Source organism: Neltuma alba, unplaced genomic scaffold, assembly GCF_004799145.2.
Source record: "Neltuma alba isolate B1F8T4 unplaced genomic scaffold, ASM479914v2 tig00005399_pilon, whole genome shotgun sequence".
In the NCBI taxonomy this organism is placed as follows: Eukaryota; Viridiplantae; Streptophyta; class Magnoliopsida; order Fabales; family Fabaceae; genus Neltuma; species Neltuma alba.
Window position 1 is genome coordinate 35,126 of NW_021634094.1, and position 57,601 is coordinate 92,726.

At 35.1% G+C, this 57,601-nt stretch overlaps 7 protein-coding genes and 1 pseudogene across 10 annotated transcripts; 3 read left to right on the plus strand and 5 right to left on the minus strand.

Moving 5' to 3' along the window:
* Positions 1-531: 531 nt before the first annotated feature.
* On the minus strand, positions 532-2,832 carry LOC114747645 (pentatricopeptide repeat-containing protein At1g08070, chloroplastic-like; annotated as a pseudogene).
* A 3,405-nt stretch (positions 2,833-6,237) lies between these two features.
* Positions 6,238-6,857, plus strand: LOC114747641 (uncharacterized). The gene has a single exon (XM_028935990.1). It carries the CDS (start codon positions 6,311-6,313, stop codon positions 6,629-6,631), a length of 321 nt encoding a protein of 106 aa, XP_028791823.1. The 5' UTR covers positions 6,238-6,310; the 3' UTR covers positions 6,632-6,857.
* Positions 6,858-7,199: 342 nt separating this feature from the next.
* Positions 7,200-8,016, minus strand: LOC114747640 (uncharacterized). Its single transcript, XM_028935989.1, has one exon. The coding sequence runs from the start codon at positions 7,862-7,864 to the stop codon at positions 7,406-7,408; it is 459 nt and encodes a 152-aa protein (XP_028791822.1). The 5' UTR covers positions 7,865-8,016; the 3' UTR covers positions 7,200-7,405.
* Positions 8,017-18,996: 10,980 nt separating this feature from the next.
* LOC114747642 (protein DEHYDRATION-INDUCED 19 homolog 5-like) lies at positions 18,997-23,148 on the plus strand. Of its 2 annotated transcripts, none has more exons than XM_028935991.1 (5): positions 18,997-19,168; positions 19,874-20,034; positions 20,360-20,437; positions 20,557-20,771; positions 22,729-23,148. In XM_028935991.1, the coding sequence occupies exons 1-5, from the start codon at positions 19,090-19,092 to the stop codon at positions 22,829-22,831; spliced, it is 636 nt and encodes a 211-aa protein (XP_028791824.1). In that variant the 5' UTR covers positions 18,997-19,089; the 3' UTR covers positions 22,832-23,148. The 2 variants fall into 2 exon arrangements, with proteins under 2 accessions (XP_028791824.1, XP_028791825.1); XM_028935992.1 differs by having other exon boundaries at positions 18,998-19,168; positions 19,892-20,034.
* A 2,295-nt stretch (positions 23,149-25,443) lies between these two features.
* On the minus strand, positions 25,444-29,900 carry LOC114747654 (probable serine/threonine-protein kinase WNK3). Of its 2 annotated transcripts, none has more exons than XM_028936005.1 (9): positions 29,757-29,900; positions 29,457-29,520; positions 29,015-29,052; positions 28,650-28,877; positions 28,336-28,559; positions 28,067-28,224; positions 27,229-27,412; positions 27,025-27,159; positions 25,444-26,942 (listed from the first exon to the last, which is right to left on the minus strand). In XM_028936005.1, the coding sequence occupies exons 2-9, from the start codon at positions 29,457-29,459 to the stop codon at positions 26,143-26,145; spliced, it is 1,770 nt and encodes a 589-aa protein (XP_028791838.1). In that variant the 5' UTR covers positions 29,460-29,520; positions 29,757-29,900; the 3' UTR covers positions 25,444-26,142. The 2 variants fall into 2 exon arrangements, with proteins under 2 accessions (XP_028791838.1, XP_028791837.1); XM_028936004.1 differs by having other exon boundaries at positions 29,452-29,554.
* Positions 29,901-39,719: 9,819 nt separating this feature from the next.
* On the plus strand, positions 39,720-41,168 carry LOC114747661 (uncharacterized). The gene has a single exon (XM_028936011.1). The coding sequence runs from the start codon at positions 39,814-39,816 to the stop codon at positions 40,756-40,758; it is 945 nt and encodes a 314-aa protein (XP_028791844.1). The 5' UTR covers positions 39,720-39,813; the 3' UTR covers positions 40,759-41,168.
* Positions 41,169-42,200: 1,032 nt separating this feature from the next.
* On the minus strand, positions 42,201-47,336 carry LOC114747650 (uncharacterized). Of its 2 annotated transcripts, none has more exons than XM_028936000.1 (9): positions 46,742-47,336; positions 45,582-46,249; positions 44,993-45,189; positions 44,479-44,559; positions 44,294-44,380; positions 44,029-44,161; positions 43,864-43,935; positions 42,826-42,975; positions 42,201-42,557 (listed from the first exon to the last, which is right to left on the minus strand). In XM_028936000.1, the coding sequence occupies exons 1-9, from the start codon at positions 47,164-47,166 to the stop codon at positions 42,436-42,438; spliced, it is 1,935 nt and encodes a 644-aa protein (XP_028791833.1). In that variant the 5' UTR covers positions 47,167-47,336; the 3' UTR covers positions 42,201-42,435. The 2 variants fall into 2 exon arrangements, with proteins under 2 accessions (XP_028791833.1, XP_028791832.1); XM_028935999.1 differs by having other exon boundaries at positions 42,826-43,008; positions 46,742-47,335.
* Positions 47,337-50,408: 3,072 nt separating this feature from the next.
* On the minus strand, positions 50,409-55,187 carry LOC114747649 (quinolinate synthase, chloroplastic-like). Its single transcript, XM_028935998.1, is given in 8 exon segments — positions 50,409-50,739; positions 50,823-50,984; positions 51,227-51,711; positions 51,714-51,735; positions 52,284-52,463; positions 52,594-52,812; positions 53,060-53,344; positions 54,287-55,187. Coding segments are annotated over 8 exon segments (2,151 nt in total). The 5' UTR covers positions 55,034-55,187; the 3' UTR covers positions 50,409-50,688.
* Positions 55,188-57,601: the final 2,414 nt, after the last annotated feature.

Consider the following 57,601-nt stretch of genomic DNA (forward strand, 5'->3'; position numbering starts at 1 on the left):
CTTTCAACAACAGCCAATTGATTGGAATCAAAATCATATGAGATGTTCATTTCTCACTTTGAATATCTTGAGTTGTCTAATATACAGGAAGTGTTTGATTTTATAAGTGATTTTATGAAATTCAAAATAAATACGTAAGAAGAGTTTTGTCAAGATACTTTTTAAAAGTACCTTTGGCTCCTCCCACACACTCCTATAACCATTGAATCCTAGATTTTAGGGAGCAGTTCGTTTTTTCTTCTCGTAGGTGTCGAGCAGTAGCAAATAAAATATAGAGATAAGTCAAGGCCATGTAGCAACTGCTAGCGTTTTATGTGATAGAGCTGACCCGCCGTCTTTTGTCACACCGAGATTGTAAGGACCATAAGAAGGATCATTCGTTCATCTCAAGTATGGGATGCTTTCCTCGCAAGTTGAAGCTTATATCTTTCCAATTGAATAATTTTCCGAAAACAAAATGATTGGAAGGGAGAACGAAGCCGCATATAATGACTGTTCACTGAAGAGATCAATAACCTACCAAGGGATGAATGGAGACTGAACTTTAATTTACATGCTTCTGACGAAATAGGCAGTTGAATTGGCGTTTCTTTTACTGAATGGATCCGACAATTACAGGCACGACAAGAACAGGCCAAGTAAACCCCTTTCCGGCCCCCTACCTGCTACCTACGAAAATTTGACCTGCATAAATAATCAGTCGTCTTAATCTTGAACGTCTAGGCGGCTGAGTTTACCAGTAATCGTTGCAGGAACATGATCCCTCTTTGAAATGATGGAATCGGTTCCTATCTCTGACAATGACTTCTCTTTTATACACCTTTGATATTATCTTCGTAGCATTGTGACAATCAGTACAAATTCTAAGATTTTTTGATATTCTAATTGTAGAACCCGGCTTAGTATTAGTAAGACCAAATGCAATAGCCAGCTTCTCGCTATGGTGAGACACGGAAGTTTCTTTAGCTTCCTCCTCTGCATCTATCCTTGCGTCGCTAATGTTCGGCTTATATCCAGCTAACTTAATCTTTTGATCATTTCTTCAGTTGCCCTGTATATCTCTTTTGAATGAGAATGTTCATTGTCTTCAGAAAAGAACTCATGAACTACCCCTCCGAACTCAATCAAGCTACAACCAGGGGATTTCTCAATTCCGAGTTCTCTCATCTGAGACCTCACTTTCAAAGCATCCTTAAGTCTTCCTGCTAGGGCATATATGTTGGATAGAAGTATGTAATCCCCACTATGAGCCGGCTCCAATTGAACTATCTGTCTAAATGATTCTTCGCCTATTGGAATATTTTTATGTGCTCTACAAGAAGCCAAAAGTGTTCTCCAAACTATTACATTTGGTTCCATAGGCATGTTTTTTATAAATTGAAGTGCCTCATCCAGTAGACCGGCGCGACCTAGAATATCAACCATACAGCCATAATGTTCTGCCCTTGGTTCAATTCCATAGTCCTTGCTCATGCTGAGGAATAGTGTTCGACCTTCCTCAACTAGACCCACATGACTACAAGCAGAAAGAACGCCAATAAAAGTCACATCATTTGGCTCAACATTCGCTTCTTGCATCAAACGAAAAAACTCCAGAGCTCTTCTTCCCTCACCATTACTAGCTAGCCCTTGGATAATCGCTGTCCAGGAGACGATATTTTTGGTACTCATTCTTTGAAAAACTTCAACTGCACTGTCTATTAACCCGCACTTGCCATAGAAGTCTATGAGTGCAGTGCCGAGAGAAACGGTGAGCTTCAGTTTCTTTTTCCTGATATAGAAATGAACCCATTTACCAGTTTCCAGAGCTCCCAGAACTCCGCAAGAGTACAGTACACTAACCATGGTCACCTCGTTAGGATCGACATTAGCTTTTTGCATATCATTAAACAAACTAAGAGCCTCATAGCATCTATTTGCCTGACTGTACCCGGATATCATGGCACTCCATGCAACCACATCTCTCCGCGTCATTTGATCAAACAGTATTCTAGCTGTGTCGACCTGACCACATTTTGCATACATATCAAGAAGCGAAGTTGCCAAATTAATATTCCCCTTCAGTCCCTTTGCCTCAATATATTGAGCAATCCACTCTCCCAATTCCAGATTAGCTACTCTGCCACATGCCGTCAAAGCAGTAATCATAGTAACCTCATCAAATCCGATATTCATTTCCCGCATGTTAAGAAACATGCTCACAACCTCTTCCCAGCATCCGCTCTTGGCATACCCAGCTAACATTGCATTCCAGGCAACAAGGTCTCCCACAGGCATTTCATCGAACACCATACGAGCAACCTCCATATCAGAACATACTGCATACATATGAATTAGCGTATTCTTGACAAACCCATGCGACTGAAACCCACGTTTCACAACATGGGCATGAATCTGTTGGCCTTCAACCAAGCCTTTGAATTTGGAGCAAGCTTTGAAGACACTGGAAAGAGTGAACTCATCGGGAAGTACCGCGCAGGCACACATTTGCTTGAACAAAAGAAGGGCTTCATCAGGGGATTGCTGGTAGGTGAGGGCTCTGATCATGACATTGTAAGCGGAAGATTTGGGATCATCGATTTTGCGAAAAATGGAGAGCGCGTAGTCCATGGTGTTGGGAAGAATGATGGCCGAGGATTCAAGGAGGTTTTCGACGAGGGAAGGGTTGAAGATGAGACGGGTTTTGATGAGGTGGGCATGGATTTGGTTGAGGTCCCTGCGCGTCCTGCATTTCTGAAGTATTATGGACTTCGGGTTTTCAGGAAATTGGGGGATGGTAGGAATGCAAGTTATAGTTTTGGCGGGAACCAGAGACCCTGGAATCGCCGCCATTATGCGTTTAGCAGCTGTTGCGCGTTAGCCGAGAAGGGCGGCCAAAAAGCGTCCGTCAGAATAGAGCTCCGCAACGACATCGTTTTTACGCTCCATTTATTTGTGATAATGGTTGCGTGTATGCGAGATATGAGATATGAGATATGAGATATGAGATATCGCATGGTTCACAATCACATCAAAGATCAGTCGAAAGTTACTCCAAATCTAAAGATACAATAAACCAAACTTTTCATCGCTTCAAAGCCTCAGATCTCACACATCACTTGCCTTAAAGGTTAACTAGAAGCTTGGAACCCTCCAAAAAGTTGAACATACGAACTTAGTAAGCAAAACTCAACCCTAAACCTTCGAAACCCTCTTTTTCTAGTTTAGTTTCCGTCTAAAATTATGAACTAGAAAACTATTCTTCATCAATATCTATCATAGGCTATGCTTAGGGTAAAATACCTTGTGTCTCAATTTTGAAACATGTCCATAATAATTAAAGTTGGTAATACTCCTCCGGTCCTAATTATAAGACCCAATTGACTTATTTGAGGAGATTAAGGAAGTAAGTTAAATTGGTTATTTATAATAAATAAGTGTTGTCATTCCTAAAATATCCTTGCTAATTAAGTATATTGGCTAAAACTATCATTATTAGAAGGATTATCTTGGAAAAAAATGCATAAATATAAGAGACAAAATGGATTGGGTCTTATAATTAGGACCAAATAAAAAGTCAAATTGGGTCTTATAATAAGGACTGGAGGAGTATAAGTTAAATCCTTGCTAACTCGCCAAAAACAACAAGCTCGGGTTAACATAGACGGAACCCACACCCCTTAATTCATAAATTGACAAGCCTACTTATCTTTTCTTAGCTGATTTCTAATTAATTTTATCTTATTTCTCACCTATTAAAGTTAATCATGCTCTTTTTCCTTTTTGCCGGCTAATCTTGCTCTTAAATGTACCCCACAATTGTATTTCCTTAATTATTCTAAATTTTAAAAATAAAAATTCCAAATGTTACAATTAACAATACAATAAATCTTTTACCATTGGGTGTGCCAATGAAAATTTTCTTGCAACATGAATTGAATCTCACATTTTTTTTTTATATTAATTGAATCTCACATTTAGAAGTACTGATTGACTTGCCAAGTCATTTAACTAGGAAATAAAAATGAATTGAATCTCACATTATAAGTGAAATTGCATTACTAAAAAAATTAAGAGTAAAATTGTACCTGAAAAACGAGATGATGGTTAAAATTATATATTTACCGTATCATTAGTGACGAACAAAGGCGAAGGGAGACCCATAGTCATAGGTATTGGAAATGAGATGAAATCTTTTGTGGCCAAGAAAGAAATGAAAGTTTTTGTTGGTAATTTGGGTAATATTAATCGGATTTTTTTGGGGGAAAAAACTTGCAAATATCTGTATTGAATTGTTGGATATTTGTTAACTAATAAAAGATCGGTACTCAAAAGTAGTAATTAAAATATGGACCGACGCCATCTTTTCAAATGGGATATCATTTTATAAAGTAGTTAAAGTAAGAATAAATTCCATGGCACAAAAAATAGGATGAAACCAAGCGAAAAATTAGTAAACCAGCTAGTGGTTTGGTCTAGTTTAAGTGTCAAACCAGTATTAACTTGGTCAAACCAGTGGAAGTTGGTGTGAACCAGTGATAAACAGGTTTAGATGATTATGTTGCTATTGATTTTATTTTTACTTATTCAACTCCTAATATCTCAGTTACCATATATTTAAATAAATTTTAATGATGATTTTTGTATCAATAATTATTAATTTTAGTTATTGAAGAAATGTAAAGATCAAAATTCTCAATATTGTTATGTTTTATTATAATCAAACTATTATTACATTTCCTTGTATTTTGTTATTAATTATTATTAATATTGCTGTATTTTGTTATTTTGAATTAAATTATATTATTTTAATATAACCAGTTTGATCCTAAGTTGACTCAGTTGGACCCATTAATTCTTGAATTACTATTTTAATCGGTTTAGTGTCAGGTATGGTTTTTTTGTTTCTTGATAAATTCATAAGGTTGTTTCAATGTGGAAGAAAATTTGATTTAGTTTCAATTCAAAAACGTGTTTCATGGTTGAGATTAAAACAAAATTAGGTCCGTAACAAAACTAGCATCACATTCAGCGGATATTCGCTTGTCTCTCATCCAGCATTATGCGAATCCCTTGGCTACAATTTTAGAGTCTATGAATTGTCGTTAACTGTCATCAAGTTGTTCTCATATTCCTCTTAGCCTTTAATTTCCTTAATCTGCTTTACATCTTTCTTTCACGACCAAATTCTATATCATGCTAAATTAAATTCTAATGCTGTGGGATTTTAAATGGGAATAACTTTTTCAATATATTTCTGATTCACAAAAAATATATAAAAATACATGTTTTTTCACTTATTTATTTTCCCTATTTATTTTCACACTTCTCGTTTTATGTATCAACTAAATACATTTTACATTACCTTCCACATAATGTGATCATGAGTTACATTACTCGTAACTAACAGTTTATAGATACATATGTACTTTCTAAGATATGAAGACCAAACTTACTCCTAATATTTTGCGTTATTATGAATTGTGTCAAACTGTATTCAGTCTGGGTGCTTATCATTTAAATAATGAGCATTAAATTGAGACCATTCATATTAAAATTGGACAATCCAAATTTAGTATAATTTTATTTTTAGTAGTTTAATATTTTAAGAAAAAATCTTAAAAAAAGACTGTTGAATTTTGAAATTTCAAATCAGTATTGATTACTACACTCGTAAAAAAAATGACTACATGCGAAAAGCAAATATCAACATATTTTTGTAGTAATTCCTAATTTAGAATTTTAAAATTTAACGATCATTTTTGTAGGATTATCCCATATTTTAATGTGTATAAAATTTAAAATAAAAACAATTTTTTATTGTTATTTTTTGGAAAAAATTCTATTAAAAAAATTATTAGTTAAAAATTTTAAATATACACCGTTAAAATTATATGTCTACATTGTGAATCTCAGAGCAGTGTGGAAATTGACATGCGAATTGCGGAAAGAATAAAAAGGGGTTCTATTATTACAAGTGATGTCGCCATCTGTCGAGGAGGAACATGTTTTGCTTGCGCGACCTGAATTATTGTACCCTTCTGTGTTCTCTGCGTCTTCCTCAGCCTTACCTGTGTTCACTCTCCATGGGAATCCCACCTTTTCCAGATCTCAGGTGGAATCTACTGTTGGAAAGAGACTAAAGCCCCAGGGGATCGAATTAGATTCAGCCTCAATCTCATCAACTTGAGGAGAATCAATCCATGAAAACACCATATCAGTTGCAATCAGCCGCCTATAAATATCACCCTGCCTTGCCAACTTCTTAATTACGTCTTGTGCTTACCTCTGTGATTGATAGATCCAACACAAAAGGAGATACACAGCAAAAATGTTGAACTCTCGTGACTACCACAGCCACATCTCACAGGTGCACAGGACTCCCAGTGTTCTCCCTGATGTTCCCAGGTACCCTAATGCCTATGCGGCTCTCAACAAGGAGGTCGTCTACGAAGACGAGGGACCTCGCTACCACCACCACCACCACCAGAACCCTGAAGAAAGAGAGAGGGTTGAGGTGGTAGAGTACGAGAGAGCTGACAACTATGGCAACACTGAAGTCGTCTATGAAGAGTCTGACCGATATGAGGCGGACCGATATGGCAACCCCAGGGGCAACAAGCTCTACAGGTGGAAGACCTACAGGGACTAGGCTCACCACCATCGATCTCCACACACAACATGAACCAGTAATTTGCTAGGCAGGTCATATATCATTAATAAATCCCTCACCATTGCTAAATGGCTGCTTGTATGAATAAAATGCCTGCCTACCTTACCCTACTGTTGTTATTGTACTGTACTCTCCTACTTATGGGGTGTTACTTACTAATATGAAAGAATGAACAGCAGATATGCTGTACTTTTATAGTTTTCAAGCGTGTTATTCATCTAGCATATATAATTCCAATCAGAACTCACCTTCAGGATTCACCTCCACGTGTGCGCGCGCGCTCTTTATATGAACCACATGACCATCAACTCTGAAGATTGATGTTCTAGTGATGAAAACTGAAGCAAGCATAATTTAGGATATGCTCAGTTTAAATCCTGATTATCACTTAATATCTGACCAAATCAGCAAGGCTCCAATTCTATATGCTGGACGGTTAATTTCCAACGGACAAGTCGCCATACGCATGTGAGAGTATTTTCAAATACCAAATTGAAAAGGCAAAACCATGTGCAGAAACAATCACCATCCATTAAAAGACAGAGGATTTGGATTGGTAAAAGTCATAATGTTGATGTAAGAATAACAAACTTTGACGCTGCAACGTTTTGAAAGTACAATACAATGAAGAATAGGCTGAAGATTTTTTTACAGATTCTTCATTGGTTTTTCCCGAATAATGGAAGAGCTTGATTTTTTCCCCCTATGAAATGTACGAACTAAAGAAGAAGAAAAATTGTCAGAGATAAAACTTTAACTATTATTTTGGCGTGGAACTTGGTTCTCATTAAATCTCCGAGAAGACATTTGATTGAACAGATTCCTAAGGCTATTGTTACTCTCCTGCCTACGCCTCCTAAGGAATCCACTCAAACTCGAGACAGAAAAGGGGTCATCGGTATCCAAACTTAAGCCTGTCTCTAACCTTCGGGAGACAGTGACGAGCTCGTATGAGTCCCAAAGCGACTGATTGAAATCCCAGGTGGGAGCAACGCCGGGTTCCTCGATAGTCGAAGATTTGGTGGTCACCGACTGGGGTTGAAATCTTGAAGGCTTGCACTTGAAATTCCGAGGATGAGCGTCGAATTCACTGATGGGCCTAGAATTGCCGGAATGATTGTAAATAGCCTGAGCGACGGCTTTGAGGATTTCCAGGTCTCGCTGCTGCTGGTTGTGGTGATGGAGTTGATCAAGCTCTGGGTCTTTCATCATGGCGTATTCCAAGAGGAAGCATGATGTTCACTGGGTCATGTTGCTTTCGAGAAAACTAGGCCTCATGAGGAGTAAGGAAAGGGATAAGCCGAGGACGACGGTAACATGTTCTCTTGCTTATCATCTTTTCTGTGATTCTCAGCATTCAGAAGGTCCCTGGTGAGCAATTCTTTTCATAATTGCATCTACTTCACTCGTCCTATTCCAATGTAACGCATTTTTTCTTAAAAATAGTTTATTTTACCTATTTATTATACTATATCATTCTTAATTTTAAGGAAAAATTCTAATTAAATCTAATTAAAATACCTAAATTTAAATTCAGACATATACTTTTAACAAATTCCAAGTTAGATCATGAGGTCTCATTAGAAATTTTTTAATATTATTAAATTAGCAGAATGTATTTATTTAGTTAAAAGAAATTGATTGTTTTACCCCTCCTCAATAATTACTTTTTTCTCTTATGATTATTTTTTGGGGGGAAAAAGCACATAAGTAATTTTATAATGTTTAAAATATATATATGTAACTAAAACCTTTAGAAATATTTTAATCCAACATTTTAAATTATGATATAAGTACCCTTTAAATAAATATTTTGTATTTTCAAGTTGTAAATACTTATTTTTAAAATTTTAAAATATCTTAATTACAAGAAATATTTTATATTAAGTTGTTACAAATTACATTTTTGGGTTGGAATCCAATATTTGTTTAAGGAAATAAAACTAACTTAAATTATAAGAACATAATATTAAATATTTTTTGTAATTAAAATATTTTAAGATCTTAAAATAATTATTTACAGACATAAAATAAAAAATATTTATTTTAACGCCATTTATGTTCAAATTTAAAATTTTATTAAAATATTTTTGAAGATTTTAGTTATATATAGAAAAATTTTATATGTTTTTTAGTCTTAAAAATAATTATAAGAGGTGAGAGGTCACTTGGAGGAGTAAAATAATTATTTTTTCATTTTAATTAAAGAGAAATATCCTAATCTTTTAACAACATTCAAAAATCATAAATTGGAACTCATGTCCTAATTAGATATACACAAAAAGTGCAGGCTTTAATATGAATTGAGGTATTTTAACCGGATTTTGCTGGGATTTTCCCTAATTTTAATACTAAATATAATATTTTATTCTATTTTATTTTTTATGTTTATCAATTTTTTAAACGAAGTTGTTTAACTTAAAAATTATTTCACATCAATTGTTATAATCTGCTGATTAGCCAACACTAATCCTCATCCAACATGTTTATTAAAAAAAAAAAACTCAATTATATTGAAGCTGGGAAATGGAAACAGGGCCGATGAAATTTCCCACTTCCAGTTCCACAGGCCCAAAAGTGACAGATCTTTAACTTGATGTCTGATTAGCAAATTTAAAAAGTCTAGCAAGATACCGAAGGACAGAAAGCGGGGTAGTAATAGTGTGCGCAAAATTTGTACTAATAAATCTTGCATACTAACACTCCTCTGCTATTCAGCTCAAAAAAAAAAAAAAAAACATCCTCTGCTACTACTCTCTTGATCTTATTTATAAGATAAAAAAAATAAGATTTTTTTGGCCTTATTTATATTTTACCTGTTATTTATTATTGTGTAGTTTGATATCTATATACTCCTCCGGTCCTTAATATAAGACCCAATTGTTAAGTTAGTTTTGGTCCTAAATATAAGACCCATTTATCATATTTATCAATTTTCTCTAAATTACCCCTATGGATACTTACTCAATCATAATCAAGTAAAAGAGAGAGATTGAGATTAAAAAAGATGATTATGGTGTTTTAGAAAAAACGTGTCACATTTCTTATAATTAACTAACTTACCTAACTTCCTTAATCTAATCAAATTAGTTAAATGAGTCTTATATTAGGACAGGAGGAGTATATATATATATTTATGGATATGTTAGTTAAATGACCTGACTTTCCTTTATCCTTGAGGCCATCGAAGTTTCAGACATTGCGTTGTCTGATTCATTCCAACGCTATATAAGTTGCTAACTGTGCAGCGTTTCTCCGTTGCAATATTGCTTGTCTCTAATACAGGACTCGCTTTCCCTTCTCATGTTGCTACACTGAACTGTCTTCTTCTTTTGTTTTTGGTAATCAGAGCATTGCCTGGGTGGAAGGACCACCAGAGAAGGTAGGCACTCATGCCCAAACTTAACCGAATTCTTTGTGCAAAAGAACTAAATGGAATGTGGAAAAGGCTTTTAGCAGCTTAAATCAACAAATGGTGCCTTACTGACCATGCTTTTGCAGATTAATATTTAAGTATCATCTCAGGTAAAGGTTTTTATGGTTTGCTCTCCACTGAGAAGTTTGATGATCCTTTTTTGTCCTCGAACCAGTAAACTATGGAAGCATTTGTGCAATTACACGTATGTCCATATCCATGGTCTTGCGTGGCAGACAATGAGCATAATTGGTAATTTTGACTGCTGTAAAGTACAAATGATCATTCTTTGTCATGCTTTTACTTAGCTCGATCCCCTCTGACAGGAAGAACATTTTTATGGCATTGGCTCAGAAATCAGAATTATTATATCTAGGTGCAATAAGCTTAATATAATATTTTGTCAAATTCTTTTCCTTACACTACCAAGCTTTTTTTCTATTTAAACGAGTGGCAAGAAAAGACCGAAAATGAACTCACCCTGTTTCTGTCTTAACTTCAGACATATACAGGCAATCCCAGGTGGTCAGAATCATTGTACATTCTTTGTTCAGTGAATGAATCTCTGAAAGTGGCAAGCCAGTAGGCATGAATTCCTAAGTTCTGGACTTTCATCTCTTTCACAGGTTTTCCTCTTTGCACTTTTATGACAGGTGACAATATTGCATAGTCAACAGCGAAAATATAACTCGAGTGAATCTTTACTCGGATGTTGGAAACCAATACCATACGTAATTTGTTTTCTTTGCTAGGAACCTTCTTGTAGTGCTGCAAGTCAAGTTATTTCCCTTATCGTCGAAAAGTTAATTCGATTGACCTTTCATTTGGTCTGGAAAATCAATGGCAACACTCCTTGGCCTCTAGTTTCATATCAGAGAGATTTCCTTTAACCTAAATTCTTCAAGGGGTTTCCGTCTGAAAACCTATGTGTCTGCATAAGTTTCAGTGTTTCACAAATCTCAGACGTCAGTCTGATAATCTCGGTGACTATAATATGTACATGTGTGTGAGCGCGCGTGTCTATACAATACATAAAGCTCTGTGAATTATCCTTCCTGCATTTATTTGCGTTGACCTTGGGTTCCATATTTTGTGCTGTTTGTGGTTAGTGAGCGACTCAAAGGAAACAGTGAGAGTTTGAATTTTGGAGGCGACAGAGTTGTCTTTGACGCCAAATTTTGGTTGCCACAGACAAAACAAAAACAAACGTTGGCGTGCGACTGTGGGGCCACTTTTTCAGGTAAATTTAAAGGTCCCATTTTTTCCCCATTAGTGGCGGAATTGCAGTGAAATATTTCAGTTTCAGTGTCACCCACGCTACGCAACATGTGATTGGTAATGGTGGTCCATATGAAACCGTAAAGCTCATTTTTACACATAAAAGACACTTTGTAATGACAAAAAAACAAAGATAGTATAAAGACACTTTACTGCAAGTGGTCCCCCTCACTAGGCCACCCACCTGGCCTCCTCTTAGATACATTCCACCCAAGTTTCTATATTTCTCATAATCTTCTGCTCAATACCTGTTAAGCTTGGATACACCATGGCCCATGTGTATTAGTATTTTTTTCATATGTCTATGTGAGCATTGTCAGGTTCAATTGAGAGTAAGTCTGATCTCCCAAAGATGTTTTCTATATTCACACAAAAACTTGAGATTTCCTGATTAAGCGGCCAAAGCTGACTTATGCAGATTCTCCTAAAACCTGTTATTCTGCCAGCCATAAGCTGGGGCCATCATTAACTTAAAGGTCTTCTTTGATTCCTATGGATCAAACTAGCCATAGGGAGAGAGGATAATATTTGTACATATAAGTGGCATTAATATATGTAGGACCACGCTCGTTGGAACAGATCAGTGCATGTTAGTATCTGTCTATGTCAGATTCATTACCATTAGTATAAACCAGATTTAAATCTCAGCTCACTCATTTCTATCCATGTGCGAAGACATCATTCTCCCCCATAAAAAAGATCTCTTACCTTATTTCTATATGCAGAAATAGGAAGGTGAAGGTCACTGTAGATGTGTGCCCCACTTGCTGCAAGAAAATTAATAAAGGGGCTCGAGAATCTGATGAGAGAACGAGAAAACATAATGTAATTATGTGTGGAATTAGAAAGCACATTTCATCTTTACACTAATGTTCATTTCTTTTCTCTTTCTCTCTCCAGAAATATTATATGCGAGTAAATGTAAAATATTCAAATCAAGGGCACAACAGCAAGTGGCCAGCAGATAAACTTGAAGCTCCTTGATTAGAAAAAGACCCTTTTTAAAGGTTAACTTCAGCACTTTGCTGCTAAAGGAAGAACAATAATAGAAAATTAACCTTTTAACTCTCTCGTTGTCTAATTTTGTATCCATCCCTTTCCTGCTTTTCTTTTTCTGCTTGTGGAAACGTGCATGCTCTGTACATTAAAGAGAAAACGTTTGCATGCGGGAATATAAGATTGGCCCCCTCAACAGTATGCGTGCGTCGCAATATTTCAGTACCCCACATAGCCACTTTTATCACACAATCTGAGGCTAATATATATATATATATATGTATATATGTTCTTACAAATCTAATCTGGCTATATCTTATGTTATCCGCCATACATGTAGCTCAGTCTCTCTTATTTTTTTATTGCACAAGTTTGTTGAAGTACGAACATGTATATACTCTCTCACCATCGTCCTTGGCCTTCCACCAGATTCATCAATTTCCAGTCAGACGGAGGCAGTACATGTTGTTCATCTCTGACTTTCATGAAATGGGAAGCGTTAATTGCAGCCGACGACATCTCCTGAGTCTCGAGCTCTTTGCTTTTAGCTAACATAAATGAAATGGAAGCTACGGCCTCCTTCACATCCACGGGGAATTAAGCACTCCTGGTCCGAATCATCCTTTCTTCTTCTTCCATGTGCTTTCATTTATCATTTCTCGTCTGAGTCTGCCTGTTATTTAGCTTTATTAGGATTTGTTTGTAGTATATAAGGTTTGATTTTGCAGATGAGTGAATAGGCAGCTATGTAGCTCTGAATAGTTAATGATAGTGCTACTACTGATTTTATTGCAATAACAGTCGGTGCGTTATGATAGATCTTCACTGCCATTTCTTATTGTTAATCTTTCTCATCATGTACTATCTGTTCTATTAATAAATATTCCGATTCCTCTCTAGTTCAAGAGTTTAAACGTAATAAAGATTCAGCGTAATCAGGACTTTCATGTTGCTTTTATAATTTCATCTCACACACACACACACACACACACACAAACACACATATAAGCTGCCGTTGGGCATGCTTGCGCCTGTAACTGAGATTTTCAGAAATGAGATCGCATGCACCTGTGAGCGAATACATGAGAAGGAAAGTGGATGAGAAAAAAACAGGTTGAGTCAAGATTATTCAGGATTTGAAGTTTCATTGACACGTTATAGAAAGAAATTTTGAAGGCGAACCTTTTGAAGTGAGTTCAAGTGTGAAATTATGTGAACGTGAACAGTTCCTATTCCATTCTGTTAAAAGATCCAATTCGAGTCTCTTCAGGTTGAAGTCTCACTGATGTGTTGGGGGGGGGGGGCACAAAAAAGTGAAAGAAAGAATTATGTATGAAACACAGCAAACTCGTTTTCTTTCCTCTCACACTCCATTTTTTATTATTTTTCTTCCATTTTCCAAACTTAAAACTATTCAAACCAGGAAAGATCATAAACAACAGAATATAGGAGAATGCAGCTGGGATAGAAGCTAGTGAGGGGGCTACGGTAGTAGTTGCAAGTGATTGGACGCTTCACTGATGAGACCATCATGACCTGGTTGACTCTTGCAAAACAGTTGAAGCAAAACGCACTGTGCTTGATTCGAACCACAAACTCCAATCCAACCAGCTATAGAAAGAACTGGCTGGTTCAATGGCTTGAGGCTCCTGTCAAACTCTGTTAATTACTTGGAAGACAAAATGGGGCTTTGAGGTTTCCTCATTAATCATTAAAAGCTTGGAGTTGGGTTTGACTAAAGGAATGGTGGTGTTGGAAGGTGCCTGCTAATTCCGGGGCAGGCTCTATCTGCAAGATACAGATGTTTTGATCAAAAACGAGGGTAAAGTTAAATTTGTTTAGGGCAATCATTTGGGTTTGTTTCTGCTTTTCTCCACAATCTCAATGATGAAAAGTGTCAATTTTGGGCACAGGCTTCAAAGCAAATGGCCGGCCAGTATCCTTTGTTTAACACGCATATTAGTCTCATTATTTTTGTCCTTCTTGTGGTCCGTCAAAAGATCGGTGTCATTCACAAAAAAAGACCCTCTTGTGATTCACAGTTTTTTAATATTGATAAAATATATGGATAACTTTATTTGTTTTTCCTTTTCTTTTGACACTTAGCAGGAATTGAGCTCCCAAGCTTTAAACATTCTCTATATCCATCTTCCCTTGCTCTGATGAAACTTAAGTTAGCTATAAGTTGTTAATGTATACTCCTCCATTATATATACACGTTCTTCTGTTCTTATTTATAAGATAGAGAAAGAAAAAAGAGAGTTTTGTCCCATTTGTAGAGTATATAGAAAAATTTTAATACACAATTTTACTTGTTGTTTATTATTATGTTGATTTTATTTCAATGGGTATAATGTACGTTAAATAAAGATAAAATTAAAAAATTATTAAATTTTAAATGAAAGTCAATAAAATTTAAAATTTTTCTTAGTCTATATGGAACATATTAGAAGTAACTTATAAATAATAAAAAAATAGTGTTTAAGACAGATATGATCCTATTTATAAGATATATTAATTTTTTTTTTATCCTCATTACTCCATTAATTATCTCATATCTTTCCTTCTACTAATTCCTTATCTTTCATTCACTCCATTTCTATAAATAAGGTTTTTTAAAAAAAAATAAAATACATTTTTTATACATTTGTTCTCTTCAATTAATTCTAACCAATTTTTTCATCTACATAATCCAATTATTTGTATTATATATATAGGATCATAGGGTATATACTATCTCCAACATTTAATATAAAACTTAGTTGATTAGTTTGGGGAGATTAAGAAAATTAGTTAAATCAGTTGTTTGTAATAAATAAGTATTATATTTCTTAGAATACCCTTGCTAATTATGCATATTAGTTAAAATTACTATTTAACGAACTTTAAACATGCACAATTACTACAAGAAGTACTTTGAAAAAAATGGATGAATATCAAAGATAAAATAGATTGGAATCTTATATCATTTAAACAAGGGTTAAGGTGCGTCCAGCACCTTAAACTATTTTTCCAGGTACGTCCAATGTCCTAAAGTAATTTTCGGTGTATCCAGCATCCCAAACTAATTAAAACGGTGCATCCATATCTTAGGCTAACAGAAAAGTTAAGTTTGACTATTACCTTGCTGACTAGCCGAAGGTTGACCGAAAAATCCTACATGACAACACGTAGGTGTCTGATGTGTATTATTTTGACGAGTTAATGTGCACCCAGCACCCCGAACTATTTTTCCAAGTGCGCCCAGTGTCCTAAAATAATTTTTGATACATCCAATGTCCCAACCTAATTAAAACGGTGCGTCTATATCCCGGGCTAACAGAAAAGTCTTATTTGATTGTTATCTTGCTGATTGAGCTGAAACTGACCGAAAAATCCTACATGGCGGACACGCAAACATATGATGTGTATTATTTTGACTAAAAAAGCTCCGAGACGAGCCCAGCGGCGCGGGTGTTTTCTCGGAAGGCGACGGCGATATCGATAGAGTAACCAAGGAGAGGTTTACTGCGTTCTCCGAAGAGGAAACAAATGCGAGTAGGATGAGGAGTTGACAAAACGGAGATGGAAGTGCATTGTGACGACAGTTGTGGTTTCAAATCGGAGTGGTGGAAGAAATGGGATAAAATTTTAAAGATGAGGATGGGATTGAAGAGATGGTATATGTACCAAGATTTAAGAGGGTGGATCGATGGTCTTTCTTTTTTTTAAGTTTAAAAACTGACAGAAAATAAATATTAGAAGAGGGGGAAATAAATTGAATTTTCAGTCAAACTAATACACATCAACGCCTCCGTGTCCGCCATGTAAGATTTTTCAGTCAACCTTCAACTGAGTCAGTAAAGTAATGGTCAAACAAGACTTTTCTGTTAGTCTGGAATGTGGACGCACTGTTTTAATTAGTTTAGGACACTTGATACACCAAAAATTACTTTAGGACACTGGGCACACCTGAAAAAATAGTTCGGGTGCTAGGCACACCTTAACCCATTAAAATAATACACATCAAACGCTTATGTGTCCGTCACGTAGGATTTTTCAGTCAACCTTTGGCTGAGTCAACAAGGTAACGGTCAAACTTAACTTTTCTGTTAGCCGAGATATAGATGCACCGTTTTAATTAGTTTGGGACATTGAATGCACCAAAATTATATTAGGACACTGGGTGCGCCTGAGAAAATAATTTGGGGTGCTAGGCGCACCTTAACCCTTTAAACAATGAAAAACAATTAACATAAACATACTGAAATGCAAAAATAAAACAATTCAATGCACCATTTTTTGGGGGAGGGGGTAAAATCTCACTATATTGAAATGGGCTCTTGAATGGGCTGAAAGGAATAATTGGACTGAATAAACATTAATTTCACCTAAACTTTTTTTACTAAAAAAAAACCTCGACAAAATAATAAATAATAACTATAGATGACTTCTTATTTCAAAAGAAAGCATATATATAAAAAATAAGATGATCATTTTACAAAAAATTGAAAAGGACTATATTTATGCAAAACAGTAATTCATAACAAAGTAGATTTTTTTCAGAGAAAATGTGCTTTACAGTGCAGGTAATTGCAGTTACATGTCACCATCTAGGAAACAAAAAGTATTATGGGTCCGTTTGGATTAATGATAGAAAAAGTAATTTATTTTCAATTTGACTTTTAGAAAAGTGATATTGGATAAAAGTTAGATTATGTAATATAAAATTAGAAATAATAGTAATGTGAAAATTTTTGAACCAAATAATATTATATAATTAATTGGATGATATACTCTACATGATTTATGTTAATATAAAATGAAAAATAATATTAAAAATTAAAAATATTATAAAAATTGTTAAACATTATTTTCACTTAAGAGAATATTAATAATAAATAACTAAGAACTGATTGATAAGCACAAGAACAATTTAAATATAAGGGCAAAAATGTCTTTTAATTTTAAAAAACTGCTTTTGAAAAATCATATATAAGTTTTAGGTGTTTTTACAATTGTGTTTAAAAAAGCAACTTTTAACCAATAAATCAGAACTGTGACACACTACTCCTGAAGTTACAAAATGACATATCACATCTATAAACTACATTTTCCTCCCTCAAACAACACCTTACCAAACGGGCACTATATTCTTCTAAGGTGAACTTTGTTATTGCAAGTAAAATATATCCAGATTAAATTATCCATTCTTTATATTCATTCTTTGCATTTGGCCCCCTTTGTGTTATCCGTGCCACTCGCACCCACCAAAACCAACATTTTTTACCCGCCATTTAAAATGGCTTATAAATTGTTTTTGTTAGTCGCGATTTAAGAAATATAAGATAAATATGTGAACAAAAATTTACTTCAGTTTATATAAAATATACTTCTAAGTAATTCTAGTCGTGATCTCAAGTAGAGCCTTAATCTTAAAGATGCATTTTTAATATGTTATATTTTATTATTAATATTTCTTTCTTAGAGATGCATTTTTAATATATTATATTTTATTATTAGTATTTCTTTCGTTGTCCAATAAAATAAAATGTCTGGTATTTACATTTTTCAACTCAATAGCCGACAATATTTTGGTGGACTCAACAAGAGATAAGACTGGAGAACTTGTAATTGTAGTTTGTCTTACATGCTTGTTCATAGTCAAAATGATTAGACCTTATTATTAGAAGATTGCTGAATTGAACACAATATTCCTTCGCCTTTCCATTAATTTTTGAAATTTTGTTGGTCTTTAGTACGCATAAGGATTATGTGTCATTCCCGTGCTTAATTGTTGTAATCACATTCTTTAACAATAGGATTGCGGTAAGGTCTCCAAAAAAAAAAATATAAATAAATGTTAAAAATTGTTATTCTCTACTTTAAAATTTATTATTAAGAATTGTTTACGTTATTATTAAAATATTTTAGTAATTTTTTTATTTAATTGTAATTCCTTTTTTTTAATCAAGGTTTTCATTTTGATTTAAAAAATGCTATGCCACCACTTACATAATTACTTTTCTAAAGGAAAATCTATCAACAAAAGCCCAGACAAGTTGTGTCCAAAACTACTCCTCAGCAGAGCTCTCATGTGCCCATTTTTATCCTGAGCACATGGGTCTTTTTTATCCCCAAAAATATATGGAGAAAGGAAAAAACACTAACATCAACATTAATAATTAATATAAAATACTTACTAAATACTATTAAATAATATATAAATACTAAAAAAATTAGTTAAGTTAATTATTTATAATAAATAGATGTTGTAATTTTTAAAATATTTTTATTAATTATGAGCATTGACTATAATTAACATTTGATGAAAATTTTAACTTATATAATTATTATAAAAACTAATTTTAAAAAATAATAAATATGAAAGGCAAAATAAATTAAAATATTATATTTAAAATTAAATTAAAAATCACATTAGTTTTTATAATATTAAAATAAATAGTGTGAGAAGTAAATCGTATCTGCCGAGGCCTGAGTATGCAATGTTTGCATTAATATAGCGACACGTGTCAGTATCCAGCACCGAACTTGTGTGTGGGAAAAGATTTCACAGTGTCAGACACATCACCACACCAATCAAAGCTGATCAAATAATGATGGGGTGCCAAAGCAGCAGGTCCTCTCCTACTCTATGGGTCTGTTCACACTGTAATTTCATTATCGCCACTGTCTTCTCAAGCTCAAGCTTCAACCCACTTCCTCCTTCCTCCGATCCCCTTGCCAGTGAAGTGAGAGGTTAAAACTCATGGACTTCGATTTCAGGGCCTCTGCAATCTATGCTGCCCAACATCTCTCTGCCGTCCAAGCTGCTTGCCTTCACTCTGGTACCTTTTTTCCCCCAAAAAAAAAAAAAATCACTTCTCCTGCGTATGAGCTGTTTCGAAAGATACCCTCTTAATTAGATTAGATATTTAGCTTGCTTTAAGCACTTCTGCTTTGTTTTCCAGTTCCCCGCCCCCCACCTTTCAGTTTGAGCGTTCTTTTGGTATTCTTTCTTCCTTTGCCTTTTGATGTCTCTGTTAGCATGCGCAAATCTAACTGACTTTTCAAGTTGTATTTTGAAATGGGTTCTCAATAATTTGTTTTGATGGCTTAAAAAATGAGGGCAAGCATTAACTTTGCACCCCAATGATTAGTTTTAGTTGTGTGAGAATTTTTTTTCCAAGTGAAAATTACCCATCTGGGCTTCCTTGGGTACAAATGAATCGGTTTAAGTGTGTCGCGCAAGAAACCTTAGTTGGTGTGATAAACTTTATTATAGGTCTAATCCATCAATTTTCTTGTGTCTGCCTTATAGTTAATCAGTAGTTTAAGTAATACTTAGTGTTCTGAACTTCTGTTAATCTTGATTTGAATAGACTAAATACCGAGCAATGCACTGATACCAAGCACCAGTGAGTATGTTGGGTGTTGGTGTGTTGCTTATAGTTATACCTATTCCTTTTAATTTTTTAGATGCTTTTCGTCATTGCATTTGGATTAAGCGGTTCTTTTGCTCGTTATAAATTGCATATTAAATATTAACACTGAGATATGCCAAACCACAGATAATTATATGGCATTTTATGACTCGGATGGAGAGGATGATGCCCGGTCATATTTCCCTTGCCCTTTCTGTTGTTTGGAAATTGAAGTTCCAGTTCTCTGTAGCCATTTGCAAGAGGAGCATTGCTTTGACCTAAAAAGTGCTGTACGTGGTCTCTTTTCTTTAGACTGTATTTCAAAGTTTGATTCCCCCCCCCCCCCAAGAAGTTGGCTGTTAAAACATTTAATGATTCATTTACGTATAACAGTTCCATGCTTAAATGCAACTTTTATCAATAACAGAAACTGTTTACCTGGTTGCTGTCAGCAATGTCGTGATTTGGTTAAGAAGATAATAACGAAGCAATCCAGCAGTTATAGTGTGTTAAGGAAAAACAGCATGGGACATTTGTAAATGTGGCTTACAGATAATTAATTTTAATTTTATGATTGACAATATAATTGACTACTATAAGATTTTCCCATGCCAGGTCTGTCCTCTGTGTGCAGCAAATTTAGGGAAGGATGCGATCAGACATTTTATGGTAGAACATTCAAGCTCTCTGAAGGTATCTGTTGTCTGATTAATTAAATGCCTTGTTGTGAATGTAAGCTAGCTTATTTTAGGATTTCGGAGCATATTTTTTCCTTGCCTGATCCAGTGGAATATAATGACATCTTGTTATAGAGAAGGTGGAAATCTGAGAAATCCAGCATCTGGTCTGGTAATTCAGCTATGCTTCAAAAGAAACTGGCTGCAAATACCAGGGGAAACAAACATGAATCAACACCTGATCCACTTTTGTCACCATTTATCTGCAACGTAGCTGTTCCAATCCCTAACAGCATCCATCAAGACAAGTGTTCCAACAACAGTGCCTTGGTCATTTCTGCTGTAAAAAGGTTTGTTTCCTTTTTAATATAGACTTTGTAATTAAATTACTTTAGTATGTTGAGAGAAAACACTAGCAACTTCAATTTATAGTCCACCACATGCACACACACAAATGTGCACTTACACAAAGCATGTGCTTATAAGAGTTTTAGCATTTGCTGCCTTTGCTTAAGTGCTGTTGTAGGAAATATTAGCAAGTTCTGAATATTTATCTACCTGGAGGCAAGGTTTTCTTCCTGAGTAAATCACAATATGTTGTATCCCAAGTTGTTATTAGAATACAAAGTATATGAACTACAATTGGCTAGGCTGAAAAGTTACAGTTGGGGAAAAAAAAAAGGCTGAGAAGTTATGGATAGTGCATGTGAGCAGCCCACTTTCATGGCCTGTATTCATTGTAAAGCTGAGATGCTGATTGTTTTTCTCTGACATCTGCCTCTACTTAATATTCACCAATTATACTATAAATTACATATATATTAGCACAATAAGTTTAGCTAGAGGTTAGGTGTCATTTGGTCAGTAGTCTTGTGATGTTTTGTTGCTTTTCTTTTGTGTCTCGTATTTTCCTTTGTGCTGTGATGTCCTTTAAAGCCACAGCTAGGCAGGTGCAGTTGTGGTGGAACATATTTGCCTCATTATAGTTTCTGGGAAATATTTATATCAAGTTTCTTATATCCAATATGTCAAACTCTCCAATTACACATGGCCATGTGTCATTGAAAATATTTTTTTTTTTGAGTGTATAGTTTAATGATGATATTTTGAAAATAGGATTCATGGCCATGTGTCATTGGAGAATTTGACATAATGAATATAAGGAATTTGATTTAAGTATGGTCCTTATTTTATTTAGTAAACATGTGCTCATGTAGCATAACTTAGGCTTGCAATTGCACAAGTGTTTATGAATTTGTGAGTTTGATGTGATTGGCCTTTTTAATTTTTGCATTTACTCATCTTGTCCAAAAAGTTTTTCAAATACAATTTACTTAAAAATGGATGAACCACCCTCATTTTGCAGTTTCATCGTTTTTTGTAGTTTTCTCTGACAACTTGTTCTGGATGTTAAAAGTTGCATTTACCCAGTAATTTGGCATATGATGGAGGCGTTTTAGGAGAAAGAGTTAATTGTAGGTCAAATGTTTATGTCGTTAATCCTGGTTTTGAACTGGAGATAGTGACAACAGTTATGGAAAGCCTCACTTTCCAGGCTTGAGAGTAACGATCAGCATGTCACTGGGTTAACAAACTGTGATCCTGTCCAGCCTGCCGAAGAGTACTCCTACTAACTGGGATTCAATCCTTCTGGTTGTTTATGCTACAAAATGTTATGCATATTGCTGAATTCTATTAAAACTGTTTTGAAGTTCAGTTTTCAATTCGTCTTTCATTGCTTGTATGCATTACGAATTGGTGATATAGATGGTCTTTCTCTGTCATCTGCCTCTAAATTTATATTCACCAGTTATACTAGCAATTACATTTGTAGTTTAATGAAATAAAGATTAGCTAGAGGTTTGGCGTTATTTGGTCAGTAATTTTAGGATATTTTGTTGGTTTTTTGAATATTAAGACTTTCTTTGCGTCTTGTATTATCCTTTGTGCTATGAAATTTGTGAGTTTGATTTGGTTAGCTTTCTTTATTTGGTTGACTTCTAAAACTGTTCTGAAGCTCAGTGATCAAGTCATCTTTATATATCATGTATTATGTAGAATTAAACTTCCGACACTATCCGGTTGAAAGATGGATAGGGGGAATTACTATAGTTGGTCAAGATAACAGTCAGAGCTATAATAATTCAGCTGAGCCGTAGCATGCGTAAGATTTTTAATCTAAAACTAACCTAACATTCATGAACAACTCTGTCCATTTACACCTTTAATCATGGTCGTGAGATGTTTTATGTTCAAATTTTAAGAATTCGATCCCAATGCTAAAATGTTGATGTTTTGTGTCTGCAGTGATGGGAGAGAAGCAGGAGGTGTGGGTGATGGGGGAGATCATGAAGAGAGAAGGCAGAGGGCAGCATTTGTCCAAGAGTTGGTAGCATCAACCATATTCTAAGGAACACTGGAAGTGAGAGCTCAGATCCGCACGCAGACATGTCTAAGGATGGCCTTGACCCATCCTCATACAACAGGTGGGAGGTTCTTGTGTTGGGGCATGAGTTAGTGAAGGATCTCAGCTACCAGTCCAACTATTTTTATCATGATGATCCCAAAAGTGAAGGGGGTGCCTCCCTTCCATGTGTATTTGATATATTATGTATCAAGTCGCTCGCATTTAAATTAGCTTGTACTTGATATATCTACAACTGTCTTAAAGTAATAACACATCATATTTTAGTCAACCCACAATTCGACCCTAATTTAGTAATTTAAGTTGAAGCTTAATCGATGCCTAAGGGTAGGCAAAAATGAGCTGCACACTGCTTATTGTTTCCATAAAATTGTTTTGATTTAGAGAATCAAATGAAAAATGAAATTGTAAAATCACCTGTTTTGATATGGGTATAACATGCTGGACTTGGAGATAATCCACAATAAAAGAGAGTTTTTTTTTGGGCGGGGGGGGGGGGGGGTGGGGACACAAGGCAAATAGATTACTAAACCCTACAAGAAAGGAAAAAGAAGTCCAGCACGCAAGATAGGGGACGAAAAGAAAAGGGAAAAGGTTGTGTACTTGCATTGATGAATAGGCGCATGGGAAGTGTTCTGCATTTTCCCTCATAAATCGTTACAGACAGAAGTGAATCTAAATCAAGCGTCAAGGAGTGGCCCATTCTGGGGTGGATAGAACTTCTCTTCACATGCTTCTGGCCATTATTATGGTTTTTGCTTTTTAATGATAGATTAATATGATCCTGATTCAATTTAACCTTTTGAATTGACTTACAAATTTAACTTAAATGCCAATTATGGATGAAAATCAATAAAGAGCAATACCAAAAGCAAATTTGGAGAATCTATGAAAAAATTATGTTATGATGATTAAAATCCATATATCAAATATATTAGGAGATTAAATATATCAATATATGTTAAGTAAAGCCTATAATAAATCACATTTGTTCATGAACTATAACCATTAAACAATAATATTTCTTAATAATTCATGTGCAAATTTGGCCCAAAAAAAAAAATAATTCATGTGCAAAAAGAACTCAATTAGTCACTTCAATTGCTCAACATTTTGGTAGAGGACCTTCATGGGAGCAAAACAATCGTAAATGATTTTATGTACATCTACACTTCCTATAATTTAATGACTTGAATCAAATCCTAGGGTGAGATTTTGATCATATAAAGAAATGAAGAAATTACATTTTTAGGCAAATTCTCATCTCTACCTAGTGCTACTCGGGTTAACATAATTGTATCGGAATCTTTAAAGTTCAAACTGAATACAATGCACCATATATACCCTCAATTAAATATTTCTAAGTTTTAATACTATCATATCATTTTCTAAGATCATATCGAAACACTCATGCAACCACAATTAGCATAGGAGATATCTTTTCAAGAAGCACGGATGGTGGATCCAATAAGTATTTAAATAGCCGTTCATGTCGAGAAAAATGCAAAAATATATTAACTGTAACTTTTTACACAAGGAAAGGGTCAAAACGCAATATTAGCCCCAAAAACAAACATCAAAATAAGGGGGGGAAACATCAACTCTAACTATGCATTTTCATTGTTAGGTGCCTCCAATTTGCATATATTTAAGACCTTATGTCGAATTTATAAAGGAAGTTACTCCTAAGATACCTAATTCATGCTCACTTTTTAACTCATTTAACTCCTTCCACTGTTTTATTGTTTGTTTCTTTTAAAGTACAGACCTCGTAGTTGAGGTACATCAATATTTGTAGTTGAGGTACATCAATATATTGAAAGCAAACACGAGAAGCTTCAATTATAGCCCACCACACCCGCAAACACAAATATGCACTCATACACATGTCATGCGCTCATAAATGAAGTGTTTATTTGAGCCTTTGTTGATTCTTGTTGTGGGAAATATATAGTTCTAATGATTAATATACATGCAGGGAAACTCTTTTTTTTTTTTCTTTCCAAGGCAAAATCATAATTTTTATGTCCCAGGTTTGTTACAGTTTAGTTATAATGGAAATGAAAAGTTATGCATAATGCATGTGAACAGCCAGACATAGCAATGCTCACTTTCATGGCTTTGTATTCATTGCGAATTTGTGATACATACAATTTTTCTCCAACATCTGCTTCTAACTTTACATGCGCCAATTATGAGTCATTATGTACATAGTTTAACAAAAATATTAGCCAGCAGTTGGGTGTCATTAGGTTACTAATCTGACAATATTTTGTCGCGTTAAGATAGCTTTTAAAACCACGATAAGTTAGATGCCATTATGATGTATGTTTGCCTGATCTTAGTTTATTTAGAAGCCATGTACGCATGTACTCTATTTTTCATTTATAGGACAAAATTACTTAAGTTTTATATACCAATTAATCCAAGTAATTCATATCTTAAACCTACTTTCATTTTTTCAATTCTACTCTTATTCAACCTATAAGAAAATAAGATTACAACAACTAACTTGGTATTTAACACTGGCAAACCAAAAAAAAAATGGTATTTACCACAAAATACAAACTGCTATAAATATATGAATACATATTTACAATCTATAATAAACCATATTATTCATAATCAATAACTAATATAACTCATTTCTCAAATTGTATGCAACTCAAAAAATATGTATCGGTTCACAAGAACAATGTGCAACTTAGGGTTGCCTTCCATGAAAAATGCAAATCATAACACTCCATAGTGTCATACCAATAACATGACATGCAGGAACAAATAATTCACATGAACGAAAGCCCTGAACATTCTGACAGGAGGACCTCCATGTGGGCAAAACAACCGTAAATGATCTTTATATACATGTATATGATAATCTAATGACTTGAATCAAACTATGGAATGAAATTTTGATGGTTAAATCTGTATGATGCAGACCTGGCTTTTCAGGTGAATTCTCACCTCTACAGTGCTCCTTTGATTTAATACAGTAGTTGCATTGGATCCTTCAAACTGAACACAATGCATTAAACGTTCCCTCAACAAAATATTTCCAACTTATGATACTGTTGCATTGTCTTCTAGCATCACACCAAGAACATTCATGCAATCACAATTAGCACAAGGCATGCCCTCTCAAGTAAGCATGAATGAAGAAGCCAAAACACTACGTCAAGTGGTTATTCACTCCCAGGAAGATGCAAAAATATTTGATCTCCAGCTTTCTTGATGAGGAAGAGGTCCAAACAATAGCCAATAAACGAGCATAAACAGTGAGGATAGGGCCCCAACTCTTACCGTACAATTCCATTGTTGTATTCCTGATGGCATGTATTTAAGACCTTACGTTGAGTTTCTATAGGAAGTTCATTCAAAAAATCCAAGACATCTAATTCATGCTTCCTCTTTAGTTCATCAAATTCTTGTCGTTGCTTTAGCAATAATTGTTCAAATTTTGCAGCAATTATGTTGACATCTTCTAATTCATCATCTTTCAATTCTATCGGTTTTTCTACCAAAGGAGACTCTCCATCGGTTAACTGTAAATCCCCAGATGCAATGCTTCTCTTACTGGAATGGGAATCAGTAGTCCCACTAGATTTCTTTTCTACACTATTATCACCATCACAACTGCAGTTGCCATCCTGCTGCTCGGTTGAAGTCCCTGCATATGCAGTTGAGGTTCCTGCAGTGTTTGAATCCGCTTGGCTAGACAATTTTGAAGCACCAGGCCCCAGTGGAGAGTTTCTACCTGTCTTAGGTGAGTCAGACCAGTAGTTACGACCTGAACGTAATCGTTCGAATGAAAGACCACCAGTAGAAGCTATAGAATTATTTCCATGTGGAGAAGCCTCATCCTTAGTTTCAGAGGCATGGCCACCTGGAACTGCTAATTCCTGACCAGTGCTATCAGCAGTAGGAGTTTCATTAGGATTCCAGTCTGGAATGAGATAGCGAATTTCCGTGTCAATCATCTCAGCAATATTTGTAACATCTTGATCCGTGAGTTCCAACTCCTCAACCATTTCACTAGCAACGGCAATCGCAGTGTCTGCTTCAACATCAAAAGGGAAGTGGATGTTGCGAATATGACCTAAACCCATGAACAAATTTGAGTTCAGATCTAGTTAGTGAATAGACACTCTTTTTAATATTAGAAGAGGGAAGGAGATAACCTGAGGAGTCAGCTATTCTCAGCTTTAAAAATATAGTATTGACATCTCTCCTTTGACCTTCTACTCTGAATTCCCTACCTATCTCAGCAGAAGTTTCTTCAAGATGTTTACCAATAACATGTTGATCACTATGTCCTGTATTTGGTGCATTAGAAGATCAAAAGATATGACACATTAGAGAAACTAGAGAAAACAGGTACTTACCTAAATCATGGGCTCTGGACTTTAAAGAACGACCTACACTGTCACTTTCATCATCTGGAAGAAGAAAGGAATCCATTAAGAGTTCCTTTGCAGGCAACCGCTCCGAAACATTTGCAATACACTTTTCTATAAATGCTTTAACTTGAGGGTCTTTCACTTTTGCCAATGATGCCGGCTTGATTCCCTAAAAATAATTGTCATGATTCTAACCAATCAAAACTTTAGAAGTAACATTTTCTGAATAGATTCTCACTGTAGTAATATAATATTTAGCACATTACACCAGTAATAAGGTCCCTATATTTTTTCCCCCTAAAAATGCACAATTATATTCAAATGTTTCCCAACATTTTAATTTTTGTGACATTCCTTAAACTTACAACGGGCTTTTCGGTAACTACCATAACCCAAAAAAAAAAAAAGAGTAATCCGACCACTTGTAGAGTCTAGTTATTAAACTCTACACATCATATTTCAGGGAATTTCAAGCACAAATTAATTTTCCCCTCCTTTTCTACAGCATCCATTAGGGACTGAAATATGAACTGAAGCTTTTATTTTTTATTTTTTAGAAGTTTTTATAGCTTAGACCATGGAAGTTGTGAAACTCCACGTGACAACAAATCAACAAAAAAGGATCTGCAAATCTAGCAAATGAATTGTATACTGATTTGGTAAAAAGATCAAAATCATGAAAAGAATACAGTTTTGTTTCTTAACAAGAGTTGTCCTCTAACTCAAATACTCTTATGATTTAAGTAGAAACACTACATGTATCCAAATGATTTAGCATACATCACACATATTCTTTGAAGATCAACATATGTTAAGCACTTACAGATATCACTTTCTTATATATTTGAGCAGCATTAGCACATTCAACATATGGATACTCGACAGTCACCAACTCCAGCAAACACATGCCAAAAGCATAGATGTCAACAAGTTCATTGTATTCCTCTTCATAAAGTTCAGGAGCCATAAACTCCGGAGTACCTAATTGCAATTAAAAACAATCTTATTCTTAACATGGTTCCAGCAGTTAGTCCAATCCAGAAACAGACACAGATGGGATGATTTCACCCAAAAAAAAAAAAAACAGGTTACCTATAACACTGTGAGCTGAATTCGCTTGTTGAAGTATGGCAGCCAATCCCAAGTCACCAATTTTAACCTCACCATGATTTCCATTGACAAAAATATTGTCACACTTTAAATCTCGATGAATAACTGGTGGATCATGACTGTGAAGATAAGAAAGGCCCTCCAAAATCTGTCTAGACCATTTCTTCAACGCTCTCAAGTCAACATGCTTATGTTTCTGCCGATATCTAAATCAAAACAGTTAAACATAACACGATGGTCTATCTTGAAACAATAAAAACCACAACATATGAACCCAAAGCCACAGATAAACTCACTGGCGTAAGGTTCCAGAAGTGAAAATTTCAGTGATGAAATTGATGTTCTCATTCTTTGTATCAACCCATGAATTGTAAAACTTGATTATATTCTTGTGCTTCAACGTCTTCAGCAAATGCACTTCTGAATATAGGCGCTCCAAATCTTCATTGTTACGCAACAGATCTGCCACCTTAACCTGATTCCAAGCCACTTCAATTCCTTCCAACTCATCAAATGCTCTGTATCTATATTTTCACATAAAGTTAAGAACATTCAAATGGTCCACAAAGTGTTTAGTGTCACATGAATCGACGTTAGTCATTCAGCTGCTATCGTTCACTATGTGTTCTATTCAGCATAGAAAACTAAGAAAAAAGGATACACCTTCTTGAAAGCCCCCTGCCCCAAAACCTCCTTGTACTGTGAATACGAACCATCGAATGGAGAGTAAGGCAATAAGTAAAACACATCCGTTAGGTGACCATCCCAATCAACGAATTAGGCACATTACACTCAATCCAAGAAAATAAGTTACCAAATAAAGCAATAATTATATAAAAAATATAAATTGGAAAACAATACAAAGTCGTCAGTTTTTCATTTACCACTGAAAGGAATCAGCAAACAGAGAATGATAAGTACAAACAATGAAACAAATTTTAAGTATCCATGCAGCCGAGTAATATAACAGGAGTTTTTTTTTTTGGGGGGGGGGGGGGCATTTGACGTCAAATTAGATTTAAAACAAAATTTACCGCAACCCATAATCAAAATCTGAATAAGTTTAATTGAATGAAGGAAAGTAGAATAAAAACCAACCCGACCATATCGACGTGTGGGGTCAATCTCTACGAACTCAGAATCAGCATCATCTTGTTCAGACGAATCCTGCGGCATTGCTGGAATCAAATTCTGAAAAACCCTAGAATTGAATGCCACGGTTCAATCAAAAAGGGAAGAAATATTAAAAAGAAGGGAGATGATGAAAGGGCGATAATATACAGGGGAAGTCAAAAGGCGACGCGTGTTAAGGATAAAGAATTGATAAAACAAATGGGTGGGGCTTCGTTGGGAAAAGCTTTTTTTTTTTTTTTTTTTGACCGGAGGTTGGGAAAAGCATTTACGTGATTATAAATTTGGCAAAAGCCAATCAACCGAACACATACACTCACCTCACTGTTCCAACTAATAACCCTACTTTTTATAAATCTCACTTTAATGCTTCCGGATTCCTTCGATTTCTTTTCAATTTCCGTTGAAAGCTCGTCGCTGCACTGGGGTCTACCTCAACCTGGAGCGGATAACGAAAAAACGCTCGCTTTTTTTGTTTTTGCCTCTATTTCACCCGTTTCTTCCTAGGTTTATCCCCAGTCCATCCTCCAGCCGCCAGTAGCCACCCATTTGAGATCAGAGTTTTATTCGGTTTGCTTTATTTTGAGTGTTTTATAAATTTGTTTCTCTGTAACACGGTTTTTTTATAACATTTTTTTTTTAATTTAACGGCAAAGAAGACCAAAACCAAATTTGCTTTTTATTCGCATTTAATTAATTTTAAAAATTGATTGATTGATTTAACCGTTACATATGTTTAATTTTAGGTATGATCGGATCGGCTCTTTTTTCTTGGCAGATATATGATGGTTAACCTAAGTAACATAGTATTTAATCATGATTTGGCTGATAAGCAGCATCTACAAAATTATTATTAAGCTTCATTGTTTTTGGTTATTAATTTTTTTGGTAAAGAAACATTTATGGGAAACTTCAAAAAAATAAAAATAAAAATGTGGTGATTGATTTAGAGAGAAAAGGGAAAAACTGGGGGGAAATATCCATGAAAAATTTTATTGGTAAGAAAGATTCAAATTAAAATATCGGTATTTTACGTGTACAAAATTTACAAGATATCGATGTTTTTTTTGTGTACAAAGATTTATCAAGTTATTTTTATCAATAAAATATTCGCGGGATAATTTCTTTTAGAATTTTTCAAGAAAGAAAGAAAGAAAGGTGATTTGGAAAGTCGGAGGTATTGGCTTGGCGTGGAATATATGGAAGAAAACGAAGAGACAAACAAAAGGGCAAAGTGGAGTCAAAAACAAAGGCGGAGGAAGATTAGTGATTGAAAGGTAGATAGGTAAGGGCACCCGTTGGCTTTGGTTTGCTGATTCCAACGAGGGATCAGTCTAAAACCAGAGGGCCAAACCTGACAGTCATACTCATGAGAGGCGTTTGTATTTTTCCCCTTAATTCTCATCCTAACCCCAACACACTACCTTTGGCTTTTTCTCTTAGAGAATCTCATTTTAAAATTATTTATAAACACGTTTTATATAAGTTGGAATAAAACTTTTCTCACGTACATATCTCGAATTTCACAAATCAAAATTAAAAAAATAGTTTATAATACCAAATTGATTATAAACCTTTGTTCCCCAAATGAAATTTTCAAAAGGCAGATGTTGATGTTTGGAAGTTTGACAAACCTTGGTTTTTTCAATGTCGTTGACTCTTTAGATTTAATTCTCTCAACTTAAGCAGAAATAGAATTGCATGTGCGTTGATTTTATGTTGGACATCATCTAATCACTTGCTTCCGCCAAAATGATGATGCACCCGAAAATAATATATCTGACTTATAAATTGATATATAAGCTAATGTTATATAATAAGTATTTAGGAATATCATATTATATTTATTACAATTAACCAATTTATTTTGTCTTTTTAACTTATTTAAATTAATTCAATAACTCTCATGTTAAAAATTAGAAGGACTATAAATGCTTATAGAGGTATGTGTAGGATTATATTATATAAAAAAATAGCGTGATTTGGCCTAGCATTAAGATAAAAAGTACTCCTTCGATCCTTAATATAAGACTCAATTGTTGAGTTGGTTTTGGTCCTAAATATAAGACATATTCATCATATTTATTATTTTTCTCTAAACTACCCCTATGGATACTCCCTCAATCATAATCAAGTAGAAGAGGAAGAGAAGTATTAAGAAAGATGATTATGGTATTTTAGAAAAAACATGTAACATTTCTTATAATTAACTAACTTACCTAACTTCTTTAATCTAATCAAATTAGTTAAATAGGTCTTATATTAAGGACCGAAAGAGTAAATACAAAATGAGGTACATTTTGTAATTTTCTCTGTTCTTTCTTTTTTTTCCCCTCTCTTCAGATTTTTGAGACAAAATTTGCAGCAGTAGAAACCGAGCATATGCCTTCTTGACAGACCATCCAAGTATCGACCAGGAATGTTTCCTTTTAAGTTGCCCCAAAAAAAAAAAACCAACAAGAAGAAGAAGAATGTTTCCTTAAACGAAGGAATATACCACGATTAAGAATTTATATTTTTAATTTGCTCAAAAAAAAAAGAATTTGTATTTTTAAGTTGAAATGAAAGAAATCCAAAATTAAGATAGTATTAGTATTGTAGTCACGTGTTTGGATAATATTTTATCATTAGGAGTATTTATACCGAGTTTAATTATATTATTAGAGTTTGGATGGATTAAGATATGTAGAGAATATTTATATAAGATTAAAATATCTATTAGGATTTATGCTGCCTCCAGTTTGTAGTTCAATTTATTTATGCTTGTAATTAAAGAAATCATGTATGGTTGGCAAAAAAAAATAAATTTAAGAAATCGTGTGTGATTTGATTTGTGATTCAACAAGAAGACTGAAATTATTCATATTACGTTTTTTCACTCTCTATATCCCTTCTCTTTATTTCACTTTCCCATCCACATTTCGTAACATCGTATTTGGCATCACGTTCTATCATGTCATATTAAAGCAAGGAGAGGTCCTCAAATTGATAAGGACTAAGGTGGATTAGTATTTCTAAATATTTTTTCGTGTATATCTAATATCTTAAAATATTTTATAATACATCTAATATTTTAAAGTATCTTTTTTGATATATTTAGCACATAAAAATATTATTTTAAGATACGTCTAGCGTTGTAAAGTATTTTTTGGTGCACCCAAAATGTCAAAGTATTTTTTTAGGTGTTATTTTTGGGTGCATTCAATACCAAGGCAAAAAAAAAAAAAATTCAAGGTGCTGGACACACATAAAATATATTTTAAGGTACTGAATGCATCACAAAACACTTCATAGTCTGGATGCACCTGAGAAAATATTTCGCGGTCCTAGATGTATTTTAACCCAATTGATAATTCTCCCTCAGCTGCTTTTTATAATAACTCCATAATTGAGTTACATCGCTCCTTTTTATAAGATTTGATTTATAGTCGTCTAAACATTTAATGTGCCTTTATCATTTTTGCTCCTAATTAATTTATATGTTATATTAATTAAAAGGTTTATCACATTCTCCTTCATACTTTCTCTCTCTTATTTGTTCCTTATAAATAAGGGCATACTTGAAAAAATTTTATTTCTTCCGTATTTATTACTTTTAACTAATTTTAATAATTTTCTAAAACAGCATAATTTAGTTATTAAACTCTTATAAAAAAGATACGAGGGAGTATTACCCTCTCAAGATATGTTCTTATAAATATTTCTCAAGCTATTAGGAAACTATAATGTTTGTTTGTGATCACAGTTAGATCTCTAAATGCAGTGGGTGTAGAGTCCGAGAACTAGCAAGCCTTGTTCACTACCATCTGCTGGCTACTCTGGAGAAGAAGAAATGAGAGAATACACTCCAACACTAAGATGGAAGTAGGATCCATATACCCAAGAGCTTCAGCAATAATAAGCTGCATAAAAACGACTCCTAAGAAACTAACCAACATGCAAACGCATCCGAATGATTGCCCCGGAGGTGACCACACCCGTGTGAATACCAGACAGATGGTTCAGGTTGACGGAGCTTTTTCTTTCTTAACCCAAACAGCAGGATGCGGAGGAATCTTAAAAGACACAGAGGGTAAAATCGTGGAAGGATTCTACCACAGACTTGACAAAGGGGACGCCTTCACTGCTGAAATATGGGCTTGCCTCTTGGGTCTCCGAAGAGCATGGGACCTGGGATTCAGAGACCTTATCCTTATGAGTGACTCCACAAATGCACTCCATGCGATTGAGACAGAGCCAACTGATACACACGAAGACTGGAACGTGATTATGGAGATAAAGGGTATGCTGCAACGACAATGGAAGGTGGAACTAAGGCGAATAAACCGAGTGGATAACGCTCAAGCGGACCGCCTCGCCAAGAAAGCCCTTACGAACAGCATCGGTCTGCAAGTTGTCAGTGCCGAGAATCTAGCTGGGTGCATGAGTGACTAAAGTTTCTTTTCTTTTCTCTTTCCGATGTATCAAAAAAAAAAGATCTCTAAATGCAGTTACTCATGCAATTCGAGATAAAAAATTTTTCCCACATTTATATCATACTGTAAATCATGATTGAAAAGATGTTTTTGAAAAAATCTAATACAATTCCAAATAAACCCATAATTGATAGTGTAATTCATATAAACAGAGATTGATTACGTCTTTTTATTTCTTTCATATTTATCATCCCCTCCTTTTTAAGAGATCCCCGATTTATACATAATTGGTGTAACACCTCAATAATATATTAAATAACTCAAATAAATTATTTAACCTAAATTTAATTGGTAGAAACATACTATATATCTAAATAACAAATTTTTCAACTAAAATTTTAATTTAAAATTCTCAAAACAGTCATTGAGTAAATATAAACCGATTAAAATTTTTTAATAATGTATCTTTAAATTTCTACGGTCATATATTGTCAAAACTTTATATTTATTCTATACCAAAATGGTAAAATTTTCTAAACATTATAATGGTGCTAATAATATAAATCTCTAAATATATAAGAAATACTCATAAAAAAATTTGATAAAAAGAAATATATTTATGTACCTAAATGATCCTTAAATCTTTTCTTATCTTTTAGACAGCATGTACTCCTACTCCCTCTTGCTTTCTCTCTTTCTTTCCCATGCTCTCTTACTCTGACTAAATAACCTGAATGATAATATGTAATACCCTCACATTTAATTTTCCACCGCCCTTCTCCTGTTTTTCACTTCCATCCGTATCTTCTTTTTTTTCTTTTTCTTCCATCATTTACTACTACTCCTTTCCCAAATTCTCTTTTCATTTATTACATTCCAATTTTTTTCAACTCTATTTACTACTCCTCTCCAACATTTTTCTTTCATTTAATACACTCTTCAAAATTCTTCTCTTAGTCAATTTCCCCCAACTTTTCACCAATTTCGGTGAAAAGTTGTCTTGTTTTTTTTTAATAACTTAATAATAATAAATTATTATTTTATTTTATTTAATAATTATTATATATATTTTGTATGTTACAATTGGGATTTGAATTGATAGCCCAGATACACAAGTAAAGACTTAATGCCAAATTTCTACTAATGTAACTCAATTCTACATTTAATATAATAGCTGAATAATTAAATTATGAATGTTAAAAAAATTATTTAAATTAGTTGTATATAATAAATAGATATTGTTTTTCTTAAAATATCCTTACTAATTACGTGTATTAGTTAAAACTATCATTTATGAAATATTTAGTATGTACAACTATTATAAGGATTATTTAAGAACAAAATGAATAAATAAGAGAGATAAAATAGATTGAATCTTATATTTAAGATCAAATTGAATATTAAATTGGCTCCTATATTAAGATTCAAATATAGTATTAAACACGTGTACTCCCTCTAATCTCGATAGACTTAGAGTATAACATACTTTTTTTAATTCTAAATATATGAGTTAATTAAGAATTTTATTTAGTATTAAATATAAAGCCTCGATCTATACTTTAAAATAAATAATTTATAATTCTTTGTGAGGAGAATTCACAAAATGTGAAAATTGTGAAATTCCAAATTAGATATTTTATAAAAAAAAATTATTGTCATTCGCCATTCAATTGTTATCAAAACTTGTACAAATATTGTAATAGGTCCTATTTTACGATTTTGTAATTTTTATAGTTTTTTGTAATTTTTTCTGTTTATATTAACTCTATTGATTAGCAATCTCAATCATCCATCAGAAAGGTTAGTTTTGACTGTTAATTTGACTTATATGGTACAATCAGCGGCCAGCACAGCCACATCACTACCTAAATCACTTCCTCCCTCTCCCTTCCTCACCATTAGCTAGATCTGCCTTCTTTTCCGGCCGCTTCCACCACCATCCTCCTTGTATCTTCCCTTGATGCTCCCCCTCTCTTTTCTCCTCAAATGAAAAGAGAACCCATCATTGCATATCTGACTTCTCATGGTTGGTTGCATTAAATGTTCGAACCTCATCGAGCATCAAAGGTTTGCTCCCCCTTCCTTCCCTCTCGTCTTCCTACTCCTTCCCCTTCCCCCGACGTCTTCTTCCATGTCCATGAAGATGAAGGGGGAGCCTTTTCTTCTTTTTTTTCAATTGTTAAATGCTAAATGGAAAATGAAATATTGAGTTGGGTTCGATTAAGCAATTGCTCCGTCGCCCCGATCACTGCTCAGCTCTACCCTTCGCTATTATCAAGACATTCAGCAAATACATTTGAATCAGGGAGAGAGGAGATGGTTTGGGACCTTCATCATCGAAAGCGGGAGAAGAGTTGCAAAGGGGAGTTCGATTATGACTGAATGATTGTTTAGTGGTATTGGTTCTATGGAAGTCATTTTCTCAACTCACAAGAAGATGGAGATGGAGTCGAGGACTATGGTTTGCTAGTGCAAAATCTTGGCTTGGTGTTCTGCATTTTATCTCCTTGCTAGTGTTTGTGTTTTTGGCTGAGAGAATATAAGGGAGTCGCTGGTTCTGGTTTAGCCTAATATATAGAGAAAGATGATGAAGTTGTTTCTATTTTTGCATAATGTAAAAGGCGATGCATTGAATATGGAGAAGAGAGAAGGTGTTGATGGTGAGGAAAGGTAGAGAAAGGCAATCAAATTAGTGGAGTTAGATGAGAGGCCGTAGGTGAGGCTAAGGAGAGATGAAGGAAGACGATGATGACAAAAGAGACCGGCTGGAGAAAGAAGGAGATAATGAGGTGGAGGGTGACATGGAACAAAGGAAGGAATAGATGATGAGATGGCATGCCACATAAGCACACAATTTGGTTAAAATTAATTGGGTAACGGTCAGGGCAACATTACTACTTTTTTTACACTTTCGGATGATATTGCTCCTAAAAAAACTTCTGAATATCTATAGCTTTTGATGGACACTGTCTACTTCTAGGACAAATTTACATCTTATCTCTAAGAAAAATTAAAGGTCTTTTTGAAAACAATGCATGTTTTTATAAATAATTAATGCAACCAACTCTCCTAATCTTTATAAATTAATTATATAACTTTATCGTAGGAATTCGGCCTTGCGTCCTTATCAAAATTTATACTACCTTGAATCCTTAATATAAGAGCTAATTAATTAATTTGAGTATATTAAAAAAATTTGTTGAATTAGTTTGCTAATCAAGTGTCATATTGATTAAATATTTAATATGTGTAACTACCACAAAAATTATGTAAATAAATAAATAAATATAAAAAATAATATAAATTAAAATTTTATATTTAGAATTAAATTAAAAGTAAAATTAATTTTTAATGCAATAATCAGAGATAGTGCTTTTTAATGCACAAAAGGCTGGAGGGCACAAAGGGAAGGACCCGCTACCCGACAAATGTCCCAATACAAAAAGTGGGCCATGCAAGTCTAACTCGATTTTTTGTTGGAGACCAGGCTGGACAACCAAATTTGCATTACGGCCCATAAACGTCTGTCTTCTTTACCCATTTTGTGGGCCTGCTTGTCTCTTAACTTTATTTTGCCAATATTTTGTAAGCCCCATGCACGTAATTGTCAAATCCAAAAAACAATATTTCTTGAATTCTAAAATTTATAATCAGTAATTACTTGAAAATGTGTTGTGATTTGTTTTTCAAGTATAATCAGTTGTTATTATAATATAGTGAACAAGGCTGATTTGAAATTTAATATTCTGGAAATCTTTTTTTTTTTTGGGATTTTACCTAGTAAAAACCCATACATTTTATTTTGTATTTTTTTTTAAATCTCTTGATATTTCGTTCCATCTCTTTTGATCACGTTGATTGCTTTAAAGACACACTAAAGTGAATGCAATTGCAGTCATGGACCACGCCTGCGTTGAATTTTCCCATTTTGAGCCACCACAGAAAATGGCAGATGGATGCCATCCTAATTTTAAAAGATAAGGTTGGAGTGCTCGCTTTCATTTTTTTCATAACCTTTTGGATTAGTACTTAGCATCCCATGCTTTTTTTTTTAAATCTTATCATCAAATATTTAAGCAGTTAAGGTTTTGCAACTCGAATGCCTCTTCTCAATGGTCTTTTTGTTTTGTACAACCAAATGTTGTTTTTAATAAGTCAGGAATTAAACGTAACTATACTCGTTTCGTAATATACTTCCTCCGTGTCTTTTTACAAGCAATAACTATCATTTTCCTCTTGTCTCTAAATATAAGCAATATTTGTAAGTTGTTTTAAATTTTTGTAGTAGATTTCTTATTTTATCCCCATTAATTACTTATTTTAATACTCAATATATTTATTATCTCATTTTCCAAACTATCATCTCTCTCTATTACACATTATTTCTATTTCATAATTCTCTTTATTATAATAATTTTCTTACTATCTTTTTTATACTCTTTCCCTCAATAAATAAGAATATCTTGGAAAAAAAATTCCTAATTTTTACCTATTTATTATTTTTAGCTAATTTTTTAATCTACGTAATCGAGTCTAAAATTGCTTATAAAAAAAACCAGAGAGTAGTTGGTTGATCACAACTAAACCAAGCACCCATGAGCTAAGCCAATTACCCTTGATCTGTGGTCACCTTTCATTGCCTGAGCTGTTTAAATTCAAATTGGTTCATTCATCTTTAATTTTATTTATTATATTTTTGTTTAAATATATGAATAATATAAATAAAACAATAAATTTTCTGTCATTTTATTTCATTTTTTAAATAAGTTGAAGCTGTTGCTTAAGAAAATAAATAGAAAAATTTTAAAATCTAAAACGTCCAGATCTTATTTCAAAGATTTATACTCATGTCATCATCTAAAAACTGTTTTGCATATTCATTACTTGTTCATCTATAATAATAGTAGTAGTAATTTATCTATAATAACAGTGTCTCGAACAGGATTACTTCTAATAAAACGATACATGTGCTTACTAATAATAATAATACTAATAATTATAATATACACAGCTATATCACCCTATCATAAGGGAAAAAAACAATAATTTATGCAGCTAAATCACCGGTTTGTTTAGCCATTTCCTTTTTGATTGAAGCGAAGACCAACAAAGCCTCATTTGTCCTGAAGCAACCAGATCTGTCCCTGCAAAGATTGATTCCTCATGCTTTTCTGCAGCTAGCCAGCCACCCACTTCTTAGATTCCTCTTCCACGCTTACAACTAAATGTTGAAAAACATTAAAATTAGTGAAAACGTGTCAAGACCAGAGAAATATGAGATATATCGTCTAAACAGTCTTAAACAGCTCAGGATTCCTCACACCTAACTGAACTACAATTCGTTTCCTTATATTTTGAAATGAAATTATCAGAATCCCATTTCATGTGCTGTCAAGAATCCTGATAATCCGGTGAAAAATGGCTTCTTCCTTCTTGTAACTATGCCTGGAAGTTTGCGGGTTAAGAAAAATGGCTTCTTAAGTAACTTGGGAGTTAGCAGAACCAAAGTCACTTAGGATTAAGAAAAATGTTTGCGGGTTTGGAACTCGAGAAGTTAAATTCTAACCAAAATTAAAAATACATATATTGATGCAGGTGACAGGTAAGAGAGATTTGACACAATGTGCAGATTATAATATAATATGGGCTGCTTCTTCACTCTCTGCCAATCCATATGCCAGTTTGGAAACTATATTTTTCTTTTTAATTCTAATAAATCCTTCCAAGATCACCTCTGGCAACATCTAGCCTTCATCCAGCTTGTGACTTGGATCTCTCTCACCCCCCCCCCCTCTCTCTCTCTCTCACACACATAAGATTTCTTTCTCCCAGTCCATATATTTTCCCCTCATTTTCAATTTCTGGCCTGTACTGCTCTAATCAACTTCAGATTGACCCATCATCATCAACAACAATGCAAGACTCCATTGGTATTCCGGCTTGCTTTTCTTCTGCAGATAAGTTCACTGATGATCCCGGGGCGGTCACCCGATCGGGCCAGAGGGTTTACATGTCATTATATAGAACAAAGATGGCTGATCAGTGCCGTTTGATCACCGTCACATGGTGCAAAAACTCAATGCTTCATGGCCTATCGGTATCAGTGGGAGGCCTGGAAGGAGAAACATCATATACCTGTAAGGTTGAGCTAAAGCCATGGTACTTCTGGAGAAAGCAAGGCACCAAGCGGTTCATGCTAGATGGTAAACCTGTAGATATCTTCTGGGACCTCAAAGCTGCGAAATTTCATGGAGAAACAGAACCGACCTCGGAATACTATGTAGCAGTGGTTTGTGATGAAGAGATAGTTCTGCTCCTGGGTGATCTTAAGAAAGATGCCTACAGAAAGACAGGTTGCAGGCCAGCTCTTATTGACCCTATTTTGGTTTCAAAGAAGGAACACATATTTGGGAAGAAGAAGTTCACCACTAGAGCTAAATTCCATGACAAAGGTAGGAAACATGAGATCTCAATAGAGTGCAAGAACAAGGGAAGCATTCAGATCAACAACAATGGCGATTCCTTAAACGGGGTTGAGCCAGAAATGGAGATAAGGATCGATGGGCATTTGGTGATTCATGTGAAGCATTTGCAGTGGAAATTCAGAGGCAACGAATCAATTCATCTCAGCAAAATGAGAATAGAGGTATACTGGGATGTTCATGATTGGCTCTTTAGTCCAGGATTAAAGCATGCTTTATTCATATTTAAGCCAATTATGTCATCATCACTGTCATCATCATCTTCTTCATCAACTCCATTATCATCTCAGACAGAGAGCTTTGGGTCACTGGAAACTCTTGGCGTTAATGGGTCATCAGAGTTTTGCTTGTTTCTCTATGCCTGGAAGGTTGAGTAATTTTATCATCAACCTGAAGCTCCATCATCATCACCACCATCATTGATCAACCCCAGCAAGAAATAGAATAGAAAAGGACATATGGGCCTGCAAGTGATGGAGCGACATGGAGTGGGCAAGATAGGGACTAGTTAGAGAGAGAAGGCACTGACAATGCTAGTGGGCCCAAACAGAAGGTTTCGGGAGTTAATTACAGCTGTAGTTGAAAGATTGGGCATAATTGGACAAGACAGATTGGATCACACACACATATACACATGCTCTGTTTGTCTCCATCCACCACATGGACATTCACCGTCCTCCTCCTTGATCTGATCTTGAAAGGAGAGCTATGTATTCTTTCAAAATCCATGAACCAAAGGAATATGTAATCTATATATTTTCTTTATATACAGGAATATAATTCACAATAGATTACTACTACTTGGACTGCATGAATGTCTGTATTTTGCTCATAAAATAGCGTCTCGGAAAGAGAGGAGGGGTTTCGATGAATGGTGGTAGAAAGAACTACGAGACATTTAAGCTCTAAAATCCATGCAAAAAGAGAGTGATTGTTTATTTACTTATCATTTTATTGGATATTCTCCAATAACATCAGCAAATTATTTAAATTTATGAGTTGTGAGCCAATAATGCAATATTCAGCAGACGAAGTTGCCAAGTACTACTTGATTGCTAATCGCTACTTTTCCCAATAAACGTTCCGGTGGGGATCTAGATTGGGTATATTCAAATTTTTTTATTAGTGCATTAGAAGGTTTAAAATGAAGAATTAATAATTAGACAAATTATATATATATAGAGAGAGAGAGAGAGACCTTAGTGTTCTCTCCCCGATAGCTAATCATCATTCAGTCTTTTATCCATATTTAATTTATAAATTATTAATAGATTAATGACACATACGTGTAGGTGAAGAATTGAATCAAAGAGTTCGGTAGGTAAAAGACATATTCAAATGTCCACTCACTCCCAAATGGTAATATTTTTTATTCATTTCTATACATGAACGTAGATTCCTTACAGTTTAGTGTTATAATTTTTTAACACAATTAAGAGAGGGATTATCACACACACTGATCGAGACACGCTTTCTTTGACATCACTATCTCTCTAATTTTACAAGAACATGCAACGCAGAATCGGAGAATCTGCACGCAAACACGATCATGCGACAAGGTAGGTCCTTTAAACAAGGGATAGCTATTGGAAATTTTGCATCCATTGAAACGCCAATCATTAACCTCACATGCACCATCAATTTGAATATAGTATTGCAGGTAACATTTGATGCAACATTTGATGTATTCCACGTGGCTTTAGAGATGAAGAGCAAGTGAACTGCCCAGTTGTTTCTTTCGGAAGCAGTTAAAACAATTTGACCAAAGAAGGATTATTCCCTCTCACAAAACCAACAATAATAGGGTTTCGGTGAATGATTCAAAGAATCCAAAGTAAATGGCATTATTATTGATGAGTATGAAAGTAATGAATAATTTGGAGAGAAAAAAATGAAGAAAGAAAGGAACTTTTACACTGATATGTACACGCTTGCCTAGTAGTGTCCATATACCAAGCATCCAAGTAAAAATTCATATATACACTTCTAACTTGATTTCTGTTCTACTATGAAAATTTTGAGTCAATATAAACAAAACGAAGGAGGAAGTCTGCTCATTTTGAACCAAAACCAAACCACCTTGCCAGGAAGAATTTGCTCTTTTCACGGGAAGCTTCCTTCTCTGTGCGTGCTGGTGCAGGGGTAGGTGATTCCACAGGTGGCGAAATAAGTTTGGCTGCAACAAAAAGTCACCAATTTTATATTTAAGACAAAGATATATAGATATGGCGTTTGTCAAACCCAATTAAAACAGAAACGAGTTTTGAACATAAGATGAGATCCAGTCCGCGTACACTGCTGTTACTAACAATCTATGTACGCCTCCATTGCTAACAAAGATAAGCTTAATAGTTATTGACACCTAGCCTATCCAATTATTAATACAAGATGTCTGAAATAAGATGGTAACGTCTACGGAAAGGAGAAAAGAAACTGATATACACCTGGTTGTGGAGAAACCTTGTTAGTTGTGGCACCTCTTGTATCAGTAGAATTCTTTTCTGGATTAGGTATGACCACTTCATGATCGGATACAATGGCCAACTTCCTCTCTCGAACTCTTTGCTCTGTGTTTCCTTCACAATCTTGATCACCTGTAAAAGCACAGGAACTCCGCAAGGAATGATCTGGTAAAGCACAGTAATGTTACCCATCAGCGGTTACGAATGAAAGCAGCCACAAATCAAATCAACATAAAATACATGACCTACAGTAAGTTGCATTATTCATGGGATATGAATGGTATAATTCACTCATCAAACTATATACTATACAAAGAAGTCACCATCCAACTACAAATAATGATACTCTTACTCTCATAATGAAGGGTATGATCCTATGAGGTCCAAGATATATCTCAAAATGCCAATCCAGATAAAGAATAATATTCCAGATCCATGTATATAAAGAAGTCTGGTCACATTGTTACTCTTGAGGCCGAATATTGGGAGTTAGTTATTATTTAGCATGTGTTGCCTTGTATGATATTCTTAGTTTCCTCTAGATCATTAGAACTTTCTCTTCTAGTTAAATCACTATCACTTTTAGCATTCGTGCAACTTATTATACTGGAATCCCCCCTTTCACTAATATTTTTGCCTTTACCACAAATGTAACTATAAATGTAACTGTCGTTGTATTTGTCACTATCACCTTAAATGTAACCATCAATACAGATTTGAGGATGAAGACAACTGTCAATGCAATTATCAACATGATTAGTTCTAAGAAAATGGAACCCATTCCAAGAAAACATGTCCATAGCAATTCTTCTCACTTCAGTTAACCTATCAAAACCATCATCCAGCCTTTCCCCTGAAAATCTTTAAATTCGACTTGCTAAGACCAATATATACAAATTAGATCATAGTTCTCACCACTGCAGATGTTAGGTTAGCCACAAAAGTTTTTGACATGGTGCTCAGTTAAAGATGCCAGATAATCACTTACTTTCACAAGCCCAGCTCAATATAGATACTTACTTCCATCGGAAGGTTTCCCGTAGTTCTGGTGTAACGCTTCAATAAAAGAACAAGCGTTTTGATCTTGCATCACTGGTAAAAAACCAAAACAAATTGATAGAACAAAACAGATAATTGATGAACTTCCTGCATATAAATTTCAATAAGGAGAACAATGAACCTCACGTTGATCAAATAAAGTAAATCTGTAGTTTGGGGCTGAGCCAACCAGTAACAACTGGACAGCTTCTGAATCTCTTGTCATAGATGATGAAGCTGATGCCTTCAGATTCTGAGTGTCCAGCAGAATGCCAGAAAGCTGCAAATTTACACGTGGGAAGAGACTATTCAGTCTTATAGTACTTAAATATTTCCCAGATCACTTCTTGAAATAGCAAGAGAGATGATTTCATATCACCAAAAAGAACTTAACATTATTTCATCAAATTACCAGAAGGTTCTGCAGCACAGGGTCTCGAAGTAGATCATAGGCATCTTCACAATAATTATCAGTAAGAATGGTACACATAGACCCAACCTAAAGGAACAAAATAAAGATAAAATCATATATAAAACTCAGTACCAAGCTTTATTGCGCATAACTTTGGGGTCGCACTTGTTCTTAAAATTTGATACCTCGCCAGTAGCACTTAGGATATCTTGTCCAACCACATGGATGGTCAGTCGACCAGACACCATACGGTCTTCCAAGTCCACCTGCAAACAAGTTTGCAGAACAAATTAGCAACCAATACAAAGCTCATCTAACCTACTTTTTTTTTTTCTGGTGAAACCTACTATTTATTTATACAACATCAACGTACCAAGTAGATAGACAATCATGATTCATGAGGGAGAACTTCAGTTTTTCCCCATAAATCATAATATTAGAAGAATATTTCAATTGAACTTGGCTTTTCAACTTTTATGTGAAGGCAAATAACTTGTAAGGCCATTTATATGCAAGCATTTTGGGATATGGGTACGCTGAAAGGTTGTCAAGTATTGCAAGGACACCCTTGTTCGCCAGTAGAGCATTGGATAAATGCATAATTGATTATCAGACATTGTCAACAATTGAACATGCAAAAAAGAATTACACCTGTCCCATCTAAATTGATTTTTAGTATGAACATAACAAAAATCTCACCTCGTCAGCAAAAAGCAATGAGGTAGCGTCAAGGCCAGCATGGAAAAAGAGCCAAGCAGCCTGCCTTAGCTTCAACATGGAACTTCGCCTCACATTCATAACAGGAACTACCACATTGTCTCCTCCATCATCTTTCTCCCTTTGCCTATACCACAACAGCCAGGCATAACATATGGCAGCCACCATTGATGCTATACCTGCACTACACAAATTGAATTACTAAGCCTTTTTTTCCACATTAATTCATGCAGGTAAAGCATATGTCGTCAAAAAAGATACAAAGACACCCATATGTCACTTGCAACCAACCTTCCAACTTCAGAAATCATAAACTAATTCATTAAACCTTCACATTTCACAGCAATAAAATTGAAACTTTCTGTAGCCTAAACGCCACTTCACACATTCCCCTTAGCACGTGTCGTACTCCCATTGATTTAAAATTAGAGATAGGTATTTCAAACATATTTGATAAAACAAGCTTGCACAAGATTGAAATGTCCCACGTTAAGGACTCCAGTAGTATAGAAAGTACCAATATTTTGTAGCAGGGATAACATATATTGACAAGGGGGAGGTGAGACTTAACTGTTAGAAGGCCCAGAGAGCACAATTGTGGTCTTTGCATTGAGCTCCATGTTCATCACTTTCTGAATTAAAATCCGCTGCTCTTCAAGAAAACGATTGAGAGAATGATCTACGGTTCTCTCTCCCTTCTTGGACCGTCCATAAGCATCCGTCCCGGGCGCAATTTTCTCCAGCGAACAGGTGGACGACAACAACATTCTCCGGTGAGCCGACTGGACAGGATTTCTGGGGGGAGACAGTGGCAAAGAGTTCGGCGAGGAGAACGTCCGGCCGACGGCAGGTTCGACGACATTCTTGGGCGGTGAGAGAGTAGAAGGCTCCGGCGAAGGCGCGAAAGTCCTAAAGGTCCGGCGGGAAAGGACTTGGTCAGCCTGTGGGGGAGGAACAGAAGGGTCGGTCTGGAATCGAGACTTGCGGTGGAAGGAACGACGAGGCGGGAAAGGGGAGGATGATCTGCTGGGTTCGGGGGCGGAACAAGGGTCTGAAGATATGGTAGGATTGGAGGGTTTGAGGATGTTGGAGAACCACCTGTGGACCGCCGTAGCAGGGGATCCATCATCCTCAAACGAGGAGGAGGGTTTGGTAGTGAATAACGTGTCGGATTTGTTTCGGCTGTGTTTAGCTGTTTTCGAGAGGATCTCCCCACCGAACCCTTCCCCTGCTCTGTTCCTGTTTCACTCAAATCCACTTTTTCTTTTTAATCAATGTTCTTTACTAATATATAAATTTTACATTAAAATATTGCGTTAATCCAAAGTTTAGGAAACTAATTATTCTTTCTGAAGGCAAAATTGCCTCTAATTCCCACAATTGTTCATGATTATGGTCAATATTGATTAAATTGCACCATTTCTAAAACTAATTCGAAGGAACATTACAGCAATCACAATCTAATATCCAAGATACCAATTCCACGGGACAGAAAACTTACCAGGCCAATTTGCCATTTGACCATAATCTAAAGGCTAAAAATTGTATTAAATGTCCGTAATTTGTTTTTATATTTATTTTTTATCTATTTATAATTATAATATTTTATGTATATAATGGGGAAATATGCAGTTGACCAAAAGGGAACTTGTAACTTTGGTCATTACGGAGCTGGCTGCAATAGCTATGTATATAAGTAAATTCAAAATTGTATCTTCTACACAGACGTACCTTCTGGCGGACCTGGAAAGAGGGTCTCTTCTATCTAAAAACCGAAAAGCCGCCGGTGGCGTTCCTTGTGCAGTGGCCGCAAACCTTGGGGATCCAACAAGACGACGAGGTGAGTCGCATCGTGTTGGAGACGCCGCCACCACGTGCCGCGCCTCTTCCAACCACTCCTCTGTCATCCTGCTGCTGTTGCTTCTCGTGCTGTCGTCAAATCCAACATCGTCGTCGTTTTCCGACAATACACTGCCCCCTCCGGCTCCACCAGTAAGGTCATAGCTTTTCTTGTCCTTGTCAACTGTCCCAAAAAACATGTCCGTCATGAAGTCGCTGAGGTCCGGCACCGGCTGCGACTTCCGCCGCGTCTCCGCCAACTTCTTTTGCAGCATTACTGATCCTCCTTTACCCTCTTTGTCAAGCCTTCGCTCCATATATATGTACGGATTCAACACATGCAGAGCTATACGAGGTGCGTACTGTACTATTAGCAAAGGTGTATGTGATTCTTTATTTATGTGAGATCGCAATCACAGGTCCAGAAGATGGAGAATATATATGGGGATAAATATACATAGGAATCATCGATAGGTTTTACCTGGCAATTGAAGGATGTTTCGAGGCCGGCCGGCTTGGGTGGGAATTTATGTCTTTAGCGATGGGGTGTTGTTTAGCTGAGGAATGATCTGTTTCTCAGTTTTCACGTCTTGTTGCTCCCCCTTGCCTTCAAAACCAGAATATAAAGATATTGTTTTGTAGTTTGGTTTTTTGTTCTTTTCCTTTTTGTTGGAATAAAACGATAGAATTTTGTTACGTAGCACTGGCTAACTTAAAACATATGCATGTACTTATGGTCGAGTCGAGTATGGCATGATTTCAGACACGGTATCGTAGTGTTCGAGTGAATCCTTAGGATCAATTTGTTTACAATTTAAATATATATTTTAATTAAAATAAAGGGAGAGTTGTTGAGAGATCCTTAAGGTAAACATAAGGAATGTATTAAAAAATTGTTTTCACAGCTTATTTTGATAAGCAAGTTGGTAACTATATGATTCAAAGATAGTACAATCCAAAGAAAAAATTACCCATAACTCTAGACTGAAAAATTAAGTACAAGGATATCGTAAAAATTTCATATTTAATTTTCTCATCACACAAATATACGAGGTCCAGTAGTCTCGGTTACATTTTTGTCTCCAGGAATAGTAGACTTCGAGGATAATTTTTTTTTTTTTGGGGTAGTAATCCATTGCATGATTTATAATGGTCGGTTTCTCTGTTATTCTGTGATCTTCATCAGCAAACTGCATATATACATATACATATACATATATATTATTGCCTTGCCTTCTACTTTTCAAAAGAGTAGCATGAAAGAAACTAGAATTCTCATTACCCTCCTGAATGGCTGAATCCAGGTTTCTCTACCTTGTTTATCAGTTGACAATAATATAGCCTACTGACTTGAAAAAAAATTAGGGAAAATTTCACTGTAGGACCGCAGAAGACAATTAATATCAAAGAGCCCCCAAAACTTTCTGAAACCTCACTGCAGGACCAAGGACCAATTTGATATTAATTTTTAGAGTGAGATTACAATAATGCCCTCCCTTTTTATTTTATTAAAAAATAAATATTTACCGGAGTTACTGTTCCGGCCATCGGAGGTCGGAGGTCCGGCCACCGGCGCTCAGGTGGCCGCCGTCGGGGTCCGGTCACCGGTGGCCGGAACAGTAACTCCGGCGGGACCTCCGGTGGCCGGAGTTTTTTTATTTAAAACAAAGTGGCCAAGGGAGGGTTTGAACCCAGGACCCCTTGGCACACCAAAAGACTTGTAACCATCAAGCCAAGCAACCCATTCAATTATAAAATGTAAATAAAACTACATATAACAAAATAAACGCAACAGTTCAAATGTAAGTGAACAAGTGAAATTAGATGATTTACAAGTGGAATTCAGAAATTTGCAACAAAAGTTAGGCAATTTACAAATAACATAATAGAAGTCATAACCCAAAATGCAAGTGTTTAAGTGCAAATGAGCAAGTGAAATTTGAAGATTTACAATAAAAGTTTATGGATTTACAACCCAAATTTGGTAAACACAAGAGAATTCACAACCCAAAATGTAAGTGTTTGAGTGTAAGTGAACAAGTGAAATTAGACGATTTACAAGTGGAATTCAAAAATTTACAACAAAAATTAGGCAATTTACAAATAACATAATGGAACTCACAATCCCAAATACAAGTGTTTAAGTATAAATGAGCAAATAAAATTTGAAGATTTACAACAAAAGTTTATAGATTTGCAAGTGAAATTCGACAATTTCACTTGCTCATTTGCACTTAAACACTTGCATTTGGGGTTATGACTTCTATTATGTTATTTGTAAATTGCCTAATTTTTGTTGTAAATTTCTGAATTCAACTTGTAAATTGTCTAATTTCACTTGTTCACTTATACTCAAACACTTACATTTTGGGTTGTGAATTCTCTTGTGTTTATCAAATTTGGGTTGTAAATCCATAAAATTTTATTGTAAATCTTCAAATTTCACTTGCTCATTTGCACTTAAACACTTGCATTTGGGGTTATGACTTCTATTATGTTATTTGTAAATTGCCTAATTTTTGTTGTAAATTTTTGAATTCCACTTGTAAATCGTCTAATTTCACTTGTTCACTTACACTCAAACACTTACATTTTGGGTTGTGAATTCTCTTGTGTTTACCAAATTTGGGTTGTAAATCCATAAACTTTTATTGTAAATCTTCAAATTTCACTTGCTCATTTGCACTTAAACACTTGCATTTTGGGTTATGACTTCTATTATGTTATTTGTAAATTGCCTAACTTTTGTTGCAAATTTCTGAATTCCACTTGTAAATCGTCTAATTTCACTTGTTCACTTACATTTGGACTGTTGCGTTTATTTTGTTATATGTAGTTTTATTTGCATTTTATGATTGAATGGGTTGGTTGGCTTGGTGGTTACAAGTCTTTTGGTGTGCCAAGGGGTCCTGGGTTCAAACCCTCCCTTGGCCACTTTGTTTTAAACAAAAAAACTCCGGCCACCGGAGGTCCCGCCGGAGTTACTGTTCCGGCCACCGGTGACCGGACCCCGACGGCGGCCACCTGAGCGCCGGTGGCCGGACCTCCGACCTCCGGTGGCCGGAACAGTAACTCCGGTAAATATTTATTTTTAATAAAATAAAAAGGGAGGGGCATTATTGTAATCTCACTCTAAAAATTAATATCAAATTGGTCCCTTGGTCCTGCAGTGAGGTTTCAGAAAGTTTTGGGAGCTCTTTGAGATTATTTACCTTCTGCGGTCCTACAGTGAAATTTCCCCAAAAAATTATGGAGAGGTTCCATTTCCAGCTTAAAAAGTGATTCATTTAAACCTGTCAAAGTAAATGATGAGATTTCCATCTTTTCTGTGCATTGATTGCTGAGAGAAATTCATGAGCCATTGGTCAGCCATGCCTCACTTCAGTGAACCGATCGGTTCTTTTCGGTATGCAACAGCTGAGTATCGGACGATTCAGTTCTGCTGCATTTGAAGCCTCCAAGTTATTAAGGAAGCACTTCTAACTTTCAAAAACAAAAAGAAAAACATGATGCCAGACGCCTGCACAGTACTAACATTTCAATCATGGAGAGGAGAGGCGAGGGATAGAAACCAAAAATTTTATTACATTCCTTTTTATCTGATAGCAAGCAAACTATATTTCGTGACCATTGTAAGTAAGCAATTTAAGAACCTTCCCACATGAAACATAATTATCATACAACAGATTCTGGTTGTAGCAACCACGCTTTAAGAAAAATCCTCGCACGGTCCTAGAATATGTTTCCATTGAGGATTGTTTACAAGTTAATTAGCAGCACATGCTTCTGTCTTCACCTCCACCTCCTTCTCATCTTTTTGACCTCAACCCTCCACTGTCTTAGGAATCAAGAATCTGACTGACTAGCTTCTCCGGAAGCTTTTTAGTAGCCTGTGGAAGCATCCGAAGGTGAATCTAACAGTATATTGTCTCACATCAACAAGAAAAAGATTTCCCCCTTAAAGAAAACTAACCTGGAAGTTCCTCATGTGCAAAATTGGCTCACATCCAATATCTGCTACTGATTTCCCATTTGGAGTCTGCAATGTAAATCGGTCTGCCTTGTACTCAGAAAGGTCAGCTTTCTCATCAGGGAGGTGATGGCAAACTTTTAGAAGTGAATCAAGAGAATTCATCTGGAAAATTAAAAAGAAACATCAGAAGACTCCTCTTACAAATAATATTTGAACATTGATATATTATAGTTTGGATGCTCAAGCCATTCCCCGATGACCAACCTTTATAACTACAGTTCTCAATTACTTGCAGATTGCAGTTATTAACCCAACTGTAAATCAGTTTTTAAAATTTGTCGTTCATGGAGAAAGTAATATCTAAGCAGATAAAGTACTCTGCTAGACAAAGCGGCGAGTCCTACCTTCATGTATGGACAGGACGCACAGCCACCATGAATGGAACAACCCTCCCCGCTCGCTACTCCAGGTACAACAGGAAGTACAATATCACTCGCAATGGATTGTGGGCTTGAGGTCGAACTTGAGGAAGTTCTTGAAATTGAGTCTGATGAAACTGGAAAGACGATTTCAACAGTAATTTTTGCTCCTGGAGAAGATGATTTTGTAGGCTCTAACAAATTACGTACTGCTGCCACAATTGAAGTTATCATCCCAGATTCTGTTCCTAAAACAAATTGGAGATGATCATTTACATTTCTATCTAATGCTTCTCGAACCCTCTCCTTTATGAAATCTAAGATGTTCTGGGTGGAGCCAACCACGCCCATTCCCCTTCTTTTTGCTTCCATAGCCAGGGAAAACATTTCTCCAGGGACCTCAAGATGTGCAGTAAGGAATGCGTCACAATACATTTCTTTTATCTTTTTCACTACTTCATGCCCAAAAGATGATGTACAATGCATGTTCCATCCTGACATCAGGAGTCCATAGTAAGGAAATGAATAATATAGAACTAGAATGGTTAGAACTAGGAAAAACACAAAAGAACATGTTGATGAAAATGGCAAGTTAGCTATACATTCAAGTCCTCTTGAAAAAGGGGAAATGAACCAAAAGCGATATTCAAGCATTACAGGAAAAATCTCAAGAGTAAAATTGGTGAACCAAAAGTGATATTCAAGCATTACAGGAAAAATCTCGTGTAAAATTGGTAGAATGGAAAATTTCTACAAGTCATGCGTCAAAAATTAAGATCTGAACTCGAAAAGAAAAACATAACGAAGTCCCAATAGCTGGAAGTTAGAAAATGGGAGGAAAGGAAAATATAGAATATGAATGGAAATATCAATCAAGGTGTCGTCATTGTCAAGCATCAAAAGAAGTGAGGGGGGAAAGCTCGGAGTTAGCCATAAACAGTTGAAGGATGAGCATGAAGACGGTTCATATAATCACTTCCAATCCAAATGCATACAAACTCAACTGTATCTTAGCTTTTCAAATATTTCTAAAAGATCTTACCTGATAATAGTGCAGTCGGGGTAGTAGCAATCTAATAGAGTCTCGATTGTGCTCTGGATGTAGCTCAGCAATCTCTTCATCAGTCATTTCTGTCATCTGCTGGAACAGCTCTTTGATATTTGCACCCATGTAGGAATCAGGTCCATACCATATGTTCAAAGCAGGTATTTGAGCAAAAGCCTGCACAAAACGAGAGCTACATACACATAAATAAAAGAATAAAAAAGGGCTCTTTGGTGCTCATCACATGATGCATCCATTTGAGATTACAAAGCCAAAGAGCAATATCAAGAGTTTGTATCCTACTAACCTGTAGAATAGTCTGGACAACATTTGACGAAGTACAGGTTATTGTTGGCACAAGCTCATGAGCATATGCTTTTGTCTCTAACTTAGTATTAATGTATATAACATGCAAAGAAGGAGGAGAACTAGAAGCTGCATCGAGATATTTCATATACGTAGGAGTGGCAGCAGCATCAGCCAGAGAGCAACCAATACGTTCATTTGACATCCTATACACACCAACCTGCATGTAATTCCCAAAGAGAAGAATTTCAAGGATTACCGACTAATATGTTGCGCCAATACTGAACTTATTCAATATCTTTTCTTGTAACACATGGGAAATGGGTAATACAAGCTATGCACCAACGTTACGAGGGAAGTGCAATATAGAGTTCTTTTTAGACAAGCTTCACATGTCAGCATCACCTCTGCATTACCTTAACCGATGGCTAGGTTCAAAACTAAGAAAATACAATAGAAAGGCATACCTCGCCAAAACCAGCTTGGTCAAGGATAGCACGCACGTTTTCTGACATAAAATCCACACCTAACACTGTTATGAATTGGCACCCAGCTTTTGCCATTTTGACAGCTGAATCTGCCATGACTAATGAGTCAGATATATGGATATGAGGCCACTGCTCCTGAGCAGCAGTTAAGATGCCTTGAACTTCAGGATCCATGTAGAAGTGTGCAACAACGCCAATTTTCTTCTCCTTGAGCACACTGGCAAGTTCATTAATCTTTAAATCATCTGGTGAAAGGTATTTTGCCTGCAAGAAAGCTAGAAGGAAATTAGGTATTTAATGCTGTCAGGTTAATATTCCACGCCTGTTTACTGTGCAATGAACATGATTGCCCAGATGTAGTAAACGGGCTTATAGCTTATCCTGTGATTACATGGCATCATTGTGAAACATGAAACTTTCAGAAGAAGCAAGCATAACATTAATTCAACTTCCAAGGCATCTTTCCCCATTTGTAAATGAGATATTGTAAATTCTCCAAAAGCTTGTTAAATAGAAGTTGTTTTAGTTGGGAAGTCAATGAAAATAACCAAGAGGAAGACCAAAATTTAAATGTTCACCACTGACTAACAATCATGAAAGAAGACAAAATCATCACGCATCAGATTGTTACAACAGAAAAAGGCACAAACTAACAGCGGTTCTCTCATATCTTCCTTGGACAGATAAGATGATTCCGCCAAGAATTGTGAATTGAGGCATTTCTTCGCTTTTTTTATGCTAGAAGAGTCATATTTAGAAAAGATACCACCTTTCTCGGGCAACAGTTGTAAGGGTTCTAGTAGTAGATTTTACAAGAGAAAATCATTCAGAAAGTTAAGAAGTTATCCCAATTGTAGATAATCACCATCGTCCTCACTGAGTATTACCATGGTAGCCGTATTTAACCCAAAATTTCAGTCCATGTTTCTGCGCCTGTGTGTACGTGGACAAACAGTTTCTTTAAAATAAAAACCAAGCCACGCCGCAAACGAAACAAATTGTTTGTTTCAAGCTTACAGTTATGCCCATTGAACATGATCAACAGTCGACACTTGATATAACTTCATACAAAAAAAGATGCTGTTATTGTGAATTTCAATTCACTTTAATCATGCCCATTGAGAAATTATTTTTCAAAAAAAAAATGTTGACTAGATATACAGCGCAAGTCAGAGAGAACTAAAAGGTCGGCGAGATATTGCTAACCTGAGCTTCGGCGTAGCTACCTTTAGGATGAACTCCATCAGCAGCCACGATCAAGGAGGGAAAAGGCTCAAAGGGCGGTTTGCCTTCCCTCTCTGCTATCAGTTGCTTTGTTCTTTTCTGCATACTAATCAGAACGTTATGCCAAGTATTTACTCTTGAACGCTCACTTCCAGGTAAACCAACGTTAAGAGCCACCAAATCATCCGTTTTCACCTTCAAAACCTCCTCTGCAACGCACCCGTCGAGCATCCAAACCAAGCATGAGCAAAACCCCCTTGAGATTTCTGAGTCACTATCAGCCGCAAATCTCATCTTCCCTTCGCTGTCGATTCTCACTTCCAACCAAACCTGCGCAGTGCAACCCATGACTCGATTCGAGTCGACGCGGGCTGAATCCTCCATAGGGGGAAGAAGATTCGCATAATGCAACAGACGCTTGACGCGATCGATGGGCTCAGACAAACCTCGAAATTCATCGACCAAGCACTGAAGCTTCGAAGAAACCAGCTCGGCGGTTTGCGATGCCGAGAAAGTGACAGCAGAGCATCCAAAGCCAGAAGCAGAGTTTCGAGGGTTTGGTTCCACAGAGTTTGAATGAGGGATATGGGATTGGATGCATTTGATAGGCTTGAATAAGGGCTGATGCGATTGAAGCCTGAAATAGGTTGGTTTTGAGGCGGCGGTGGGGTTGAGTGAGATTGACAAGAAGGAGGAAGTGGAAGAAGAGGTCACAGACATGGCTTCCATGAAGGAAGAAGAAGTGCGAACTTTTAGGATCGGAAAGTAGGAGAGAAAGGAAGCGAGGAGTGAGGGAACGAGCAATGGGAATGGAAAGGAGAAGAGCAGGGAAAGAGAAGCGAGCCTCCAGGGTGATCACGGAGCCTCCAACAAACCAACCAACAAACTTGGCGCTAAAAATAGCCAAACGAACGAAGGAGAACGCAGCGTAAATCCCAAAGGATAGGGTTAAAGATCCTATTAACTACTGCCTCTGTTACATAGCCGCGCTGCAAAAAAAACCTTTATATTACAAATATGAAGTACTGTTAATTATTTAATTTTGGTTTAAATGATGGGAAAATGCAATTAAAATTTTACAATATATTTTGATTAGTCGTTGACATAGTTTAATTATTTTAAAAAATACTATCTCCGGTTCTTAATATAAGACTTTATTTGTTTTTTATTTTAGTTCTAAATATAAGATTCCAATCCATTTTGTCTTTCATATTTATGTATTTTTTTTCTAAGGTAGTCCTTCTAATAATTATATTTCTATCCAATATAGTTGATTAGTAAAGATATTTTAGGAAAAACAACATCTATTTATTACAAATAACTAACTCAACTTATTTCCTTAATCTCCTCAGATCCGTTAGCTTAGTCTTATAATTAGGATCGGAGATAGTATTTTTATACTAATAACAAATTTAATTGGTCAAAGAATATATACGCACATATTATTATTACCAGCTGCTCAAAATGGTTTTACTATACCTACTATTTTGGGCATCATTATCGTAGCTGATATCACAAATCTGGATCGAATAAACATCTTACACCATCCACATTTAGTTTAGTACTACTCCGGTACTAAATGTATCATTTTAAGTGTATCATTTTGTTGTGTAATTTACCTTATAAAATAAATTTTATATTTAGATTTAAAAAAGTATTTTAATATAAAATATTATAAAAAAGTGCAACTAGAGACATTACTTACAAAATTGAGAGCCATGCTGATGCAGCTAATTTTGAACTTCCGCCTCAATTTTTTTTTTGGAACAAAAAGAGAACTCTGCAAATACAGACTTTATAAAAACATCCTCATATCCAATACTGATTTATTTAGAATCAAAACAAAGAGAATTTAATTTTCTTACATATTTGATGAAATGACTGTGTGAGGTTTATCTTAATATATCTTTAAATATTTTAAGTTCTTATTTATACTCTTTATTTTAAATTATTAATTATGATGAAACCACTCATAAAAATTATCTTTATTGTGTATTTTTATTTCCAGCATGGTTTCCTTTTTTATTTCACATGTTAATTATTGTGTTATCATTAATATATAAAAATTTCGCGTGATGATAGATGTATTACACTACTTATAATTTGCATAAGTTAGGCGTCGATACTGACAGAGGGTAGTCTTGATACTATTTTGGAGATGAGAGGGAATGGGAAAGAAAGGACCAACTTGGTTTAAATAACAGAAATATACGCAGAACGGAAAGTGTCAGTAAGATAAATAAGTCAAAACAGGATCACATGCCAAGAAAGTTTTATGTGTGCATGTGAAAGGGACTATACTCTTTAACTATACGACCAAGTAGGAGTGTTCAATTTGTCCCGTTCTGATCTTAGTGAGTTCAGAATGGGATAGGACAGGATAAAAAAATTTCAGGACGAGACAAAAACGGGATAGGACGAGACACTAACCGGGACGGGACAAGACGCGGGACGGTGTGGTCTCGTCCCTTCCCGGGATTTTTTTAAAAAATTATTTATTAATAATTATTATTAGATTATTCAATTTACTTATTAATAATAAATTTTATTTTTATGGTGTTTTGTAGCTCTTAAGTTGTACTATTATCTCAAAAAAATCTCATTTCTCAATAAAATAATTTATAAAATTATTATATAGTTTTTTTTACTGTATTTTTTTACAGTATTATTTTTACACCTTTTTATCCTATATAATTGAGCTTTCTACATAATATTTTTTTATAATATTTTTATCTTTAGAAGCCCAATAAAAAATAAGTATTATAACATAAAAAAATTCATAAAAAAATTATAGTATTTTATATATAAAAAAAAGAAGAAGCGGGACGTCTCGGTCCCGTCCCGGCTCGGGATCGGGATAGAATCGGGACGGGACGGGATACGAGACAAAATCTCTGTCCCGTTCTGTTCACCGAGACGGGATCGGAACGGGCCGGTCTCAGTCCCATCCCGTCCCGTAAACACCCCTACGACGAAGCAGGATTCAAATTGGGATTTAAATTCTTGCTCTTTATACTATATATGCTATTTATAAATATTAATATAAGAGTTAGTTAAGAATTCTTTGTACTAAGAGTTAGTTGGGAGTTAGATTAATTTTCAATATAATATCTCAATTTATGTTATTTCTTATTTATCATTTTTTAAGCTAATTTATCTTAATCATAAATTGATATATAATTTAAAATTATATAATAGTATTTTAAAAAATTATGTCACACTTGTTATAATTAATTAATTTATTTGAATTTCTTAATTTATCCAAACTAATTAAGTAATTCTTACATGAAAAACTGA

What these genes read in the sequence shown, in the direction of transcription:
- LOC114747642 (XM_028935991.1), top strand. Translation starts at nt 19,090, where the DNA reads ATGGACTTCGATTTCAGGGCCTCTGCAATCTATGCTGCCCAACATCTC. An exon ending in AGCTGCTTGCCTTCACTCTG is followed by an intron (nt 19,169 to 19,873) that starts GTACCTTTTTTC and finishes ATATTAACACTG; the next exon opens with AGATATGCCAAACCACAGAT. An exon ending in GCTTTGACCTAAAAAGTGCT is followed by an intron (nt 20,035 to 20,359) that starts GTACGTGGTCTC and finishes TTCCCATGCCAG; the next exon opens with GTCTGTCCTCTGTGTGCAGC.
- LOC114747654 (XM_028936004.1), bottom strand. Translation starts at nt 29,529, where the DNA reads ATGCCGCAGGATTCGTCTGAACAAGATGATGCTGATTCTGAGTTCGTA. An exon ending in CCACACGTCGATATGGTCGG is followed by an intron (nt 29,053 to 29,451) that starts GTTGGTTTTTAT and finishes TCGTATTCACAG; the next exon opens with TACAAGGAGGTTTTGGGGCA. An exon ending in CAGGGGGCTTTCAAGAAGGT is followed by an intron (nt 28,878 to 29,014) that starts GTATCCTTTTTT and finishes GTGAAAATATAG; the next exon opens with ATACAGAGCATTTGATGAGT.
- LOC114747650 (XM_028935999.1), bottom strand. Translation starts at nt 47,166, where the DNA reads ATGGAGCGAAGGCTTGACAAAGAGGGTAAAGGAGGATCAGTAATGCTG. An exon ending in ATTTACTTTATTTGATCAAC is followed by an intron (nt 43,936 to 44,028) that starts GTGAGGTTCATT and finishes GTTTTTTACCAG; the next exon opens with TGATGCAAGATCAAAACGCT. An exon ending in CAAGGTTTCTCCACAACCAG is followed by an intron (nt 42,558 to 42,825) that starts GTGTATATCAGT and finishes TTTTTGTTGCAG; the next exon opens with CCAAACTTATTTCGCCACCT.
- LOC114747640 (XM_028935989.1), bottom strand. Translation starts at nt 7,864, where the DNA reads ATGATGAAAGACCCAGAGCTTGATCAACTCCATCACCACAACCAGCAG.
- LOC114747641 (XM_028935990.1), top strand. Translation starts at nt 6,311, where the DNA reads ATGTTGAACTCTCGTGACTACCACAGCCACATCTCACAGGTGCACAGG.
- LOC114747661 (XM_028936011.1), top strand. Translation starts at nt 39,814, where the DNA reads ATGCAAGACTCCATTGGTATTCCGGCTTGCTTTTCTTCTGCAGATAAG.